This window comes from Cnephaeus nilssonii (genome assembly GCF_951640355.1).
Source record: "Cnephaeus nilssonii genome assembly, chromosome: 19".
Lineage (NCBI taxonomy): Eukaryota > Metazoa > Chordata > Mammalia > Chiroptera > Vespertilionidae > Cnephaeus > Cnephaeus nilssonii.
In genome coordinates, this window is record NC_137090.1 from 46,663,712 (window position 1) to 46,735,800 (window position 72,089).

Sequence of the window (72,089 nt, forward strand, 5' to 3'; positions counted from 1 at the left end):
TCTTTCCAACCAAAGACATGAGAATTTCTCAAACCACTGAGTACTCACCTCTGAGGAGGGAGAGGCCAGACTGGGAGGAGGAGGGGTCAAAGGAGAATTAGCCTTATCTATAATGCTGCATTATTTTAAAAGAAAAAATGCATTCCTGTGTTATATAATTTTAAGTTACATGAAAATATTACATATAGATTCTTTACTTCATTGAACTGATCATAAAAATTTAAACAGAGCCTTAAAAACGAGGCTGTCCTAGCCTGTATATATACATTTACATAGTTTAGATGTAAAAAGCCAACAGTCGTCTTGACTGTATCTGTCACATAACCGACTTTCCTGAGCTTCCCATCACTGCATTGATTTTGTTGGCTGGTTTAATTTTTTTTTAGTGGCTTTGATCTGTTTACAGAGCCAGTGTGATTTCAGTAACACCAATTTGGTTTTCAAATTTTTATTTGGTGTTTCTGCATCTCAAATTATACGCTAACCAGGCAGCCTTCCAGAAATTCATGCAAGGACAGGTGCCACCACGTCCTTCAAAATGATGAGTCTGGGGTTTGTACGAAGTCAGTCCTTCAGCGCCATGTCGCCCACATGTGCCTCGCCTTGTAGCTGTCCTGTTGCCACCTCAAACTTAACAGCAGAGAGCATCAGGCTTTTTTTTATTTCTCACGAAGAGAGTTAAGGTACATTATCCTGCTGCTGTGTACACGTGGATGAATGTGTCTGTACTCCGGGTTCGGTCTGGTTGATTTCTAACAACCATGTGCTTCTAAAGTCAGTTTCTAGATCTTAGTTCTCCTGAATGATCTGTGAAACTATGCACGAGAGCAGTGAATTAAAACTCCTTAATCGTTCCTGTCTCTATTGGTGTGTTCTTGCATTTCAGGGGTTAGCATCTCAGGCCCAACGTGATCATCAACAGCATCATTTACAGCCTGAATATAATAAACCTCGCTTCCCGGTCTGGAGGCGAGTTCCAGCCCCACCATTATCCTCGTTATCAAGCTGCTTTGTAAAGTAATCATCTGAGGATTTAGCATTATTTCAGTCTTGCCCTCTCTCATCTCCCCGAGCTGAAGCCTGTTGACTCTCCCAGGGTTTATTTAAATGACCACAGCAGCAGGCACAGCAGCTCCAGCCACGCGTGACCAAATCCTGTTCGGCTGCAACTGGCCAGAGCACACAGTGGCCCCCTCTGTTCCACGGGCACACTCTGCATTATCCAGGTGCCAACATTCCCGTTTCCCCAGCACAGAGTGGAATTCCCGCCGCCGTTCATCCCCATGACTGCCCTGTTGTCTTCCTCACAGCCAAGTTACAGCAGGAGACTTACTAGCAAACAGTCTTTCCTTATGTGTCCTGGCTGCCCTGCAGGTATTCCAGTTTGCCACCTGGCTCCAGAGCCTTTGGGAGTTTTGACCCTAAAGGGTCTGGGGTTGTTCGGCTGTTCCGTAGACTCGAAAATGCCTGCATTCTGGGCTGGCCGCTCCTGTGCATGGGAGGCCTTGCCATGCCCCTCTTCCATCCTGAGTGAGTGCAGACGAGGTCTGCTGCTGCTTCCAGGGATGGAGAGGCGCAGGCCCCTGGCTTAGGCAGCACCCTGCTCATGTGGGGAGTCAGGAGCTGGATTTCACCGTGGAGACTGGCCCATCCCCAGGAGCCTCTGCCTTCAGCTGGTCCCGGTGCAGGTGCACCGCAGGCTGGGCACGGCCGCAGTAACAGACAGCGCAGAAGTGGCATGGCTTTGAGCTGCACAGTTTCTTACACATGGAACGTGGCTGCGGTGGGTCAGCAGTGAAGTTCGGTTTTGGTGTAGTTGCTCAAGGAGTATCTCAAAGGTTATCTCAAAGGTTGTCATGTGCGATGGTTAATTGTGTATGTCAGCTTGGCGGCTGGTAAAACAGCTTTCTGGGTGTGCCTGTGTGGATGTTTCTGGAAGAGATTAGTATTTAAATTGGTGGATGCGTGAAGATCGCCCTCACCAGTGCCGGGGGCATCATTCAGTACGGACAGGCCTGACTAGGACAAGAAGCCAGAGGAGGAACAAAGTGCTCTCCTTGCTGGAGCCGGGACATCCAACTTCTCCGTCCCCCGGACGCCAGTGCGCCTGCTTCTCAGGCCTTGGCACCAGGGCTGAACCCCACCCCGGCTGCCCTGGCTCTCCCCTTGCAGGTGGCAGGTCATGGCACTTCTCGGCCACTGTAATTATGGGAGCCAGCTCTTATTACATGTAGTCAGTAATGTATATACACACACAGACTGGTTCTGTTTCTTCGGAGAACCCTGACTAATAAGTCATGTCGAAAGGAAGAGAATTTTGGAGAGTCTCATGCTGGCTATGAAATACTCAAACCTAAAGGGACTCCCATGCCTCCTGCTTGTACCTCGTTTCCAGAGCTAGTGGCCTGGATGTGTCATCGCCCAGAGCCAGGCCTGAGGAAGCTGGAAATCACTGACGCACAGCACTGATGACTGCCACACCAGGTTCCCAGGGGACCTGTTCTTGCATGAAAGAGCGTTCTGTCCTGGATTCTTTCCTGGTTATAGGTTTGCCCCACATTTTGCCTTGTCAGGTTTTTTTGTTTTTGTTTTTGTTTTTTTGGTCTCAAACTTATTTTACATTTTATCAATAGCTCTATCTTAGCCTAATTCATGCTTAAATTATTTCCCATGGAAACTAGTCATTTGGCTGCCTTCAAAATACTTCTCACAGAGGTAGACTGGAAACAAATCAAGCAGCGATTTGGCATATAGCTCAGCAGCATGCCGCGGGGGGTGCTTACTCCTCAGTGTTCTCTTCTGTGAAGCAGGGACAAGACTCCTACCAATAATTACATCATAATGTTGAGCCTCTCAAATGAAAACAAAGTCAAACTATTCACTTCTGTATGTCCAGCCATGCCAGAGGTTTCCTTTCCAAGGAATAGGGCTGATAATCTTTTTTGTCGTTAACAATTGCAGTCATTCAAAACCATTATAAATTTTGAAGGAATTTATAATTTTTAATTTTTGAACTGAACTCTCTTTAAAAACGCATCCAAACTCCTCATAATACTCACTTGGTTCAGACTAAACAATTTTACTTGGCGCACCCCATCTTGGCACAATTCTAGTTGGGGTGGTGGGTTTGCCTCCCTTAATATCTACTCAAACCTCTGAAAGTATGCCCTACTCCAGTGGCTAAAGCTCTTTAAAAACTACATTTCCCAGATGGTCTTGCAGCTCAGATCTGGATGTAATTTGGGTTTCACTAATCAGACTAATGGAGTGAGACTTGACTTTGGAACACAGCTATACGGGAAGGGAAGAAGGATGTGAGGTGTGAATTTTGCCCCTGCAGATGACAGAGGTCGTGTTCCTGGTGTTGGTAGCTATGAGTACCGCTTCCTGATTTAGCAAAGTCAACTTTCTGATCCCAACAGAGTGGCATAGTTCTGGAGGAGTAGCTGTAGTGGTGGCTTCCCGGTCGGTGGGAAGTTTTCCTTCCTGATGAAAGGCCTCTTCCTTGGTGGCCTAGTTTAGCAATGTGGTTTGGGAGTTACTCAGGAAAGTCAGCCAAGAGTCTGTTTCCTCAGCTTTAGCAGTGACGCTAGGAACCATTTAATACCCTATAAGCCTTTAGTCTAGCGGGAGGACACTCATCTGTCATGAGACCGAGCAACAGAGGTGGTCATTATCTCACCACTGGTGGGTCTTTGGGTTTCATTCCTGAGCCTCTGAGCTTTCCCCTTCCCAAGGTTTAAATTTCATCCTCCTCTTCTTGAAGGCTGAACAATGATCCCATCTCCAAATTTCTATTCTTTAGGGAGGTAATTACTGATTTTTAGTACCAAGCAACAGGGTCTCAAATGACTCTTGAAATTCTCACTAGTTAGCTCTATGTTATTGATTTGGGATTTTCATTGACTCATCGTCTTTAGATTTTATAATTAGACTCCTTTCCACGTTCCCTAACACTGCCACTCCATAGTGCTTGATATTCATTACTGTAGCATTCCCTTGTATCCTGAGTTCCATACGAGCAAAGAAATAAAGGGTCTTAAAATCCACATGATGAAATCAAGAGGCTCTAAACCAAAGTAAAAAAGGGATGTATCTAGTTCTAAATTCTCTCTTATCCCAAGTCATCCTGTTGGTTGCATCTAATTGCTCAGCTATTCCCTGAAAGCATCTCTGGTATAATTGACAAACCTCTGATGATTATAATAGTTTATCCAGTCTACATTCTTATTAATAGTTGACCGCCAGAAAAATACAGACTCAAATTCTTCTGCTATCTGATTCCTAGCTTTAAATTCATTAGGGACTCCTCCTGGAACCCCAATGGGCTCTGTGTATATATGAGGATCAAAGGAGCCCGCTGAACTCTCCCTCTCTTCTTCCTCATCTGTTGAAAAAAGTTTACAATATGCCAAAGTGAAAGGAATAGCCAATTGTATCAGAGTGCAAATTCTGCTCCAATTGCTGGGCAAGGCCACAAGTCAGGGTCCCCCATAACAGCACCAGACATCAGCACGGGTATCCACAGTGCAGCTTCTGAGGATATGTGGCCATTTACGCATCCGATAAATTTCCCATAAACTCCGAGTACTGTTTCCCCTCTACCTTGAGAGGCAGGAGGTATGTATAGTTTATGTCAGCGAACGGGGCCAGATCATTTTGGGGGTCCTTGCTCTTTACCTCTGTTGGGTAGGAACAAAGGGAGAGAGTCTTATAGGAAGCATTTCCCCAGGCGGTTTCCTCCTGATACAGGGCAAGCACACCTTCCACCCTCTTACTGTGTGAGGTCCATCCAAATGGAAATGGGACCATTTGGGCCTCTAGCCTTCCTGCTGCGCAAGCGTAACAGTCACTTTTATTCAGGGCGTGAACAGAATAGTTAATCCATTCCACCCAGGCATTCTTTTCCTTATATCTTACTTCTGTTTTCATGGGTGGTGGCAGAGGCCTAGGGGATCTTGTCCTATGACACCTACTCCTGAATCTAGTCCTAGCCAATCTTTTTGGCCTAAAGGCTGAAACATCCAAGTCATTCAAGTTATCCAAAACCAATAATTTAACTGGATAAGCATGATCCAGATTGTACATATTTCCCCAGCCCACATTGCAAGCCCTTGCAATTTTCCAGAGTCCTAAGGCAAATAGAACCCAGTACATGATGGTTATTAAGACAGCTCACATTTTTTAGCGTTAATTTCAAGGGGATATGTCCTGGTATGACTGTGCAAGTTAAAGTGTGTCCGCCCTTCACTCATGTGTGATGGGTCCAACCTTGCTCTGCCTCTGTGGTACCCAAAACAAGGTAGGATCCTTCCCAGGAGGGTTCCAACTTGCTTCCCTTTCAAGTCTCTATTAGAATGGACATAGCCTCCTGGTTGATGGTGATGAACTGGAAACTCAAGAGGAGGGCTTTGAGCCAGGAGTACTTCTAACCTGAGAGACATTAAAGTAGAAAAGATACCCAATACATAGTTCTTAAGAAATTGGTCCCTAGTCTCTATTGTGAAGATCTCAAAGCATTCCAGGGCCTATTGGAATCACCTAAAGTCAATTCTAGATCAAGAAAAAAGTTTAACTTCATTTGTACACTAGAAGCCCAGTGCATGATTTAATCATGCATGTGTAAGCTGTCTGTCCGCTGGTCAGCAGCTCCGCAGTCCCTGGGCCCCTAGGGCGAGGCGGGGCGGGGGCGGGGGCGTGGTCCTCCTGCGGCCGGAGCTCAGGCCAGGGTCTAGCTTTTGCCTCCCTCCCAGGAAGGCTGGGGCCGCCGCCACGTGCTCCTGCGGCCCAACTGCCGCCAGACTCCTCCCCGGGGAGCCGTGCCGCCCGCCCGCACCCCCCCCCCCCCCCCCCTCCAAACCTCCAAAACGCCGGCTCGGCTCGCTGCCCCAGAGGCCTGTCTGTGCCGCAGCACAGCCATGGCGCAGACGCTGAGCTCGTGTCGCCGCTGGCAACGCGAGCTCAGCGTCCTGCTGGCCCAATCACCACCCCAGCCACCCCGAGTCCCGCCCCCTGTGTCACCCGCTGGCCCAATCATGGGTGTAGCGGAGTGATGGTAATTTAAATATTACCTTTTTATTATGTTAGATGGGTATGGCCAGCAAATGACACTAATTGGATTTTTGTTATCTGTCTCCCTGAGTAGGTTGATATAAACTATTTGCCCTCTGATTAGAAAGGCAAAATGCAAATCATTTACTCTTAAGTGTCCTTGGTTTAGGGAATGGGATTTACTCTGTTTAACCATCTCAGTTTCCCTATTGTACTTATCCCAACTTACTAGCATGCGTCATTTATATAACTTCCTTTTAACTTCTCTCTCTACAAACCTATAACTTTCACAAACATTCTTACAACTTTAACTCACTTTTTCCCCTTCAAAATGCATGCCCATGCCTCATGTCCTCTATTATCAAAACCATACAATATCCTTCCAATTTAATTAGAGAAACTTTAATTTTCCAATGATAACTAAAAAGTAAACAGCCAGTATTTCTTAGATTGACCTTTTCTTAAATGAACACTCTTACTTTTAAGAAACACAGGTTCAATCCAAGACATTACATTAACATTTCCAAATCTACTTTTCTGTAACAAAAGCTAAACTCAGTCCAGCAGCTACTCTGGGAGGACAATTATCCTTAGTACATCTTCATCCCCCACCCTCCTCCCAAATACAGACTCATAAGGCTTCCAGGAGCCCTGAGCTTGTGGTGCTGAGTGGACAGGCGGAGCGGCAGGGCCACATGCTCTCTCTTAACCACAGGTCACAACGTCTGAGACTCAGAGAGCCCAGTGCTTCCAAGATTAGAGAAGTCAGAGGAGCCTCCCTTTGGAAAGGGTGCCTGGAGGCCAGAGGACAGGCATTCCTTCCTCCTTCCCACACACATTCGCTAAATGTGTGTGCCAGGATGGTGTGGGGGAGGGGCAGACAGATGGTCAGGTGTGACACCTGTCCCTGGGGAGTTAACTGCTCTCAAAGGAAATTACCCAATGGCATGTACTCAGTGAAGGAGCCCTGAACTCCTGGGCTCTGGTTCCAGCTTTGCCCCATTGGAGTTTCTCTGGGCCTGATTTTTCACATCTCTAAAATAAGGGTGATCGACTGCATGGTTTCTGAGGTGCTCCCATCCCTGACATTCTATGAATCCATAGTGTACCCTTAAAAACATCATATTGTAAAACTCAACAGTAAACAACCCTATTAAAAAATGGGCAAAAGACCTGAACAGACAGACACCTCACCAAAGAAGATATACAAATGACAAATAAGCATCTTAAAAGATGCTCCACATCCTATGTCATTAGGGAATTGCAAATTAAAACAGCAATGAGATACCACTACACACCTATTAGAAGGGCCCGAATCCCAAACACTGGTGACACCAAGTGCTGACGAGGTCCCAGAAGAACAGGAACTCACTCACTGCTGGTGGAAATGCAAGTACTACAGTTGACCTTGGCCAAAAAAGGGTCACTGAGCCACTTTGGAAGAGAGTGGGCTGGTTTCTTACAAGGTAAACATAGTCTTACCATACCAATTGTGCCACCTGGCATTTACCCAAATGGGTTGAAAACTTATGTCCACACAAAAGCCTGCATGAGAATGTTTGTAGCAAACATTCCAAAACTTGGAAGTAACCAAGATGTCCTTCAGTAGGTGAATGAGTAAATAAACTGTGGTACATCCAGACAACAGAATATTATTCAGTGCTAAAAGGAAATGAGCTATTAAACCATGAAAAGACATGGAGGAAACTTAAATGCATATGAATAAGTGAAGCCAGGGTAAAAAGCCTACATATTGTATGATTTCAACTCTATGATATCTTGAAAAGGCAAAATTATGGAGGCAGTAAAACGATCAGTGGTTACCAGAGGTGAGGAGGGAGGGAAGAATCTGTGGAGCACAGAGAAGTTTTAGGACAGTGACACTATTTTGTGTGATACTACAATGGGGATACCTGTTGTTATACATTTGTCCAAACTCATAGGATATACAGCACAGAACGTAAACCCTAATAAAGCTGTGGACTTTGCATGATAAAAAAAAATAAAATAAGCTAAAATCAGGTGAACTTACAACTTGTTGAAATATTTGGATGTTTATCATTTAACCCAGGAATGCTCCAAAGCTTTTAAGTTACCAATCAGGCTTATGAGGCTGGAGAAAAGGTGGAGGGGGAGAGGGAGCAGGCTCTGCATCCTGTTCTATGACTTGCAGCTTCCAGGCCCCCAGCCGCTTAGATTTTAAATTGCCACATTTTTCCTTAGAGATAACATGCTAAGGTTTGGGTGATAATGAGTTCAGCTTCTCATAGTGTCAGGACTGTTAAGTAAAGAAACTGTTCTTTGAGAAGGGGGTGAGAATGCTGGCCTTGGAATCTACAGGCTCAGTGAGGGGTCCCTTCCTTTTTATCTCTGTGACTCATATGCTCCCATTCTTTTGGGATGTCCATACTGTAGTGGCCTCTGTTTCTGGCCCTCAGGGTCAGCCCTTCTCTGGGCCATGTGCATGGCTGCTAAGTTTTATAATTCTACAGTTGTGAGCATTATCTTAGCTTTCTGTTTTTGTGTCTCTCATCTCTACATACACAGACCTTCTGAGCCCCTTTTAACAGCTCTTCTACACTTCTAACCTTCCAGTTCTCTAACTTTTGCAGTTTTCTTGAGATGTCAGACCAACTATTGGTGGCAATATGTAATTTTAATATTCCTTGGCCCATGGGTCCTCGGGGTCTGGCCCAGAGTGCTTTCTCTTTTGAACTTTGAATCTTCGTAAAATTCAGAAGGCCCTTTTTTGCTGAATATTAAAGGCTTTAATCGGGTTCTGATACCGGGGAACTGCTTCCCTAATTCCTTAAATTATTAGTTCCCTGAGATCTCTTATGTGTCCCCTTTGGGCCTCATTGTTATGGTCCCACTGGGGCTCCCGGATTGGAAATTTTACATCTGCTGAAAGTACTCCAGGGCAGGCCAGGTAAGTGCTCCCTTTCCCAGATAGCCATAGCTGACCTTCCAATCATTCCCCTTTCTTCTCCTGAGAGTAGTATTCCCAAGATAGACATTGACGTGGTCCACATATACACTTGTGGGCCCCAAAATGGGTCTAGCTCAAGCATGTCAAACTCAAAGGCTAACACACAGGCCAAATAAATAAAGTGTAAGTTTATGTAGGGCACAAAAAAAGCTTCAATTTTCATAGAAATGTAAGTTTATTTCAATAGAGACATGCTACATACAAAGGGCTGAAATAAATGAGTAATCATTAACATAAAATAACAGAATATTTTAATAAAAATTAATATTTTTATTGAACATTCATTTACCAGACACTGAATAACTGCACAAATTAGTAAGCATAATGCAAATAAACCTATTTTTCTTGTTCTCCAAAAGTGAAATATTTCCTGTTGTGCACACCAAACAAGTCAGTCCAAGACTAATGATGTGGTGATTGGCTGCTAAAATATTTGCTGCTAGTATTAGTGGAGAGAAATGGTGCACCTGCACAAAAGGCACATAAGGAAAATGAATGCCACATGATTATAGTAATCAGTCATTAGTGAATGTTGTATTTCATTATTAATAATTATGTGTAACAGGATATTGTAAAAATTAAGTTACGAAAATTTTATTACAGTGTTTCTTACATACCATTATATTGGCTGTGCTGCAAAAAATGTTCCTTGTGAGCTGCATATGGCCCATGGGCCACGAGTTTGACATGCTTGGTCTAGCTGGTCAGCTAAGCCGTGTGGGTCTTCCAGCAGAGGCTTTAACTCTTTTTTTTTTTTTTAAGTTCCTTCACTTTGGCACTGGTGAGTGGAGCATTTACAAAGCCTACTCTCCCTCGTCCCAAGGGTACCTCTCTTAATGGATATAGTCCATTGAGAGGAGGTTGAAATGATGGGAATGGTAGGCTGTGAATGTCTATTTTACACTGCTCCACCTCCTTTCGCAACCTAGAAAGGGTGGTTTCTGGTGGCATAGAGATCTCCTGGTCGGTTGGAGCCTTATCAGGATAGCCCTCCTCCTGAGGAGGAGATTGGGATTGTAAATCACCACCTTGGATGTTCCCTCAGATTATCTCCCTGTTGCATAGGGAGGGGAAGGCAAGACAAGGAATCCCATTTCTCTATTCATCCTTGTTCTCTTTTAGGCTTCTCTACCTTTACAGGGAGAAGGACTACTGCCCCCCCCCCCCCTTAAAACAGAGAGCATAGTCAATCTCCTCTTGAGTGACTGGACTTTTATCATTAACATATTTATAATTACCACTGAAAAGCTTTATCATAAACCCTTCATTTTAGTTACATCTATTAATTAGATCTTAACAACTTTGAGATTTTAAAGCCAATTATTATTACCCAAAGCATTTTCTTGACAAAAAAATTTTTTTAAACAGGGATAATTTGCAGGTTGATTCTTCTTTACAAAATGAGAGTGCTCCCCTCCCCCCTACTATTTCTGCAGTTTACAGAGCTGGTCCTCCTAGGAAAAAAAAGACTTGGGGAGATTAGAAGGGAACAGAAACAAACAAACAAACCAAAAAACCCTACAGTAAATAAGTGAGTACTCTCAGAAGGATGGACTGGGACATTAGCCTTAGAATCTTATCTCTTACTCAGCACAGCAAAATGACCTTTGGTTCAGAGTGGCACAAAGCCCACACAGCACAGAGAAGAAGCTTCCCTATGTTCATAAAATGGCAAAGAGCAAACTAAGCTTGCAAAGAACATCAGTGACCGAAGTCACATTACAGACACACGGACAAAAAGTCTTAAAAATTCAAACCCTGAATTTCTGGCCACTGATGCCTTAAAGTTCCTGCAATCTCTGCCACATGCTCAGCCTGCTCACAAGCAGCTGGGCCCCCAGCAAAGTGGGATGTGCTCCATCTATAAACAGATTGATCCAAACAACAACGAGACACAAAACATCAACAGAAACACTCTTATGTACAATATTTACAGGCACACATAACCCACGGACACCACAGAATGCCCTGCATTAAAAAACAACAACAACAACAACAACAACAAAAAACACCAAAGCAGAGCAATGTCTCCTGTCCCTGGCTTGGGGACTGCCCCTTCCCAGAACCTAAGCATTCCCCCAATGGACCATTTGGGGAATGTATTCCCTAGGCCTAGAATTTTTGCTTCCCATCCTCAGAAAGTTCCTTATGTCTGTTCGTGCACAATCCCCCATACTGGAGATTTCTTGCACTCCTCAAGATCCGCTTAGTCCCTCTCTGGCTGCTTCCTTCGAGGGAGAACAGAACTGAAGATCAGAACTCCACACTTGCTTCCCATCTGGGATGCATCTCATTCACATACACACATACACACAACCTCCAGGATGTCCTGACCACCAAGGCCCTACCTACTTCCCTCAGAAGGTTTTCTGTACCTTGGTCTATGCATAGAGTCGCCTGGTTGCCCGGTTTCCTTTTCTGGGACCTCCCCCCCTGCATTGCCGATTGAACTTCGATCTGGAGTCTGTCACTGGCTTGTAGTGTTATAGGTTTCCCTCTCCCAGAGCCCACCATAACGAGATGGTAGGGTGCATCTCCTCTAGGAAGTGGGTACAAACGACTCTCTCCGGCAGCAAAATCCTGGACATGAGCCCCCAAATTGTTAGAAATGCCTGTCAATGGTGTTGTGGGAATGAGACAAACACTGGAAACTGGATCGGCAAGGCAGATTTACTAGTACTTCTGCAGAAGGGTGCATGCCAGCTGAAAATCATGGGCAAAGCACACCGAACGGGGAGTCCATTTGGGTTTTATTCCCTGACATAGTCTGCCCTGCTCCTCACTCTGACACTAATTGTTCAGAGCTCAGAGCTTGGGTTCACATTTTTGCACGATTGGCTCATTCAGAGGAAGGGGAGAGGTAAGACAGAGCCTATAGTGGCAGCCCCCTGAGAGTCTAAAGGTCATATCAAAATGGCAGAAACTGAGATGGTGGTGAGTTTCTTTCTTTGACAGAAAAGTTCGCTGGTTCACTCTCACAGAAGTTAGCTATTTTTGTAGCTATAACTCCAGCGCAGATGACAACCTAAAATGCACACATACGGGAAAGAACCTATTCTGGTTAACTAGTGCCAAAATGCCATTGCAGGTCGTCACTAAACACAAACACCTCTCACATGGGGCTGAATGCTTTTTGGGAGAAATATGCTGCAGGAGACCCAGGCACATAGAGGTCAACCCCGCAATTCATCAGTGTCAACGACCAGTGGGATGCTAGAAAAGATTGAATAAAAAACAATTACTTGGTTTCTAGAATTAAATACCTTCTATTAAATTGTTGGAAAGTTTTTCTTCTGACAAAACAGATACACTCAGATATTATTCTTAAATTACTTAAAGATAGACTCAAAGAAGTTTAGAGTTAGGACTTTGCAATACTAGAATGAAATTATTGTGCTGATGAGATTAATTTTTCAAAATATCACACCTTGATGAATATGTTGACAAAAATCAGACACTAGTTTTAAAATAATTTTCTTTAAAAAAAACCCCACAACCTTTGAGAATGTCAAATTCACTCTTAGGAAGAAATAATGAAAGTTTGGAGTGCACCTGAGTTCAGCACCTGACTCTTAAGACTTACTAGTGATTTGACTGGATTATTTTACTTCTTTTTGTTTAAAAGAATATTTCTTCTTAAAAATATTTTATTGATTTTTAGAGGGAGAGAGAAACATCAATGTGAGAGTGCAACATCAATCGGCTGCTTCCTGCACGCACCTTACCAAGGATCGAACCCATAACTTGGGCATGTGCCCTTGACCAGGAATCGAACCAGCAATTTACTGGTGCAAAGGATGATGCCCAACCAACTGAGCCACACCAGCCAGGGCTATTTTACTTCTTTTAACCTTCAATTTCCTCATTTTTTAAACATAAATAATTAAATGTATGCACTGTAGAGAATGGCTGTGATTATGAAATAATATATGTAAAGTTTCTCTGCTCAGCCATCATTAACTGTCATTATCATTATATATATATTAATCTCAAGATGTGATCAATGGCCCAGAATCTGGATCTCACTCATGTTTTAATTTTATACAAATTTTCCAAAATTAAAAGTTTATTACATGCTTCTGCCCTCAAATCTAAATCCATCAATATGACCACATGGCTAAAATACCTAACAGGTGAACTTTGAAACTCAGTCCAGTGATTTCACTTCACCTTACAGGAAGAAAACAAATAATCCTATGTAATAAAGAGGCAATATGCAAATTGACCATCACTCCAACACACACTATGGCCATGTGGTCAAAGGTGGCCGCCCCCATGTGAACACAAGATGGCTGCCACAAGATGGCCAGCAGGGTAGTTGTGGGCGATCAGGCTAGCAGGGGAGGACAGTTGGGAGGGACCAGGCCTGCAAGGGAGGGCAGTTGGGGGCAGTCAAGCCTGCAGGGGAGGACAGTTGGGGGTGGTCAGGCCTGCAGGGGAGGGCAGTTGGGGGAAACCAGGCCTGCAGGGAAGGGCAGTTGGGGGCAACCAGGCCAGCAGGGGAAAGCAGTTGGGGGCGACTAGGCTGGCAGGGGAGGGCCGTTAAAAGTGACTGTGCTGGCACGGGAGGACAGTTAGGGGTGACCAGGCCTGCAGGGGAGGGCAGTTGGGGGCCACCAGGCCTGCAGGGGAGGGCAGTTAAGAGTGACCAGGCTGCCAGGGGAGGGTAGTTAGGGGCAATCAGCCCAGCAGGGGAACAGTTAGGTGTTGATCAGGCTGGCAGGGGAGTGGTTAGGGGGTGATCAGTCTGGCAGGCAGAAGCGGTTAGGGGCAATCAGGCAGGCAGGCAGGCGAGTGGTTGGGAGCCAGCAGTCCTGGATTGTGAGAGGGATGTCCAACTGCCCGTTTAGGGATCGGGCCTAAACAGGCAGTCGGACATCCCTCGAGGGGTCCCAGATTTTAGAGGGTGCAGGCTGGGCTGAGGGACACACACCTCCCCATGCACGAATTACATGCACCGGGCCTCTAGTTGAGAAAGAAAAGCAATTCTTACAGCTCCCACAGCCTTACTCATACACAATGAAATATCATTTAGAATAGTAGTGAAAGGCTTTCCTCCCCAAGAAGCCCCTCCTTACTCTACCAGAAAGCCCCCAGAACTGTTGTTTGGGTCATGGTTAGCACTTTGGAAGGTCCTTGCTAAACAAAACAATCTGGTAGCAGAAAGCATTTCCTGTCAGCTCCTAGCAAAATAGCAAGGTCTTCTTGATGGTGAAAGATGAAGACCTGAGCTGAAGGACTAAGGGATGTTTGGAGCAGGTCCACTTCTCCATCCTGGACCCCTGCATGTAAAACTATCCTATGGGATTCTAGATTCTTACCAGTCTGAGCTCACATATGGCCTCAGAATTCTTCTCAACACTCCAAAGAAGCACTACCAAGGTCAAGAGCTGGTCTTCAAGGTGAAATAGATCTTGCACCCCTGGTGAAGAGATTAAGCATTGTTTCTTTTCCCCATGAACTTATGTATACTAGTATAGGATTCAGAAAATACTGTGAGAGCACTCTGTCTAGAAGGCTGGTGTTGCCAGCACACCAATGGTGGGACCAGCGCTGCCGGGAACAGGTGAAGGGCCAGAGCTTAAGGAGTGGAAACTGACAGGGAACATTTGGGCACAACATGGAGCAGCAACTTCACTTCCTCCTGGTGTTTTGGGTCAGTCCTGCACAGAAGGAAACCATTCCTGTTTTCAGAGCAAAACAAAAATTATAACCTAAAACCAGACCCTGCCTCAGCTATTTACAGTGTGAACTCAGGATTCAAAAGTGTCAGTTGAGGTGTTTATGACAACACTCTCCAGAGACACAAATGGAAATTACTAAAATTATAGGTGACTTGGCTATTTAGGGGCAGTTCCGCACACTTCTAAATTGGAATGGTGCTTGGGTAGGTGGAAGCCTTGGACATTCCAGCAGCCCTTCTGGAGGCCACACGGTATTAAAGATAGATCTGCCTGCCTCTAGAAAGCCAGATCACATGTTGATATTTGCAGTCCTGCGGGTCTTAGACAGGATTCCACTCTGTGAGTCTTGGCTGCTCGCGGACTTCAGCGTTAGAATACTCGCCCTCACCAAGTAGCTGCAACATTTTATACCAGAAACCAGATGTTTATTTGTGGAGTTTAGCCTTGCCCACCGTTTACCAAAATAACAGGAAAACTAGACTTTTTCTATGTTTGAACTGTGTTTTCTTCCCATGACATTCTTGTAATGCCGGGAACATATGTGTAAATAAAAAAGACTCCACCAGCATATATTCCTCAAAAAAGATAACAAAACTATAACCCATGGAAAAAGTCAGCAGATTTTCCATATAACAAAGATTAACATATAACAAAGAGACATGTGCTGTTTATGTTTACTCTTACTGTTGTCTAAAAATGAGAACCATCAGCACTCCGTTCTAATTGCTAAGTGTTTTAGTGGCACTGACATCTTTGTTTCCATTAGAAGCTAAGAGAGAATGACAAAACCTACAATTTTATTCCTAAAATGATCTACTGAGACCACAAAAATAACTCTAGTAGAGGCTTATCATGTTTTTGTCAACTCTACTAGCACTTTGAGATATTTTGTGAAGTTGACTAACCAAGGCCTGAAAAACTTCTAAGAAACAGACAAAGAAGGAGATAGGTTTAATGGGCAGTGGTTAGGGCTGAGCCAAGGAGAACACAGGCACAGGGAGAGAGATGCTAATAGGTCGGGGGGCGGAGGTGTGCATACAAGTAGCGAGAAATCTAAGGGGGAAAGAGAGAAACCCTTCCCCTCTGGTAATCTCATCTTCTAATTTCAGAGTTTCTAGACGGAGGGCTTCAAAGCTGACATGCACTCTACATCATATCAAATTGCATTCTGCATGGTTAATGGAAGTTAAGACATCCTTAAAAGAATTAGCAGAAGCTATAAGAAAGGATTTGGGGAAGAGGAAGAGCTTTCCTGGTGTAACTCCAGAGGCTAAATCATGAAGGAAACATTTACACCTTTTATTTTCTACACCAAAAACCATAAACAAAATGAAAAGGCAAGTGGCATGTAAAGCATGTGCTCAATATCTATGATGAAAATGTCATGACTGAGATACAGGGAACTAAAACTTAAGTGAAAAAAAAAAAAGATAAATACTAGGGGTGTCAGGCAAATCACAAGAACAAGCCGTGGGCAAAAGAAATTCAAGAGCCCAGTGAACAACCTTCTACACTAGCTTCTAAAGGATGAGATGTTCAAGCATCAAGACCATCTTCATACATAAACGGTAAAGCAAGATCGAAAGGCTTCTGGGACAGACAAGCCTTCTCGGGACCCTGGCCCGAGGGCAGAGAAGGCACACTCTCAGGTGGGCAGCTTGACCACACAGTGGAAAAGCCTTTTAGAATGGGTATAACTCCTGATCTAATGACTCCATATCTGTGAACTGACCTTAAGGAAAATATTAAAGATGTTTGCAGATATCTAGAATAAATCATGGCCAAATTGTTAATCAAGAGCAAGGCATGCTATAAATATCCAGTAATGGGAAATTGGTTATAGAACACCCTAGAACCTCAGTACAATGAAATATTAAAAGGCCATTAAAATGAAGTTGTGAAAAGATGTTTAAATACATGGAAAGGGTGTACATTAACAAGAACAAACAGCACAAGTGTGTTGAGGTGAGGAAGGCTCTGAAACGACCTGACATCTAGTGCTTTATGAGCGCTGGCTACTTTTCTAAGAACGATTCCATTTTTGAGAGAAAAACATGTACAAAAAACACAAATAAAATCTGTGCATATCAACACATCTAGTTAGTTCAGAAATTTGGAAGGTTTCTATTTTCTTAATTTGCTTACTGTATTTTCTGAACTTTCCACTGAAATAAGCAATATTTAGTGTTTTTAGAGATAAAAAAAAGAAGGTTTTGAAAAATCAGGTTGTATATTAAGAGCTAATGCAATGGAAACACATTTATAATACTTGAATAGGGAAAGGGAGATTACAAATCAGCAGTGTGATCCCAAATATGTTATTAATTATATATTTAGGTGTAAGTATTATAATAATACATATTTATAAACAAATATAAACATTACAATGATCTATTTTTGCAAATAACTATTATATACATACACAGTCATAGAAAAATGATTGAAAGCATACACAATAGAATGTTGGACACATCAGTGATTATTTGGGGTATTGTGATAGCGAGTGCTTTTCGGGAGTTTTGTGTGCATGTGTTAAACACCCTGAGAGAGAGAGACTGTAGGTCTTCCTGGAACTCAAGCCCACCCAGGGCTAAGGCCTCAGGATCCGGCTGGTCCCTCAGCACTCGCTCCACCTGGAGCGTTCCCAGGTCCTGTGATTTGTTTCAATATGCTTGCATTTCTGCTTTGTTTCCGCTGCCACCTGTCCAGATGGAACTTCCATTGCTCAGTCATGGCTTCCATAAGCCCTCTCCCTGCTCGCAGATATCCAGCATCAGTTGCCCCCACGCCTCCACCAGGGGCTGAAGGCCCCCACTGTCCCAGGCATCATGCCTGTTGCATTCCTTCCTATACACCCTGCCTTATGCACCGAACAGCTCTACTACGATCGCTCCAAATGCACTCTATGGTTTTCCACCTCTGATTTTGCTCAAACTTCCCCAACTACCACACACCAGAGGCCTTGCCTTCTCTCCATGTTGCCTTTGCAGCATCACTCAGAACCCACCATTTATGATTCCTGCTCCTCCCTCCCAGAGAAAATCAATTTTTCCCTTCCAACCCACTCATGTTATACAACGAATAAAAAGAGCAATACAAATAAGTTTTTACCTTCTCTATTAGATGGATTGTATTTCCCTCTACCCTTCCTTAGCCCAGAAGCCCAGTAAGTAGGAAATTAAGGTTTGGATGCAAACCAAAGGCTTTCCAAGACAGGAGACTGTACATTCCATCAATGCAACCCTTTAATAAGTGAATGGATCAGCTCCGGCTCCACAGCTCTGCTGCTGCTTTCCCAGGAGTAAAGAAGCGGCTCCCGGCGGCGTCCCTAGCAGAAGCCCACCAGCCGGAGGGTGTTGGGGAAGCTCTTGCGCATCCCCATGCACTTCTCCTGGTCGATGTACAGAGAATTGGCTTTGACAGCCAGGTCGTGCTCTAGGGTGGCTTTGGTGTGGACCAGAGACTGCAGGGTGTCCTCGGCCTCCCTCAGGCGCTTCTGCAGGGTCTGGATGGTGTCATCCACCTCATACACCTCGTTGACAAGGCTGTGGGAGAGAAGAAGCACCCGATTAGATTAGCAGAGGTCACATTCCCAACAGTGATTATTAGCCGGATTAAGGACGTGAATGGTCAGTGAATTCCTATTGGAGGTGTGGCTGCTGCTGGGCTCAGATGGAGTCCCCAGAGGCACTTGGGGCACACGGGCATCACAACTACTTCATATTGCAAGACTGCAAATAGGAAGCAAGACTGGTGTGGGGCCAGGGCCACACCCATTCACTACACCCAGAACCCCAAAGGCAAACTAAGCATATGTTGGGGACAACGGCAAATTTTACACACACACACACACACACACACACATACACACACTCACACAGACTAAACTTTTAAACACCCCAAGATAATGCTTCAAGGTCCCAGAGTAAATATACTTGTAAATGTCGAAAAGTTAATAGAACATGAAAATAATGTATAAAATTAGCTACATAAACTGTGAAACAAACTGCAGTTCCAATTAGGTTGCGATGATAGAAAAAACATGACACATTTCTTATTAAAACAAAAAGGAAACTTTGTTTTTTACTTCACGGAAAAATCTAGCATTTACTCAACTGCTATGAATTGATATTGTTTTAATTTTTATTTCTTTATTTGTGAACCTTTCCTAAATGTCTGTTGGTCATTTTGCATTTCTTCTGTGAATTCTCTCTCTGTCTTGTGCTCCTTTTTTCACTGAGATATTTCTATTTATCTGATTCATTTGCAAAGAGCTTTTTCAGTATCAAACACATTGATTTTTTTGTCTGCTATGCTTGTGGCAAATGTTTCCCCAATTTGTTTTTTGCCTTTTAATTTTGTGATGTTTTTGTTATATGTAAGAGCTCAGTTTTTGGGTTTTTTTATTGTTGTTTTTTTTCTACCCACTGATTTGGCCAATAATATCCAAGGGAGATAACCACATAATCACTCAAGAGAAAAATAGAAAACAGATTATAAAAAGATAATCCTATGTAATAAAAGGCTAATATGCAAATTGACCGAACGGCAAATGACCGGTCGCTATTACATGCACTGACCACCAGGGGGAACACGCTCAACACAGGAGCTGCCCCCTGGTGGTCAGTGTGCTCCCACAGGGGGAGCACCACTCAGCCAGAAGCCAGGCTCATGGCTGGTGAGTGCAGCGGCTGTGGCAGGAGCCTCTCCCGCCTCCATGATAGTGCTAAGGAGCAGCGAGCAGGCAGATGGTAAGCGAGGGGTCCCGGACTGCGAGAGGGTGTAGGCTGGGCTGAGGGACTGCCCCCCACCCCAGTACATGAATGTCGTGCACCGGGCCTCTAGTAATAATAATGGCAACTCATTTACCAACTACTTTATTATATGTATAATACTAGAGGACCGGTACACGAAATTCGTACATGGGGGGGTGTCCCTCAGCCCAGCCTGCACCCTCTCCAATCTGGGACCCCTTTAGGGATGACATCCCTCTCACAATCCAGGACTACTGGCTCCCAACTGCTCGCCTGCCTCTGCCTGATTGCCCCTAACTGCTAATGCCTGCCAGCCTGATTACCCCCTAACCACTCCCCTGCCAGCCTGATAAATGCCTAACTGCTCCCCTGCCAGCCCGATTGCCCCTAACTGCCCTCCCCTGCTGGCCTGGTCACCCCTAACTGTCCTCCCCTGCTGGCCCGATCACCCCAAACGGCCCTCCCCTGCTGGCCTGGTAACCCCTAATTGCCCTCCCCTGCAGGCCTGGGTTCCCCCCACCAACTGTCCACCCCTGCCAGCCTGGTACTCCCCCAACTGTCTTCCCCTGCAGGCCTGGTCCCCCCCAACTGTCCTCCCCTGCAGGCCTGGTCCCCCCCCAACTGCCCTTCCCTGCAGGCCTGGTCTCCCCCAACTGCCCTCCTCTGCTGGCCCAGTCAACCCTAATTGCCCTCCCTGCTGGCCTGATCGCCCACAACTGCCCTCCTTTGCTGGCCTGGTCTCCCCCAACTGCCCACCTCTGCTGGCCTGGTCACCCTCAACTGCCCTCCTCTGCTGGCCTGGCCACCCTCAACTGCCCTCCTCTGCTGGCCTGGTCACCCCTAACTGCCCACAACTGCCCTCCCCTGCAGGCCATCTTATGATGGCCATCTTGTGTCCACATGGGGGCAGCCATCTTTGACCACATGGGGGCGGCCATTTGTGTCTTGGAATGATGGTAAATTTGCATATTACTCTTTTATTAGATAGGATAGTACATATTAAATGCTACTATGTAGTAAATACATATTCTATCCTAAGTACTTTACATGATCAGACCATTTAATCCTAATAACAACACTCTGAAGTAGATACTATAGTTATTACCATTTTACAGATGAGGAAACTGAGTTACCAGGACCTTAGGTTTTTCATGAAATCCCCACCCACTGCTATTAATTACCATACTGCTTCCCTCCTTGACTTTGTTTAGTTGAAAACACAACTTCAAATTCACCAAATTTTAACCAGTTATTCAAAGTTAAGGTTTTCTTCATTTTGGGGTTCATTTATCAGTGGACTGGAGGTACATGAGATTAATTAAAATATAGTAATATAAAAAGGGCAGTGACAATGAACAAAAGGGATGTGGACATCCCTAGAGACAGAAAAAGATTTTGTGATCATAGAAAAAATATTCAGACCATATTATAATCATAATACCAAGGCAATTTAATATCTTCCCAGAAATTTGCAACTGGAAAATCAATGTGAAAGGTCATTGGGCCTAGCTTCCTTATTTTACAGACTAGGAAATTAGGCCCAGAGAACTGGTGAACTGCCTTCCAGGGGCCCTCGGCCACGTGTGTTTATAGCTGCACACAACAGGAAGCTAAGAGGAAGTGGGGAGCCTCGGTGGCCATATGAAGAACTAGTTCTCTGAGCTCCCTATGAGAAAAGGACAGAAGCAGAGACCGGGATATTGGCCTCAATGCACTGGACCCCTTTCGCTGAGACCACCTCATTTCTATCTGTAACCCCCAAAGTGTAGGGTTGCCTCATAATAAACAGGATGCCCAGTTAAATCTGAATTTCAGATGCATGTGTAATTTTTAATTATAAGTATTTCCTAATTGTGATAAAATACACATAACAAAAATTTTACCATCTTGAGTATTTTAAACTATGCAACCATCACCACTATCTACTCACAGATCCCTCTCCATCTTGCAAAATGGAAACTCTGTCTCCATTCAACACGAACTCCCCATTCTCCTCCCCCGACCCCTGGCAGCCACCTTCCTGCCCTCTGTCTCTATGAATCTGGCCATTGTAGGGACCTCATGCGTGTGGAGCCACAGTATTTGTCTTCTGTGACTGGCTTATTTCACTTGGCGTAGTGTCCTCGGGGTCAGTCCATGTGGCAGCAGGTGTCTGAATTCCCTTCCTTTTAAGGCTAAAGAATAGTTAGTGTAAGTATTTTTACTTAGCATAAGTATTTTTAGTTTGTTGCATGCCATATTTGGGGTATATATATACACTGAAAAATTAATCATTATTTATCTGAAATTCAAATTTAACTAGCTGTCCTGTTTTAATTTGCAAAATCTGGCAACCTGTCACAGGGCCAGTATAGTGCCAGGCCCCATTTGGGTTCTCACAGCCTGTTATGATTATTAAAATGGCACCAAAGCAACTATTTTTTACTCAAAATCCATCATGCACTCCTTTCCTACAGGGAGAAGTATAATCTTATTTAAGGAGTTGCACAAATCACAGTTGTTGTTGAGGTTGGGGGTGAGAGGGTGGAGAGGCCAGGAGAGGGAGCCTCATTTTGTATTCTATATAGATCTGTACTATTTGAATTTATTTTAAAATCAGAATAACCACACACACACACAAAAAAAAAAACAACTTTTGGAGAAAAAAAAGTCAGCAAGGTGAAAAGTGTGACATAAAAGTATAACGAACTAATTTCTTCACAGTGTTATCTTGTATTGAGTTAGTAGAGTATGACAAAATGAGAGGAAAAACATTAATGTCTAATAATAACATATGCTATAGACAGATGACAAAATAGTATGCAAGCAATGCTTATAACAACAACCACCACCACCTTGTGCTTGCCGTGGGGAAGGAAGCCCACAGCACGATGCTGGCTGGGTCAGGATGTGAAATCTTACATGCAGAAAGATCCCAGTTTTGTTCTTGTGTTTGGTGGTAAATATGACAAATAGCTAACATTGCTTATTCCTCGATGGCATGAAGAATTAAGGATGGTTTTTATTTCTTATTTCATTTTCTGATATTTCTATCATGAGCTAATACTATTCTTAAAAGCAGAAAGAAAACAATAAATCTTTTTCAAAAAGGAAACACAATTTTGAGGGACTTGACCTCTCTTTGACCGTCAGAGAGGTTTCTGACATGACTCAGCTGACCTATACAACTGGGAGCACCACCTCTCACTAGGACAGCGCAACCATCCACCATGACCTTTTCACAAACTCCCGGAGGGTCCCACCACGCCCTTGTGCTGGGCTCACCCTTCCTGTTGGCCATGCTAGGATGTGGCTGACCCAGGTCTATGCAGGGCATGGAGCAGGTGGGCCCCCAGCACCCAGGCCACCTGTGTGTCCCATCCCAGGCAATGGCAATGTCATCCTGAGAATATTGAAACCAAAACCCTCTGATGATCGTGACCGGCCCTCTTCCTGATAGCCCATCCCTCAGCCATAGTCCTCTTATTCTGTCTCACATGTACCACAGAGTCCTCCCCTGTGCTCTGTTGGCATGCTCTGGGACGTGCTTGCTGTCCCTGACCTCAGCGCCTTCACCCTTCCCATCCCCTCAGCCCAGCACTTTACCTACCACCCACCTGCCCCCATCTGCTAATGCATGCCGTCCTCAAAGCCCAGAGGAACAGACTTCTTCCTCACATCCACAGTGTGAGTGTCCCAGGAGCATCAGCGCCCTGAGCCGGTCTTGCTTGAGGCTGAATCCAGCAGCCCCTCCAGCAGTTGACAGGCATGCAAAACATGCTCCTTGGATGAGGACCAACTTCAATGTCCCAAGTTAGGAAGGTCACCGTGGGAGGTGGGGCATTACCCAGAGGTCCAAGTCCACAGGGTCTTTTAAGAACAAGAACCAGACCCCAAGTGATGGATACCGTGCTGGAGGGAGCCTGGAGGAAGCCTGGAGGGGCCTGGAGGGGGGCCTGAAGGGGGCCTGGAGGGAGCCTGGAGGGGCCTGGAGGGGCCTGGAGGGGGCCTGGAGGGGGCCTGGAGGGGGCCTGGAGGGGGCCTGGAGGGGGGCCTGAAGGGGGCCTGGAGGGGGCCTGGAGGGGGCCTGGAGGGGGCCTGGAGGGGCCTGGAGGTTCAGCTTCCCATCCACCTGCAGGCAGCCTGAGAAGAGGAAGGACACTGCAAAGCCCCCCGCCCCCACCCCCCGCCTCGCCCCAGGCTCATAGAAGCAGCAATAAGCCATGAGAAATATCCACGCCACGCATCTTCTTTCACCTTAGACCCTGAGCCTGTTTTCTTACTCTCAATGGGGAGGGATGGAATGGAAACTTCAGGGCTAAGTTTCTTCCAGTCTGGGATTGCTAAACACAGAACCAGAGAACAGACATAAAGCATGTTTAGTTGTTGTTTAGATCATGTTGGATTGAAACTAAGTCTTTGGTGAGGACCCCGGGGTATAAAATAGCACCAGGAGAGAAGCAGGCCTCCCTGAAGGCTGCTGCACATGCGGCGATGGGCTCCGTGCCCGGGGCTGGGTATGGTCACACTGGGCCTGCTTCTCGTCTTCACCGCCCCTGCGCCCTGCCTCTGCCTTCAAAAGGAACCATGAACCCCAAGGAACAGGAAGATATATGAATATTTACTCCTCGCAGCCAAACAATAGTCTAGTGGAAGATCTATCTGAGGGAACTTTTGAAAATATACACATTAAAATACCAGGGGTTTTTTTTTTGTGTTTGTTTTTAAGGAATTTAAGACACATAGAAAGTAGGCAGTTAACACCCTGTGTCCCATTGCTGCGTGAGCCCAGATGGCAGGAGGCCCCTCCCTCCACCTGCACCATCAGGAACCCATCCCCTCCCTCACCCACACCTCACTCTGGCTCCTGGTTGTGGATCACAGGGAGCTGTCCTGCAGAAACCTCTCATTTTGGGGGAATTACAGAATTGAAAAACATTTGCATTCAAACACAAATAAAGTGACCATAGTTAAAAAATGCATCAAGATTATTTAAGTGAAGCAGAGCCTGGTCTGGCCTGCCGCCAACGATGCCAAGAATGTTTACAATTACTTTTGAAAGAACCCATTTAGAACATTTTAAATGAAAATAAAAGTCTTGAAATGAAAACAGCAATTTTTCTCAGTCCTCACTCCTTTGAGTTTGTGGGCTTATTTTTTTTTTTCTTCTGGCGGGCCAAAGGACTGCTTTCAGAATGATCAGTGGAAGAGGAAAAGTACTCCCCTCCCCCAATCATAATCCTAAATTCCGCTGTTGTGACTCTGGGACCATATTTTTGGCAATGCTATTTTAACAAGAAATCTTTATGGAAACAAAAGCAGGTTTTGTCCCGAAGCCAGTGAAGGAGCAAGGGAAGTAGACACACTACAAAGTCGACAGGAAGTCAGGGAAAGCAGCTCTGTGTGGCTGTGAGGGAGGAAAAGAGGGAAAGCCATTCAGCGCTGTGAATGCCCCGTTGTTTGTCGGGCCAGCCCACCACTCCAAACCCTTCTGAGAGCGCCCGGCTTGTGCTCACAGTCTGAATCCTACCGCCACATGTGAGGACGCGGGAAAGTTTCTCAGAGCATGAAACTTCCCCTCGGCTTCTCTTAATCATAGCTGCGTGCAGCCACAATCTGTGCCCCAGCCCTCACTGGCCAGATGAGTGTGCTCTCCCAGAGCGCAGACACTGCACACTGGCCATCGGGCCCACCTGGCTTCTGGAGGGAGCGCAGCCTGCCCTAAATAATGGGATCTGGACCAGAGGGGTTCCAGGGAACTCCCTTTGAGAAACATGTAGCTGGCTGAACTCCTCTGTGGCTATGGCCTCAGACAACAGCTCCCCTGGGAGAAAGGCAGTAATCTGTCTGCAATGCCTTCTAACGCGTGCTTCTGAGCATCCCACACAGACCCCCAGGCTGTGTGTGCTGCAGGGACAACCCCTCCTTGGCTCTGGGTCTCATCCTCCTCTCATCCTCGGGAGAGAGATGAGGATGCAGGACCTGCGTTGCCAACTCACCCACATGGGCATTACGTTCAGAGGAGATCAGCTACGTGACAGGGGACGGTGAAACCTCCGCAGTGCGGAAGCTGGGGGAGCAGAAGCAAGCAGCTTGTTTGGATTCACACTGTGGCTCTCCTTGTACCACCAGGTGCCACAGGGACCAAGTCACTCAACCCACTTCTGCCGCAGTTTCCTGATTTGTAACCTGAAGATAATGAATGACGGGGGTAAAGTGCTCAGGACAGGGGCCAGCGCAGAATGAGCTCACTGGTGGTGCAGCTGCTGTTACTGCCTCCATCACCATCTGTACTGTTACTTTCATCATCGTCAGCCCCACGGTCACTTTTTCCTTTCCCTCCAGAAAACCCACTGTCTCTTTGGTGAAGCTTAGGGTCGTTTTGCCCCTTGGATGAAGCCTGCATGATGACACGGGGATTCTGTCCTGGGCCAGGGACAACACCGGCTGGCATCTCTCCCCAGAAACAGGTCTGGATTTCAGGACGCCCCCTCTGCCCCTGCAGTGGCTCTGCCTCTGCAAAGAAGCGCTTATGACCTAAGAACAGCAACAATGAAATCCAGAGAGAAAAGGCAGAAGCAGGCATTTGGAAACTAGAAATAAAGCCAGAATTAAGGGGGGAGAGGGGGCCTGGCCAATTACTTACAAGCCCATCCTAAAAGGAGTCTTCAAAGTTAAAATGGTAATAAAATACATGCAGTGTTTAGTAGATAAACGGTGGTGTCAGATTCCTTTTGCCGTGTGTGTGTGTTTGGGGGGGGGGGGGGCGGGGGTGGAGGGGAGACATATTGATGAAGACCAGCTGGTCTCAAATTCTACTGAGAACAGAATAAGCTGAAATGACACTAAAAACCCTTCAGGGCAGGCGTCCTCAAACTACGGCCCGCGGGCCACATGCGGGTGTTTTTGCCGTTTTGTTTTTTTACTTCAAAATAAGATATGGGCAGTGTGCATAGGAATTTGTTCATAGTTTTTTTTTTTTTAACTATAGTCCGGCCCTCCAACGGTCTGCGGGACAGTGAACTGGCCCCCTGTTTAAAAAGTTTGAGGACCCCTGCTTTAGGGGTTTCAGGGGGTCATGAGGCTGCTCTTAATGACAAGAGCAGATGTATTAACCACCAGAAGAGGCCAAAGAGAGCAAAGGGGCAGAGCAGAGAGAAGGGGTCAGTGGAATTGTGATGCAGGTCCCTTTTCTGACAAGTCTCAGGCACTTAGAATAAATACACAGCAAACCAGCGCACTCTGCCATGCATAGCGGGGTGTTGTGGACACGCCAGACAACTCCAGAAGCTGAGGAGCCCCAGATCCACCTTGGCCTCTGAATGAGGCCAACTGTTTATCACTTTAAAAAAAAAAAAAACCACACATATTTTATTGATTTTTTACAGAGAGGAAGAGAGAGGGATAGAGAGTTAGAAACATCGATGAGAGAGAAACATCAGCTGCTTCCTGCGCACCTCCTACTGGGAATGTGCCTGCAACGAAGGTACATGCCCTTGACCGGAATTGAACCTGGGACCTTTCAGTCCGCAGGCTGATGCTCTATCCACTAAGCCAAACCGGTTAGGGCTGTTTATCACTTTTTGTGTGTGTAATGTTGATGTCTTTTCCTTGTTTAAGAAAACTATGGTAAATATACATACAGAATGTACCATCTCCATTACTTCTAAGGGTACAGTTCAGTGGCATTAAGTGCATTCACATGCGATGCATCTTAAGAACTTCTATCAAACTCCGTGAACGAACGCCGTGGGCATGGGACGCCAGCTCCCATTATCAACACTTACAGGGGCCCCGGCAAGGAGCATCACTGTGCTTTCTCGTGAGGTGCGCGGTGTGTTCGCAGACAGCGCTTTCCTGAAGAACACGGAGCCCCGCAGGCTGGTGCGCTGTCCCAAAGGGCCCGCTTTCCCCTGCAGGGGTGCCCCCTCCCCGCTCACCGCAGCTGGGCCCTGTCTCTGCAGAGCTCGATGTTCGGTCTCCTCGTCCGCTCGTCCAGCCTGGTCTGGGCCACCTTCAGGAAGGCAGACTTGTCCTTGATGGCCTTCCGGATGGATTCTATGGTCATTTCGGTCTGGAAAATCTCCTGCAGTGTCTGCAGAGAGAGGAGCGAATGCCCGATGCCGAGCTGTGCGGGCCTCCCACCCGCTCTTCCTCCTGCCTGTCCATGGAGGGTGGCCCACCTGCCTCCTGGGATGGGGAGGTGGGTTCCCTGAGCACACCCGCCCCCTCCAGCCCCAGCCCCAGTCGCAGCCTGAGCCCAGGGAGCTTGTGCTGGAGCAGCTCTCTCTCTTCCTGCACCCGTCTTCCTGTCTCCCGATTTGGGGGACATCAGCCAGGGTGGTAATTTACGTCAGCTGGGCAAGTGCTATAAATCAGAGCTCCTTTTCCCCAGATCACCAGCTTCTAAAATGTTTTGGCCAGATCACCAGTTGTAACTGAGGAAAGTGAGGCCGTGAGGTTTGAGTGGCCCTAACTTCCCTCCTCACCTCACTTGGTCCTCGCCCCTTCTCTTCTGCTCTCCCTGCTCACTAACCTCACAGGGATGTATGTCTTCCTGCTGGTGGGGATTTGTCTTGAAGTAAATCGAGGTCTAGCTTCAGGGAATCTCAGTTGTAAGGGGGGGGGGGGGTGTCCACTGGCAGTTTTGTAGTCCTGACTTTATATCCTTTATTCTTAAAGAGGCCCCCCTCCCCACACCGCATAAACCTGGCCCTCCCCCTGGGTCTCCTCTGTGGAGTGAGCCCCCCCCTCTAAGCTCTGAAAACCCTCCCTTCTCCTCCAGCGCAGACCTCTGCACTCCCACTTCTCCACAGCGCCTTCCCACCACTCTCCCACTTCCCCTGCCCGTTCCTTCGGCCTGAGACACACTCAAGTATCACCCAATTCCTTTAAATCTGTCTGTCTACCACCACACTCACCCAGTCCCAGGGGGTGCTCCCAGCGGTGCCGTCTCCCCAGGCTCACTGCCACGTGCTCCCGCCCTGCCTGCACTTCCCGCTCACCCTACTCAGTGGCCATGAACTGTCTCTGGCCAAGCTGCCCTCATGAGACTGTGCCCTCAAAGCCAGCGATGGGCCTTTCTGATGGCCCCCTCCCCTTGAATCCCTCACCCAGCATAGTTTCTCTGGCCAACTGCTGTCCTAATTACTTGCCGTTCTAACTCTCCCTGCTCACTTTCAGTGCAAGGTACTGTCCTCAGACCATTCTCTGCTACACCCTTTCTCCTATCCCCTACCGAGCTCTCACGTAATCGCACAGATTCAGGGCTTGTGTACCCCAGGAACTCTTAAATCTGCCCCTAATCTTTGACCCCCCCCCCCCCCCCCCCCCCGTGCCCCAGCAACCTCTGCTCTGTTCCTGCACTAAGGCCCTGCTCCGGAGCTCCTGCCTCTCACAGCTGCACACAACTGCTGCTTCTGCTAAACACATTGTCTCTGTAGCCCTGAGGGCTTCATTCTGCACCTTTCTGATGCAACTCATCGGTTTCTACGTACGTGTCTTATCTCACTGTGAGATACAAGATGGCAAGGTCATGTCATTCACGCTTGTATACCCTCAAGTGCCTGCCTTGAATGTAGCTTTGATAAGCTGAATTCTACCCTCTCCGCCACCCTCCCCCAAATTCATTTGTTAAAGTCCTAACCCCTGGTACCTCAGGCTTTGATTGTATCTGGAGACGTGACTAAGTAAAAGCTTGGGTTAGAACTTGTTAAATTCTAATCCAATGTGCCTGGTGTCCTTATGAGAAGAGGAGATTAGGACACAGACACATGCAGAGGGAAGACCGCGTGAGGACACAGGGAGACGACGACCATCTACAAGCCAAGGAGAGAGGCCGCAGGCAACCACCCTACCGACTACCGACACCTCAACCTCAGACTTCCAGCCTCCTGGACTGTGAGACAACGAATCCCTGCTGTGCCTTGTTCGGCAGCCGCAGCAAACTAACGCCGGAGTAAGTACAGTTTGGGGAATGAAGGGACTCCATCACATCAGCCTTCTAAAAGGCCTTTGAATGGCTTCTTACCTTTCCATACATGTCTACAGTCTGGGCACGAAAACTACATTTTATACTCCATCTGCCCTTCACAGTCGGCAGCACACTCTCTGACTCAGTAAGTGTGTGTCACCCAAAGAAAGCGCCCCGAGGAGGAAGGACACCTCACTGTGTCCTGAGACCATGGGGCCCTCAAGGGGCTAACATCACTCCCAGTGACATGACTGACTTGTAAGGTTCTTAAAAAAAGAACGGACAGCAGATGCAGCATAAGCCACAGACACAACAAGGGCTCCGAGACTGACGCCAAGCAAAGGAGAGCTCCCTGATTATCTTGAAACATATGAATTCTGATGGAGCCCTTCATTTTATTGTCCTTGTAAAACTCTTATACTTAGAGCACTTAAAAAGCTCAATGTCAGAAACACTTTGAACGACCTAATAATTTCCAGTATTTGCTTTTGTATTCTAGAAAAAACAAGTGCCTGAAATAATTCAACAGAAAACATTCCTACCATATGTTCTAATAATAAGTTCACTTCCTAGTTACATACAGTGATTCATTAAGCTTTAATAATATTTTTGTTTCTGTTAAAAATACTAGGAAGCTTTTATTACATAGTGCATTCTTTGTGTTCCCAAAGCCTGTGGATTCCAATTTCAATCTGACACCTGACTGCCTTGCTAAAATAAATGGTGCACTTTGTACTGTTTTTAATTTCTCTTCGTCTGTAGGGCCAGGAGGCGTGTGCCTCCTGGCTGATCTCGGGGTGGTGAGCGCCCTGGTCCCAGAGCCCCTGCAATGCACATCAGCTCGGCCGGGGCTTGACTTACCTTTGCTAAGTGAACCTGAATCTTGTTCTTAGCGTCGGCAGTCTCAGCAATGCGATTAGTGAAGGCCAAGTTTACTTTGTTGAACTGATTCCACATCTCATTTGCAGTCACGACCAAGAGGTTTTGAATGTCGTCTCTTAGTTTGGCTGAGGCTGCTCGTTCACTCTGAGAGCGAAGAAGGTTGTCATCTGTGAATTTGGCCCATGACTCAGGCACTGAGACCCTGGACAAAGGAAGGAGAGCCAGACAACAGTGACAATGATGAACTGGCAATTGTCCATCCTGCTCAAGAGAACCCATACACTGGTCCTGGCTCTAGTGCCCCAAACGCAAACATCAGCGCAAAGCTTAATTTACATTTTTCTTAATTGCTCCTTATTTTACTGCTAGCCAACTTTCTATAAATCCAAACCACAAACTGACTCCTTTACTAGTTTTGGGGAGAAAAAGAGGATTGGTGGAGTATAAGGGTAGGAGGTTTATTACAAATGTGTCACACGCGCTTAGTATATAAAAATATTCCACATCAGGAATAACCAAAGAAGTAAGGAAAACAACAACATATTAATTAATAATCCTCTTATCAAAAAGCAAAGAGTGAAGAGAATAATGATTTTTCTGGTGAGCTGTGGAGAGAAACTCATCTTCTGCAGGTAGGAACGCTGAACTGGTGCAACCACGGAGGAGGGTAAAAAGTCCATGTGCATGAGATTTTTTCGAATGAGTATAACCTAGAAAGGTCATTTCTAGAAATATTTTTATTGAGATATAATTGACATATAACATTGTATTGGTTTTAGGCATGCAACATATTGGTTTGATACATGTATATATAGCAAAACAATGAGCACACTGAGTATCGTTAATATCCATCACCATACATAATTACACATTTCTTCTTGTGATGGGAACTGAAGATTTGAAGTCTTAGAAGCTTTCACATATACATACAGTATCAACTATGTCACTCTGTCCTACACGGCATCCCCAGAGCTGAAAATGCAGACGGGTCATGCATGTCCACAGGTCCCCGCACAGGGGCTGTGCTAACCGTTTGCTGTTCCAAGGCGAATGGGTGCTGATCAAGCAAACAGTGTATAAACTTACCCCAAGGAAAAATGCTCCCAAAGATGTATATGCGAGGGCCATTTTCAGCAATAGTTATGCCAATCCCTAGAACCCAGGAAACAGCCTGATGCTTCAAGGTAAAACTGAATGAATTATGGTACATTTAAAAAAATAACCCTTATAGCATGCAAGCTCATGTTGCAGAAGAATATTTCCACAAACAATGTTTTGGATATATCATGAGCTGACTACTCAGGCATGCTACTCAAGCAGCATGTATGAAATACCATTATTTAAAAGCATAACTCTATGTCCACATGCATGGGAATGTATTTGAAGGACTGATGATTAATTGTTAACATTGGGCACCTCTGGATAGTAGGTTCATGGGTGACATTTATTTACTTGTTGGTGTGATAAGATATCAAACGAGACTCTTACTGTTGGCTAGAGGTTTTAGCTCAGGCCCCAGTGACCCTAAATGACACCCTATCTACTCCATACTCTGTCATTCTACAGGAGGTGGCTAAGAGTTCATGCCGCACATAGACGCCCTGTACAGAGGGCTATGTGGTCAGGGTGAGCGGTTCCAGCCCAGCCCACCCATCCCTGGGGGAGCAGAGGAAAACACTTCCTGCTCACGTCCAGCCAAGGCAGAGGCGCTGCGTGGGGACCCCTTAGAGCACAGAGCCTGAATCTGAGTCACAGCACTGAACCTAACAGTCAGAGCTGGTGCTGCTGCTCCCCGGGGGCGCTAGGAGAGGGGCTGTTTTGGGGTGACCAGCCCACAGGAGAGAACCCAATAGGGGTTCACTTTATAAGGAGAGGGGGCATGAGTGTGGGAAAGAGCACAAGGGAACTTTTAGGGGTGATGGAAGTATTTTAAAAAATATATTTTTATATTGATTTCAGAGAGGAAGGGAGAGGGAGAGAGAGATAGAAACATCAATGATGAGAGAGAATCATTGATCAGCTGCCTCCTGCACGCCCCCTACTTGGGATTGAGCCCACAGCCAGGGCATGTGCACTTGACAGGAATAGAACCTGGGACCCTTCAGTCCAAAGGCCGACGCTCTATCCACTGAGCCAAACCAGCTAGGGCAATGGAAGTATTCTTTATCTAAACTATGGTCATGGTCACACAGGCATAGAATCTTGTCAAAATTCATCAAAATGTACACTTACACTGAATACATTGATTGTAGGTGAATTTCACCTCAACCGAGTTGATTATTTTAAAAGGGAATGACTGGAGAAGACCATGAACCCAAGATTGCATGCCAGGGCCGGGAAAACAACCAAGGACAGACCACGTTCAACCATCAGTGGTAATAAAAACAGTACAGTAAGCTGTTTTCAACCCGCACCCCACTGTGTCCCGGGCATTGGACACAGGTGGCACTTTCCTTTACGTTTAGCTGTGTTTTCTAGGCTTCCTCCATCAGTAAGTGTTCCTTCCACAGGCAGAAATCTGAAGAAGAAACACTCTTTTCCAAAAGAATACAGGATGCAAGCGCCAAGGCCCGACTGCGAACACGCAGTGACTGGACTGGACACTTGCCCAGAGCAGGCGTGGCCTTTCCCTTCCCACGCCTCCCCACGGCTCCCGTTTTAACCTGCCGACTGCATCCCTTTGAAAGAAGAGTGAACACAGTAAATAACATCAAAATCATGAAGGGGTGTGTGCCCCACTTACGTCGCGTCCACCCTCTCCACTCCGCGAAAGTAGCTGACACCCTCCGAGGTGTTCCGCAGGTGGTGGCACTTGTCGTCGATCCGGTGTGCCACCTGCTTGTCATGCAGGTCCTTCTCCAGCTCGTGCTGGGACGCTCTGTTCGCTCTGTAACACAGAGGAGGACACGGAGCTTCAAAGTCGGGGAGCGATTTCCTAAGGGGGAGAGGAGCTGCCCTCTCTGCTGAGACCCACCCTCTCCTGCTTTCCAGGTCCCTCCTTTTTCACACCGTGTCCAACTTTTCCATTACGAGGAGCCTCCCCTGGACATGGCCATGCTCGTGAGTAATTAGAACCCTGCCCATCAGGCCGCTCCCACGGCTGGGAGAGAAGATGTGCAGATAGACAGGGGTCAAGCATCTGGAGCCCATCTTCCAAAATACAAATGGTTCCAGAGAGGACCCTGGCTTAGAGGAACCTGTCCACTCCTGCGCTGCCCTGTCTGTCTCCCTCCTCAACTCCTCCCCCAACCCCCTCCTCCGCCGTGCTCTGATGAGAAGTGTGAGGCCGTTACAGCCAGCCTGTGGGCCTGCAGGTGCCTCAGTTTGTGGTCACGTAAGGCCTTTGGAGTTGTCCAGGAGATAGAAATCAAGGGTCAAAATCAACCTCCAGGGCAGGAGTCAGTGCTTGGAAGAGTCGGATGGGTGGGCTCCCAGGCCGGCGTGCTTCAGCAGCCACCCTCCGGGAGGAGGCGGTGAGCTCTGAGATGGTGGTTTCCTGCCCTGCCAGCAGAAAGGAGGCCTGGCACTCACTACCAAAGACAGGCCCGGGCAGGGGGGTTTGGTGGGGGGCGGGCGTCGGAGACTGGCAGCCATGTCTTCACTCATGGAGGAGTTCATTCAACAAATAGCAACCAGTGCTCCCACATGCCAGACACTGTTCTGCACAACCAGAATGTGACAAAACATCTCCTCCTTGGAGGAGCCCGCATCCTGCTGGGAGGAGACAGGCAATGCTCATGACGAATAAGCAAGTCATGTGGTTTGTTAGCAGGAAAGTGGGCCAGGAGCATGAGTGGGGGTGTTAAATAGGGCAATCGGGTAGGACTCCTTGAGGAGGCGGCGTGTGAGCAAAGGCACGCTGGGGGAAACAGATCGAGCAGAGCCTCGGGACACCAGAGGCATTGGGCTTTCCTCCTGAGGAAGCGAGAGATCACGGACTTACAATTCAGAGGAGCCTTCTGGTGCTGGGCTGGGAATAGCTGCAAGGGGGCAGGGAGACTCAGGAGCAGACGGAGCAGTTACCCAGGGGAGATGGGGTGGCTCGGACCGAGGGGTAGCAGTGAAGGAGGTGAGAAGTGCTTAGATCCTGGATGTGTTTTAAAGATAGGACCAAGAGAATCTCCTAGGAGACTGAACATCAGTGAGAATAAAGAGCTGAAGTTCAGTGATTGGAAGAGCAAATTCTATCAACTAGGGCAGGCTAGGCTGTGGGCGAGGAGCTCAGGACAGGACAGAATGCAGCCAACACATTCTGAGCTTGGGTGTCCACTGAACATCCAAGTGCAGGAACCAAGTAGGTTGTTGGAATTTGGGAGAAAGTTCTAGACTAGTAAGAAAAAGTTGGGAGTCACTAGCATATAGATAGTATTTGAAAAAGCAGAACAACTAGGTGCTCTTAATCATTTCTGTATTCCAAAAATTGTTTTAGCATGTAGCTGTCACTCAATAAAGCCTGCTCAGAATTGAATGGGCTGGTTCTAGCTGCAGCATCCCTCCCACTGAGCCTGTGCTTTTGGGTAAGTGACTTGACCTTTTGGATCTCTTTTTTGATTGTTATTTGTGAAGTGGAACCGAGGGTACCAGCAGGCAAGTCACCTGCATTCTGTGAATTCTGCAACAGTACACATGTGTGGAGGACCAAGGACAACAAGGCCTAAACATTTGGTTTCCTCTGATATTCACATTAGTAGCATCTCCCCTTGCTACTCTGGGTTTGGCCTCTTCCCTCAGGTTGTTGGTTGAAACTCGAGGATTAGAAGGCCTTTCTCATTTGTTTTCCCAGATGAGGATGACCCCCAGCCTTCCTCCCCTGACCTGACCTCAGAATCTCTCCGGCTATCTAGAGCTAAGGAAAGTCCTGGAGGCAGCAACCCACCAGCCTACTGCTAGCCCAAGATGGGAAATCTTGGCTGCCATGTTGGTGCCCAATGAGATTCCATTTCCAGCGAAGATCCAAGCTAAGTGCTTCACTGCTCCTTTCCTCCTTCCATCACCTTGGGTGGACCCAGCCTAGTGGCCATATCTGAGGCTCAGGCCCCCAGATGCCGAGGAAGCCGTCCCAGGAAGTGAGGTGGGCATCTCGCCTAGATCTTTAAAGGATTGCCAACAAGGAGGCCAAGCAAGTGCACACGCAGAAATGGAACTTCTCACACAGGCTGGATCAGGGCCGCCGGGGATCCTCGGTAACGGAGATTGAGGAGAATGTGCTGTCCAGGGCAGCACAATCTGGGCCAAGAAGGGCAAGGGACCCAGAAGACGGCAGCAGGATGTGGATTATGAAAGAAAATGGGGACGAAGAACTGGACCAGGAGAAAACCACAGAAGCAATTCTTTGAACCTCACTAAACTGTGATTCTGAAATTCCTAGGGAGCAGAACCCAGAAGTTGATATTGGAACTCTACTGCCGGGTATCTACAGCTTAAGTAAATTGTATAGTTAAACCACAAGCAGTGAGTCATCCTTAATTACTATCATACCTAGTGTCACCAATTTCCAAATCAGACTCTTTCTAGTAAGCGTTCAAGAGACATCTCACACACCTGAACCTCCCCCACCTTTACAGCTGTCTTGATGGGCAGGCTGGGCAAGCTAAGTAAGAAGTACCAACACGGCTACAAGGCTCACTACTCTGAGGATGTCACGCAGAATCCTTGACAACATTAGTATACACAGAACTTCTTTCTGTGACCATAACCAAATGAACACCGATCTGTCTATTCATATCAGGCAGCAGCCCCAGCCAGCACATTCTATGTTGACAGTTATTATCACTACTCAAGCCCCTCCTCTGATTACTTATCCCCCTTCTCACATCTTCTACTTATCCACCCTTGCAGAGAAAAGAGGAATGCATGTCTGGCAGAGAATAAGGTGGATGAACAGTTACAATGCAACGAAGAATGAATGTTGAGATGTAATGCATGTTGATTAAAAAGTCCTTCATTCCAATATTAATTACTATTCAATTGCTAAGCAATGGTCGTAATGAGTTTTGAGATGATGTGATCAGAGCAGGAAGGAGCATTTCTGCCAGGAAATCAGGGAAGGCCATGTCCTTAAGGAGGTACAGGAAGTAAACATGAAAGTGAACCACAGTTCATCTCTCTTCCGACTGTTGGGGGCTGCACACCCACAAGTCACTCTCTCATCAAAGAGTAACAGTCTTTTGAGTTAAAAGAAATCTTAGCCATACTCCAAGTTAAGACAGAAATACTTTCTATGAAATCTCAAATTATTTTTTAAATAAAAATGTAAAGCAAGTATTCCAAGTACTCATTTTAATCTCCAAATAAAAACACATGTGAGCACGTATGTGTGTGTTTGTGTATCCATATATAAGAAATCCTATCTAATAAAATAATATGCAAATTGACCATCACTCCAATACACAAGAGGGTCAAAGATGGCTGCCTCCATGTGGACACAAGATGGCTGCCACAAGATGCTGGCAGGGGAGGGCAGTTGGGGGTGACAGGGCCAGCAGAGGAGGGTAATTGGGGGGGGGGACCAGGCCTGCAGGGGAGGACAGTTGGGGGGGAACCAGGCCTGAAGGGGAGAGCAATTGGAGAGGACCAGGCCTGCAGGGGAGGGCAGTTGGGGGTGACCAGGCCAGCAGGGGAGGGCAGTTAGGGGCAATTGGACTGTCAGGGGAACAGTTAGGCATCAATCAGGCTGTCAGGGGAGTGGTTAGGGGGTGATCAGGCTGGCAGGCAGAAGCGGTTAGGGGCAATCAGGCAGGCAGGCAGGTGAGCAGTTGGGAGTCAGCAGTCCTGCATTGTGAGAGGGATGTCCCAGATTGGAGAGGGTGAAGGCTGGGCTGAGGGACACCTCCCTCCATGCACGAATTTCATGCACTGGGCCTCTAGTTTTTATATAAGAAGCTAAGAGAAATCTGAATGGAAGGTATAGAATTATAGTGTCATAATAGATCTTACATTGTATGAGAGGTTATAGGTTTTACATTGTATGAGGTAAAGCTCTTACGCAAGTTGGGCCACAGCCTTATCCAAATGCAGCTTCATCCTTTCTTGACAACACAGAATATCATCAACTTCCTACTCAATTGAAAAACACACACATTAATGTTTTTTGTTATTGAGCATTGCATTCAAAGTCAACAATATAACAAAACATCGATAAAGGAAAATTGTGTTTCTGGTTAAACAAGTAAACAACTTTATATCCACTATTTACATATATGCCCCAATAACATTGTGATCTAAATATCAGGCTGAAATTCATTATTTATAGGGCTATAAGAAATCGTATCATGGAACAAGCTGGGACAGGGGTAAGATTTCAAGGTTTTTTACATCTCTGGTTCTAAACAAACAAAATTCTGGTGATGTGCAAAGTGAATATTAACTATTCTTCCAAGACAGTAAATCAGGGAGGGGAAAGGCAGTCAAAAAGGGGCTTGTCTCTGGCCGTGATGTACCCTCCAACATGCCCAGCTCTTTGGTCCCAGCCTTCCTGCCCCACTGGCCCACTGTGCTCCGTAGTCCCGCCGCTCTGCTTGACCTCACGTGTGGGATTTTGATGCTGCTATTATGTATACATTATATATAATAGGTATTGTAACAGTTTTTAAAATAAACATTTGGTTTCCTCTGATATTCACATTAGAAGATCTAAAAACTCAAAATAGTACCAAGATGATATTTAAAAAGTGCACAAAATTGTTACAAGTGAAGAGTGATCATACTATACACACTGTTTTGTGGCTTGCTTTTAAATTTTAAACTTGAACATTTCCCCATGACATTAAACAATGCTGTGATGAACAACTTCAATAAATATTTAGACATCGCCAAAGGGTAACCTTTTTTTCAGGTTTTGACAAGTGCAGCCAAATTGCCTTTCAGAAAAGCTATGCCCATTTACAACCATAAGTGGGTGTGTGCTTCCTCAGCTCCCACACCAACTAGCCATAATGACTCCTCTTAATCTCTGCCAATGTGATAGGGCCCCCAAAGCGCACACCTGCCCAAATGTGTGGGTTAATGCTATGACTATGCATTTGTTCACCATTTGGCTTTCTTCTTTTGTGCTTGTCCACTTTTTCCGTTGTTTTTAAAATTAACTTATGTGTTCTTATATGTAAAAGTCAATCTTTTCCCATCAAATATGCCATATATACATACATACATACCTACATATATATATATATATGTATGTGTATATATATGTGTGTGTGTGTGTGTGTGTGTGTGTGTGTGTGTGTGTGTGTTTCTGTATGTGTGTTAAATACATAGGTGTGTTTTTTACAGTTTGGCCTTTGCCTTTATATTTTGTGCATGGTGTTTTTGATACATAGACATTTATGATTTCTATGTGTTAAACTATCAAATAATTAAATAGCTCCTTTTCATTTCTGCCTTGCTAATTTGGTTATAAAGTCCTTTAATTCCAATGTTAATTATTACTCAACTATATAGTCTTATCTTTTATTGTTTAATTATGTAACATAAAAATATTGAATATCCCTAGAGTTATTTCAGCTATTACTGTCTGATTCTTTAATATTCTAAATTAATGAAGTAAATGAAAATTCCTAACACATGTTATCAAGGTTCCTCTGCCCTTACAGGTAGCAAAGACTTCTCAAATTCTCACAGCAGCCTGTGCGTCAGTCCCAGTTTTCAGTGTTGGTGGTCTTCCTCTTTATGGCTGTGTGTGTGTGTGTGTGTGTGTGTGTGTGTGTGTGTGTGTGGCTATTTCATTGAGGTGGGTGTTGTCAAAAGATGCACTGAGTCATGCTTTAAAAATGCCACTTAAAACCCAAAACCCTTATATTCTGTGTACACAATGCACGTGGTGGGCATTCCTGGGACTTTTAGTGGAAAAAAAAAACTTTTAATGAGACTCTTATCATAAAAAATACTTCAAAAATAATTTTTATATATGAATTTAAATAATGCCATATGGTAAATGTCAGAGGGTTGGAGGCAGGAAGGTCTAAATGTCTAAAACCTGTTGAGACTATCCCCAATGTTGATTTACTCATTAATCTGCACTCAAAGGTTCATTTTGCTTAAAGTCCAAGAAATTAGCTTGATCTAGGAGTTCCATTAATATAATGTCCTGATTAGTTCCCCCAGAGAAGCCACTTTGTAAGAATTTGGTGAAAACCACTGACTGAAAGAATCAACAGAATTCATGAGAAAATATTTCATTCTACTCACATTTTTTCAAAAGCAAGCCTTTTAAAGCTATTTCCTTTTTAAAAATAATATTCACTCTTAGTTATTTAAAAAAAAACAACCTGAGACCTGTTTTGATAAAAATAAGGTATGCTAATACCATTTCCTTGAGTAGGTTACAAGATACAGTCACTGCTTGAACTACTTGGCCAGGGTGATGAACCATTAGTCTAATCACAGACCTCAGTTGATGAGCCATTAGTCTAATCACAGACCCTGGTGTTTTGAGGTAAAGCAGTGTCTGGCACTGACCTGGAAAATATTTGCCTCTAAAGTAGTGCTACTTGTTTTTTTCTAAAAAATTAGTTTTATTGAGATATTGTTCACATACAACAGAATTCATGTACAATTCAATGGTTTTTATTCACAGAGTTGCATAACTATCACCAGAACCAATTTTTAAAACATGTTCATTATCCACCAAAGAAACAACATACCCCTTAGCTGCAATCCCCAGTTTCCAATCCCTAAACCGCCTTCTCCTGGGCAGACACTAATCTACTGTCAGTCTCTGTAGAGTTCCCTAATCTGGACATTTCATATCAATGGAATCATGCAGTGTGTGATCCTTGGCCACAGGCTTCCTTCACGCAGCAGAATCTGTTCAAGGATCATTCATGTAGTAGAATGCAGCAGCACTCTATTCCTTTTTATGGCTGAACAGCATTCTATTGTATGGAGAGACCGCGTTTTATTTATCATTCATCAGCTGATGGGCATTTAGCAGTTTCTAAATGGCTGTGACGAATAATGCTGCTATGAACATTCATGTACAAGCTTTTGTGTGGCCATGTACTTCCTTTTCTCTTGGGTAAATACAAAGGTGTAGAATTACTGAATCATATTATAACTCTGTTTAACCATCTTCCAAATCAGCTACATCATTTTACATCCCCACCAGCATTGTATGAGGGTTCTAATTTCCCCATATTCTCACCAACACTTGCTATTTCTTATTTTTTTATTTTTTAGTTTAGCAATCCTAATGGGTGTGAAGTGATATTTTATTGTGGTTTTATTTGAATTTCCCTGATGACTAATATTGCTGAGCATTTTTTTATGCTTATTAGGCATTTTTACACCCTCTTTGGAGTTTTGTAGAACTCCCTTTGCCCAGTTTTGAACTGGGCTTTTTGATTGTTTGTTTTTGTTGTAAGAGGTTTTTTTTTCTAGATACAAGTCCCTTATCAAGATGTATGATTTGCAAAGAATGTCTTCTTCCATTCTGTGATTGTCTTCTCACTTTGTTGATGATGTTCTTTGAATCATCAAAATTTTTCATTTTGATGATGACCAAGTGTATGTATTTGTTTCTTACATTGTTTGTGCTTTTGGTATAATATTTAAGAAACTACTGCCTATTCCAATGTCATAAATATTTATGCCTATGTTTTCTTCTTAGAGTTTTACAGTTTTAGCTCTTAAATTTATGTCTTTCATCCATTTTGACTCAACTTTTTTTATATGGTGTGAGGTAGGGGGCCAACTTCAGTCCTTTGTATGTAGATATCCAACTGTCTAAGCACCATTTGTTGAAGAAAATAGCCCTTTCCCATTTTAATAGTCTTGGCACCCAGACTAAAGATTAATTGATCATAAATGTGTGTTTATTTCTGGATTATCAAATGCTATTCCATTGATCTATATGTCTTTCCTTGTATTGTAGCATTGTAGTAAGTTTTGAAACCAAAAAGTCCTTCAACTTTCTTCTTTTTTAATATTATTTTGACTATTCTGCATCCTTTGAAGTTTGGTGTAAATTTTAGGATGTGCTTGTCAATTTTTACAAAGAAGTCAGCTTGGGATTTTGAATAGAATTGTGTTGAATCTATGGATCATTTTAGGAAGTACTACCATCTTAGCACTATTTAAGCCTTCCAATATATGAACATAATGTGATAATTTATTTAGCTATTAATTTCTATTGATACTATTTTGTAGTTTTTAAAAAAGTGTTTCTTAACTCTGGATGTTAATTAAAATTATTTGGGGAATATTTTTAAATATCAATGCCTAGTCCCCACTCCAGATTTGAATCAGAATTTCTGGAAGTTGGACCTAATCACTGATATTTTAAAAGCTTTCACTGGGTGCAGTTTTTAGAGCTAGAATTATGGAAACACTAAAGTATCCTAGTTTCAAATGAAATCTCTTAGAAATGTTATGTTTGTGGGCAAACTCATGAAGTCAAACTGTTAGAAGTGGCTTATAATTTACTGCATCTCAGTGACAACAAGGTATTTACAGATTTTACATTTAATAGCTATGAAGGAGGAAAGGATGATTAGAACAATGGTATGGAGAATGAAGTGGAAAAGAGAGAGGTGAGAAACAAATCAGAGGAACAATGTACAGGAGCTGGAAACTGATTACAGAGGTGATGGGAGTCAGCAAGACATGCCATGGTAATGGGAGAACCTAGGTACCATTAATAGAAAGCAGAAAGCAGAAGGCATCAAGATAGAAGAAAAATTCACTTTCAGGCTTGATGAATCTGAACCAAAAGCTGAGTCACCAGTGTAAATATGTTTGACTGGTACTTAGGGATATAGAACTAATGCTTAATAGAGGATATGGCTGAGAAGAAAGAGAGAGAGAGAGAGAGAGAGAGAGAAATTAGGAAGGGCCCAGGCATATAATGGCTGATCTTAAGGAATGGCAGAGATCTGTGGGAGCAAGCCTAGGAAATGAAGGTCAGTATGACTTAGAAGTAATATTGAATTGGTGTAAGGTGGAAAAGAGCACAGTGGGAGAAATAAATGGGAGTGCAGATATAACAATAAGATTCTGATGGCAATTTGGCTATATACCAAAAGCTTGCTGAATGCCTATACCCTTTGACACACCAGTTACATTTTTTGAAATGTATTCTAAGGAAATAATAAAAATACATGTAGTTATCAATAATATATTTGTACACTGCAGTGTTATTAAAATAGAAGAACAAGGAGGATAAAGAGAAGAAGAGGAAGAAGAAGGAGGAAGAGGAGGAGAAGGAGGAGGAGGAAGGGAAACAACCTAATTATTAAAAAAAGAGAGCATTGATTTTTTTTAAAAATGGTAGTGGAACATGATGTAACCATTAAAACAATGTATTAAAGCATATATAATGATGTGTGGAAATAATAATCAATACAAAATTTGAAATGAATAAATCACTATTGGGGTTGGGGATGTGAATCAGCAGAGCACAGAGAATTCTTAGGGCAGTGAAAATACTTTGTATGATTCCATAATGGAGGATGCATGTACATTTGTCCAATCCCATAGGATTTACAACACCAAGAGTGAACCCTATGGGTAAACTATGGACTTTGGGTGAAGATGATGTGTCCATGTAGGTTCATCAATTATAACAAATGTACCATTCCGGTGGGGGGTATTGGTAACTGAGGCTGCTATGCATGTGTGACTATAGGGATTATATGTGCCTTCCTCTCAATTTTGCTGTGAACCTAAAACTGCTCTAAAAATGATATTTTTAAAAACAGTGCTGCCTTCCCACATGTATATTTAATAATAATCACCATTGAGCACTGATCTAAAAAAAATCACTAATCAAATTCATATATACTGTATATTTCTAGTCCTGAAGACATGTCTGTGTGTCTTTAAGTTGGGAGGTATCTAACTGTTATTAATAAAAAGAAAGCTTAACTACCCCCAAATTAATAGTGATTTCTGTGTAAGTCAGATTCAGGTGATTTTTATCTTTCTTTATCCTTTTCTGTATCTTTCAAATTCTCTAAATTATCTATTACTTTTATAGCCTGAAAAGGTTGTTTTCTAAATGCTATAAACACTTGATGTTATAATTTCTTATTTATAAGTGGCTATAGGTAACATCACTTATGTTTTAATATTAAATGCACGTTGGCAGCTAAGTTTCTGGTTGAAGCATTTCCCCCCGTATTTACCGTCAGCAGCTCTGTTTCTACTTCATCATGAACTAGGTCGATGCCCATTCTCTTCTCTCGATGAAACAGACATTCCCGAGCTACCTGCAGATACACAGAGCAGGAAAACCTCTGACACAAACTGACTAGCACCAGTGACCTGAGTGTCTATTGACCTGCTTCTAACACAAGTCAACAAACACTCCCAATACCAACTTCTCAAGCCATTTTGTTGGAAATGTAGGGTGAAACCAACCATGACAACTAAGTAAATCCCTTGTTCTAGTTAGAAGGTAAAGTGTTGGCTCTTGAATTGTAGTTTGAAATTTTTCCTAATTTGGTGAGTTGACAAAATGAAGCAGATAGCATTAACTTGATCTCCACAAATTAGCATTCTGAGAAAACAACTAGGTGTTAATTTCTTCTACAGAATAACCTGAGTCTTCAAGGTATTATTTATATTATCTCCAAATATTTTTATAAGAAAAGTAAGGAAAAAAACAAATGATTGTCTTTAAAGACACCGAAATATTTGTGTAGCCAAAATCCAAGTGATTATTTTTAAAAAGGCAATTATAAAAATAAAATGGTCTTATCCATTAAAGAGAAAAATACAAATAGAAGATGATTTAGCCATACTTCTATCACTGTTTTGTTTGTTTGTTTTTAACAAAACAGAGATTATAGTGTCCTTATAATGTTATATTATGCTTTTTAGAGTTGACATTAAATGATAGGCCTTATTCATAAAATAATCTTGGAGACAAAGTATATTAATGGCACCAATGGAAAATAGCTTAGATTGCTAACCATAAATTAAGTATGAAATAACATTACATAATTGCTAAAATATTTTTTCAAAGACTATATCATGATACGTAGTGACTTTATAATGTTAAATTTTAAATTATTTTAAATATAATAGTATGAACATTATAATCCAGATATAACATCATTGAATAAAATCTTTGAGTGAATCTTTAATTTTTTAATAGTGCAATTTACATTTGCTAGAAGATGATTAATGAGTTGACAGGAACTCTGATTATTTTAATGTGTATTACTAAATCATTTTCCAGGAATTTTCTTCTTTCCACAGTCCTACCAGCAATATATGAAAGTGTCCACTTTCTGAACTTTGCCAATCCTAGGTGTTGTCAATTTTTTGTTAATTTTTTAGGCCAAAGATGGTTACTTCATTGATTTAATTAGCATTTTTATGAAGTTTTAACATTTTTTCCATGAGTTGGCAATCTATATTTTCTCTTTTGAGAGGGATCAGTTTACATGACTAACTAATTTTAATCAGGGCCTTCTGATACTATGTTGATAATAAATAATCAAAAACTTCTGGACAAAAATTGAAGAAAAAAATTAATTCAAGTGAGAACCATCTCACTGAAAGCAGTCATCTCTGAAAGGAGCACTTGTCAGGATAATTTAAAGTAAGTGCGGTTGGATGTGGTAGGGCGTAGAATAGACCAGAAATCCTCACACTGAGTGGAGCACAGAGAAAGTACAAAAGGGTTTCTAATCCCCAAAAAACAATTCATGATGAGTTACTTTAAATGACATCATTAGTGTCTATCAACCTCTCTTAAAATTTCTGGTGGGTTGCATGTATTTGTATGTGCTTGTTTTTAATGGAGAGGGGGCACAAAGAGAGTAACAGTGTGCAGGGGTCTCCAACAAACTCTTCAACCCACTAGACATCAGCTCCTTGATACTTGATTGTTACATCTGTAGTGGTTACATCAGCCACTACAGATGTAACAATAAACTATGGCAAATGCTTACCATGTGGCAAATAAGTCACACAAATATGAAGAAAAATGAATGAGCTTTGCTCACACACACACACACACACACACACACACACACACACACACACACAGAATGTCTTCTTTCAGTGATGGTGTACAGAATGAGGTTGGAGGGCCCTCACACACTCAGAAGATTGGAGGCAATTTGAATCCACTCAGAAGCCTGGTCAGAGGCCAGTAACCAACTGTAATGTGGCCTCCATGCCCCCAACTGGCTTAACCTCAGTCCCATTTCCCTATTCAACCAAACTATTCCATCTCCTAAGAAGATCACGTTTGGCCTGACTGGTGTGGCTCCATGGTTGAGCATCAACCTGTGAACCAGAAGGTCACACTTCAATTCCTGGTCAGGGCACATGCCTGGGTTGCAGGCTTGATCCCCAGTAGGGGGCGTGAAGGAGGCAGCCGATCAATGATTCTCTCTCATCATTGATGTTTCTATCTCTCCCTCTCCCTTTCTCTCTGAAATCATATATATATATGAGGCCCAATGCATGAAAATTCGTGCAAGAGTAGGCCTTCCATCCCCTGGCTGCTGGCACCGGCTTCCCTCCAGCACCCGGGACTTGGGCTGGCTTCCCTCAGGCCACCCACAGGCACCCAAGACCTGGGCTGGCTTCCCTCTGGCCCTGGCTTTGTCAGGAAGGACGTCTGGAATGACGTCCAGAAGGACATCTGGTTTAATTAGCATATTACCCTTTTATTGTTATAGATATATATAAAGAAGGTCTCATTTGATCACTTCCTTGTGCCAGGAAATGGAATTATACTGTATACACAGGCATTTCACAACCCAGACTAAACAAATAGTTGGTTTTATGGGTGTATTTTTCCCCCAAATGTTGTTTATATTAATCCAGGATGACCAAGATGAAAATTTCATCTTCCCATCTCTTAAATATATTGTGTGTTCCAAGGTGTCTCTTTAATTAGCCTCCTTTGTTTTACATTCAGAATTCTTTCTGCTTATATGATTGTTCTGTATAATGTGTAAAAATAGCAATTGTTTTAACATTACTGGCATCAGTTACAAATTTATTGATAGAGGCTGACTTCTACAGGTGAAATAAAACACAATTCAGCCAATAAATAACCTCAGAAATTCAACCAGTGAATTATAATTGTAACAATGGAGTCATTAATCATAAGGTCTTATATTTACCTGAAGAGGGGCTTCCGTCTCCATCAAAGCCCTCTCCAATTTTTTCTTAACATCAGTTAGTTCATTGGTCTCTCCAATCATTGAATCCAGCTCATGAATTATTTCAGATTTCCAAAATCCTATGTCGTTGACTCGTTCTCCCAAATTTTGAGTGGAATCTGCCTGGGTTTTTCTTGTTTGTTGATATTTGTCTTGAATCAAGCGAGATGTATCTACTCTTAGACTCTCTGAATTATGTCGGGAAGTGTTGGATTCTTGATAGTTGGTTAAATTGGACCTATACCAATCATCAGGAGTGTACCGCGTGAAGAGAGTGGTTCTATTGGAAACAAAGGGGAGCATGGTGCTCTCGGACACCTTCTGAGATCTGGTGCAGTAGGGGCCCAAGGTTGGTGAGTCTGCAGCTACTTTGTAGTATGTGCTTGGTCTCCAAGGAAGACTCAAGCTATGTGTTAAATTGTAGTGCGGGAAGCGGTCCCTATAGCTTGATGTCACGGTACTGATGGCTGGTAGAAAGTTGGTTGGTGTTGGTCTAGGGTGGGCATAAGTTGCCGTTAAAGTTGAACCTAAAAACTCCATGATGCTCAAACACTACTTGTAAATCTCTCCTGTTTAAAAGGGGAAAAAAGGTAAAAATAGACAGTCACATAATTCAATCTTTGGTGAAAATTTACAAATAAAAGGCCACATCTGACTTAGTGTTAGTAGCAGTGCTCCCTAATACATATTTGTTTTACTTTGATACCCACCTTTACCAATGATAATATATTCCAACATTTTTTCATTTCTGTCTCCAAATATATTAAAAATCACATTTTTAGATTGGCTATTTGAATTTTTAAAATATTTTCAAGTTACAAGAAGTAATATTGTCTTACAAAAATTTCAAATTAAGAGCCTAAACTACACATTTCAACAGATAGGGGTTCAAATCTTGGCTCTTCTACTTACGAGCCATGTGACATTGGGCAAATTACTTAACCTCTTTGTGCCTCAGTTGCATCATCTTTCAATTGGGAATGATAGTACTTCTTTGGATTGTTATGAGGGGTATTAGCAGCAAGGTGTTGCTTGGCAGCATCCCCCACACAATCTGATTTACAATGGTGTGCTTGGTAGGCAAACACTAGATCCCCTTCCTGACAACTCGGCACCTGTAAGCATTTACAATATGAACATTCTAGGGAAGCCACTGAGGTTTGGGGATTGAGTAAGACAATGCTAAGTATGTGGAATGCTTAGCACAGTTCTGGGCATATAGTAAATGCTCAATAAATGCCAACTTCTAAAATTACTAATACAAAGGAATATATAAAATAAAAGGTAAATATCCATCCTCCCTCCCAAAACTGAACTCAGAAGTAGACACCATGGATAGTTTATTAATAGTTATATCTCTCCAGATTTTTCCTCTTCATATGAAAACATATGTATTGTTTTTAAACCTGCATTCATACAACATTTATTCATATGCACAGAGATTTTTAATACATAAATTATCTTAATCATTATAAGTATTATTCTAGAACATGCATCTATGTTTTAGACTTCTCCCACTAGAACATACAGATCTACTTCATCTTTTTTACCAGTTGAAAGTATTTTATTGTCTGAAAATTTGGGTCATCCTTAGTCCAGAAAGTGAAGGTTACCATAGATTATGACATACTTTTCAGCATCTAAATATCATTCTGTTTGGGGTTAATGTCTATGGACCCATTTACTGAAAAGGAAAAATCAAATCAGATTCAATTCCATAGCCTTCTCAGAATAAAAATTATTCAATTTTTCAAATAGCTATGTCTTGAAGCCTTTGGTATCCAAACCACAAAATAATCTATCTGTAAAGTTGTGGTCAGATAAAAATCCACTTGTACCACATGTGATGAAATAGCTGCCCACTGCCAGTGGGGTGTTTCACCTGACCTTAGATCCCTGACTTTCCCTCAATTCTTCCTTCCCTTAGCCCCCACACATATACTGGCCATGCTTAGAGCATGATGGTAAAATAAAATCTTAATAACCACTCATAGTTCTTCACTTAAGTATGAAACGTAAACACTGCCTTTTGAAACAACAAATTCAAAGTAACTTGAGACTTTAGCATCCTCAAAGTAAACCTTAGGCTGTTCTTAGTTCTAACCCCTTCCCCAAGACAAATCTAGAAATAATCCAGTAGTTTTCTTTCAGCAAGAAACTTCACGTGACTTTTCTTAATTATCAAGAGTAAAGGCTCTATTAGAGAATGTCTCATTTGATCCTTCGGCCAAGGGTTTCCAAGTGCAGGATTACCACATGTATTTACACAAGACCTGTTATGTTGAGGGACCTATCTTTGTCAAATATTGACCCATGGTCATTTCTCCAAGGGATGATATGTGAAGATGCAGAGGTTCCTTAGGGATGAGATATAATTTAGAACCTGGAATCTGAAGCATAAAGCTCAGCTGTTTAAGGTTCACAGATGGAGAGCTCCTTATATATGGCAGTAAGTTTCACACGGAGACAACAATCCACAGCCACACTGAAGTTCAAGATTCAGCCAGCCATCTCGCATGTCATTCAGGAAGACTGAACAAAAGACAACAGCGTAGCAATGCCTTGTATTTGGCGTCATTATTGATAACACATATTGAGAGTGTCATTGCCTAAGAAATACTCAAAAACTCAAAATAGACTCAGTCTCCAACCAGGATAGAGAAATAAAAACTAGACCTAGCCTCTTACATATAAAAACTAGACAAAATACATGAAATCGTTTTCCAATATTGGACAAAAATCCTCACAGGACTCTGATCGCTGAAAGAAGAGAAACAGGTAAGGTAAGCCCTCTGACAGGAAACACAGCGCCTGGCAGCATTCGCGAGCTGAGGAGATCAGATCAGAACTGGGGGCACTGAAATAGCTCCAAGTTGTGAAGCAGGTCCTGGAATAACGCAGGCTGTGCAGAGAAAGAGCGCCAATCTACGCAGTGAGTCTTGGCTGCTTGATAGGCTGCCCGTACATCAGGGACTTTCCACAGACCTTGGCGAGAAATGATGGCAGATTGTCAGCTGAACAATTTCTAGAGCCCACAGAGAGTGGAGAGACTTGCACCAGTCAGAGTGGAGAGTCCATGGAGACCCAGAGAGGTCACACATTAGAGACGGGGCTGAACTATCTCTAGAATGCAGCTATTGAAAACTCACTCCAGCAAACTTAAAAAGAGACCTGAAAGAGATCAAACTACTCCACAAGTCACTAAACTGCCTGACAACATCAAGACACTCAAATATATAACATCACGGTGTCCAGCATCTGATTAATATGTCCAGACATGAAAAGAAGCAGACATTTCTCCTTAATCAGGAGAAAACTCAGTCAATAGAAACAAGCCTGTGAATAGCAAAGATGTGATGGCACCAGCAAATTATTTACATGCATTTAAAGGAGAACAAGAACATAACAGAGACATGGAAGATTTAAAAAGGAGCCAGATGAAATTTATCAATAAAATATACTTGCATAATTTCACTACATGGGATTGACAGCATATTAGATACAGGAGAAGTAAAGATTAGTGAGCTTCAAACTAACCAAGCCAAAGAAGACTTTTTAAACTAAAAAAATAAAATAAAAAGAGCCTCAGCAATCTATGGTACAATGTCCAAATGGTCTAACATCATGTACTTGGAGTGTCTTAAAGAGAAGGGAGGAAAACAGAACCTTTGAAACAATGGCTGCATATTTCTCAAATTTAACGAAAACTACAAATGCCTAGATCTAAGAAGCTCCACACAATTCAAGAAGATAAATACACACCCGTGTGCGCATGCCCACATGCATTGTCACCACCATTATATCTCCTCAAAACTCATCATAACCAAATTGCTAAAAATCCACAACAAAGGGAAAAACTTTAAATCAGAGTCAAAGGAATAAAGATAAGAATTAGTGGAGAATTCTGGTCAGAAACTGTCCAAGACAATCAAACATCTTTAAAAGCTGGAAGAAAGTATAAGCCATAAGCCTAGAATCCTGCATCTGGTGAAAATATTCTTCAAAAATAAAGGTGAAATAATTTTTTTTTTTCATAAAAACAAAAGCCAAGAGAATTCATCAGCAGCCAAACTGTTCTAAAAGAATTGTTAAAGGAAATTCTTCAGGCAAAAGGAAATCATACCAGATGGAAATTTGGATCTAAACAAACAAATGAAGTGTCAGGAATGGTAAGCATGTGTTCTAATATAAATTTTTTAACTTTTAAATTTCCATAAAAGATGGCTGTTTAAAGTAAAAAATAATATTTTTGTGCAGTTTATTTAGAAATTAGAAGTAAATTATATGGTAATAATAGCACAAATGATGGGAGGGCTAAAGTGGAATGTATCATTGTAAGGGTCTTATTTTATAACTAAAATGAAGCAGTGGAACATAAGTATATACTGCAATAAGTTAAAAATGCATATTACAAGCTTTAAGGATGACAGTTCTTAGGATGTAAGCCAGGAATTTATGGGCTTTTCTAAAACCTTCAGGGATGACAAGGTCAAAACTAAAGGGTACCCCCCAAAATTACACAGACTTTGGCTGCCATCTTTAATTCTAATGAGTTAAATCTGAAAAGAAAAAAACATCAATTGAGCTATCAGCTGTTAAAGTGTGTATACATTTTTGGGGATACCCTGTATTTGCATACACTTAGATACCATTTGCCTTCTTCACTCATTCTCTCACAAATTTACAAGTTTTCCAGATGTGATGTGATATATCACATCAGACTGAGTGCAGGACCCAGCCGCTAAGAAATTTTAAAACTTTGCCAAAAATGTAAAATAATGTCACTCTTATCACTAATTATTTTGTTTCAGAAAACAGATTTTTAAATAAAAAACTGTAATTTATATTACTGTACAATGGGTTTTAATGGTTATTTTTCTAAAGAATTAATGTTTTTAATTTTTAAATTTCTAATATAATAAATATCAAGAGATATAATCCATTTAAACTAAAGCTCTTTGAGGTCCAGCATGAAGTCATTTGAGTATAAAGGGGTTCTAAGACCAAAATGTTTTTCAACTGCTGACCTTGAGCAATCTCTAAGAAAAAAATAAAACAGAGTTAACGCTAATAAGCCAACAGTGGAGGGGAAAACAGGGAAGACGTACAAAAGACATATAATTAATTCAAGATAAGAGAGACAAAAATAAGACAAAGAGAAAACAAACAGCAAGATGATAGACAGGAACCCAATTGTATTGATACTGACATTTACAATAAATGGTTTAACAATCAAATTAAAAGGCGCAGATTTTTAAACTGAATTTTAAAAAGCAATATTAAACTGTATGCTGTGTAGTGAAAAAATACAAAATACAGATAAGTTAAAAACAAAAGTATAGAAAAATATATGCTATGTAAACACTAATAAAAAGAATACTGAAGTGGCTATATTACTATCAAACCAAGTAGATTTTAGAACAAGAAATATTATCAAAGATGAAGAGAGAAATAGTGTAAGTGGATTAATCAGGGAGATAACAAACGAATTATCTTAAATGTCTATTTAACTGTTATCAGAATTTTAAACACATGAAGCATAACTAGCAGAACTAAAGAGGGACAAATCCACAGTCATAGGTGGATCGTTCAACACTCATCTGTCAGTAGCAGAACAAATAGAAAGGAGTTGGTGATAGGATATTTGAACACCACAATTAAATGGATCTATTATATATATAGGACACACCATCCAAAACATCAGATTATGAAGTTTTAACACTAATTAAAAACTATTTCATGATATAGTCTTACACAATATTTCCAACTGCACAAAGAACATGCACCAAGTAGACGATATTCTGAACCATAAAACAAGTCTAAATAAATTTAAAATATTGAAATCATGCAGAGTATTTTCTCTGACCATACTGTTAGAAATCAGTAATGGTAAGGTATTTGGAAAATCCTCAAATAGCAGGAAATTAAACAACACACTTTTAAATATCCTCTGGGCCAATGAAGAAATCACATGGGAAATTGGAAAATATTTTGAACTGAATGAGAATGGAAACACAGCATATCAAATTGTGAAATGCAGCTAAAATAGTGTTGAGAGGCAAGTTCATAGCTTTAAATGCTTATATCAGAAAATAAGAATGAGCTAAAATCAATAATCTATTCTTTCATTTTTAATAGCTAGAAAAGAAAACAGTAAATCTCAACTAGAAGGAAGGAAATAATAAAGAAAGAAAAATCAATAAAGGGCAAATTGGGGGAGGGCAATAGAATCTTAACAGTAAAATTGATAAATCTATTTCTGGGTTGATCAAAATAAAGAAAAAGAGGAAATAAAAGAGGACAAATTATTAATATCAGGAATAAAAGAGGAGATATTACTATAGACTCTGAAAACATTACAAAGTTAATGAAGCAATATTACTAACCATGTTATGCCAAGAAATTTGACAACATAGATGAAATGGACAAATTTCTTTCAAGACAAACACTAACTAAAGAAGAAACAGATGTCCCGAATAGTTTCATAGTAATTAAAGAATTGAATCTATAGTTTAAATTCTTTCATCAAAGAAATCTTCAGGCCCAGATGAGTTCACTGATGATTTCTACCGTACTTTTAAGGAAGAAACAATACCTCTGTTTTTAAAAGCCTATGTGTACTTTTACACTTTGCCTTTTCCAATGTTTAAATTATTCTCTAAATTTTATCTCAGTCACTTCCTAGGAGGGTATGACACATATTAAGATCATTAACTGTTATTATAAACTAGAGGCCCAGTGAACAGGTTTGTGCACTGGTTGGGTCTCTCAGCCTGGCCTGCAGGGATTGGGTGGAAACTGGCTCTCTGACATCCCCTGAGGGGTCCCAGATTGCAAGAGGGCGCAGGCCAGGCCGAGGGACCCCACTGGTGCATGATTGGGGATCAGGGATGGGGAGGGCTCCAGGGCGTGTCTGGCCTGTCTTGCCCAGTCCCCAGCGGCTGGACCCCAGCAGCAAGCTAACCAACCGGTTGGAGTGTCTGCCCCCTGGTGGTCAGTGCGCATGATAGCGACTGGTTGAACGGTCGAACAGTCAAACACTCAGCATATTAGGCTTTTATATATATAGATATCTCATATTTCCAAGTAAACTGAACACATTCTTTGGGGAAATAAATGAAAATAGCTGCAGAAAAATCCATTCCCTAAATCATGCAACTGTTTTTTTAATTATACTTTTTGTCATGACCAAAAGAATAAGATATGAGACATGTGCTACTAAAGTCAAATACAATGTTTGGCTGTGTTCATTTTATGTGGGGTCAATAATTATTTACACACTGGAAAATACTATAATAGTCTCATAAATATTAACATGGTAAAATATAATCAATCACACAGAGATTTTAAGTACTAGAAAACTTGATTTACAATCCAAAAGGTAGCCTCTAGTTGGCTAAACAGACTTCATTAGCAAATTTAGGCAGTACTTTGACATCATAAATATTTTAAGGTATAAAAATCTATAGATCATTTTCTGCAGAAGACAGGCCAAGTGCAGAGGGTTTCCACGACTCATCCCACACTCTGCCCCAGATGAGTGACAACGTGAAACGATCACATACAAGCTTGGTTCTTTTGGTCATATACATGAATACACACAGTTTTAAACTGGAGCAGAAATAAAACACTGACCCAATATATTAATAAGTACCAGAATCAGAAGACATTTTATCAGACTTCAATGTTTAAGTAATTTATCTTTATGCATATATTAAATAAGAATGCAGAAAAAGTTGAATAATCTCTTTCTCCCCCCCCATCTTGCAAAAAAACACCTCAAAGTCTGATAGGACTCCTTTATTGATGGTGGAAGTGTAAATTGCTCTACATTAGAGAACTACATGTCAGTATCTCATAAAGTTGAAACAGCACATTCCCTATGATGCTGCAATTCAACGTTCTGACATCTACCTAGAGAAACTTAAGTATGTTCACAATTAGAATGCACAAGAATATCTTTCTAGAAAGTTTTCAAAGGAAACAACCTGAAAAAGACCATCGACTGGGGTACACATGCATAATATGTGATAAAGTCATACAAAACTTTTCACAGCATGGATGACTTAGAGCATGTATAGCATGATATCACTATGTAAACTTAAACACTAAATGCTGGTACTGGGGTAGAGGTGGGAAAGGAGAGAGGGAACAGGATTCCCAAGGGAACATACGAGGCCTCATCTGTGCCAGTAACAGTTTTATGGCTGTTGTTTTAAACGAGGCATGGGTACATGGATGCTTGAACACGCTATTTTGTGAAATATTTTACTCTAGGTCAGACAAAGAATATTTTTTCAGATACTTCAAAACACTTTGCCTATTAGTGAAAGTATCCCCTTGCTTTTTTCACAATGACCCAAGCGAGTACTTTTACCCATGTAGACAATGCTTATTGGTCCAGAACACGGTAAGCATCCAGGGGAAAAACATAAAGGGGCTTGGTCTAAATTCGAAATACAAGTGAGAGCTTCCCAGCCAGAGCCCCGCAGAAGTGGCAGCGCGGGAGGCGACACCGGCCTGGGCCAAATCTCAGCAACTGTCCCAAAGGCAAGGCGACTGTCCTGCCCTCCTCTTGGCTGCGCCCAGCTGAAGAAGCAGGAAGCACAAGGAGCAGTGTCTGGGACACAAACAGCACAGCGACAACGCACAGCACTGCTAGGAGGTGTAAGAAAATTTAGGAGTCAGCAGAGGGCCGGGGGTTCGGATGCCCCTTCTCCGGGTTCTGCCTTTACTTCTCAATCCTTCAAAAGCCTCAGAAACTTAGATCAGGAAGGCGTGGGGGTGGAGGCTGGATAGGCTGCCTGTGGGTGTGTGTGGTTTTATTTGGGGAAGGGGGGCGGGGGGAGTAGAGAAGTGAAGGGGGGTAGGAATTCCAGGGTTTCCATGACCTCGCCTCGGATTCTGAGGTCAGAATCCTGTTTGAGGAAGGGACCTCTAGAGGGGTCGCCCCAGCGAGGAGCCAGCGAGACCACTCACCTGTCGCAGGTGCCAGGTGAGGGGCGGGAGCGAGAAGGGTCGCAGACCCACCACCTAAGGTCCTGGGAGGCGCAAACCCCACCGGCTCGGCCTTGGCACCGCTTTGCCGTGACGTCAGAGCCCGAGGACCAGTCAGCGTCCGCCCCCGTCGGCTCGCCAGGAGCCGATTGGCCAGTGGGTGGAGAGGCGGGCGACAGAAGCTGGAGTAACGGGTTACCATGGACGCTGTCGCGCTTAGTAACCATGGCTCTGGGAAGCCCTGCCTGACCCTGGGGGTGAAAGGGGTGAAGGACAACCCCAGAGAGATGGCTGGTGATGCCTGTTCTCTGGTACCTGATTCGGACTCTTCTAGCTGCGCGAGCTTGGTGGCCCCTCTACGGCGCAGGACCCCCACATTCACTCCTGTCTTCTGTCTGGCAGATCTCCCATGATGCCATTATCTGGTGCTCTTCCCCTCCTTCCTCACTCTAAGGAAAAGATTAGAGGTTTTCCCTCTCTCTTGAGCAAATCTTTCTGTAAACACTAGTCCATTCTATTCCAGCGAGGCTCTGGGCCATGTCTTCCATCACTATTCATCCTTGCAACCTCCTTACAGGCGTGCAGGAGTTTACATTTGATCGAGGACACTCAAGCTTGGAGAAGCCCATGGACTTAGGCAAGGTCACCCAAGCACTAAGTGGCAGAGCTAGCACTAAAACTCGGATCTGTCCAATTCAAGGCAGCCTTCCAGGCAGCAGTCGGAAGGAGGGACGAGCAGAGTCCTGTGCTCCACCTACTGCTAAAGAGGACAAGGCCCTCCGGTAGTTCCTCTTGGTGTGCCTGGCAGGTCCTGTGAAGGCCCACGGAAGGCTGATGCTGGGGACTTGCTGCCAGGATGGGGCAGTCTGGCCACCCCCTAACAGACACAAGGGAAGTAACTAGGGGCTGAGGGCCTCAGCTCTGCCAACCAGAAACTTAATTCTGTGTGTTTTCCAGGTTTGTTAGAGGCTAAGTCAAGCTAACTGAACTCAGAGAAACCCGGAGTAGAGAAGCTGAAATGACTCTGCAAAGGGTTTGCATAAGCAACATGGCACCTCTGACAATGGAGACACCATCCGCTGACCAGAAGCCACTTCGTGGCCTGGCCACAGCACTGGGCAAGACAAGCCCCAGACCCTGCCCCCAGGCCCTGCCCAGAGTACTACCAACCTTGCCCTTTTGTTTTTCTATGTTTCTTATGAGCAACTCTTTCTATTTCTGGTCAAAAAATCATTTTACTCTGAGTTATTTTTTTATTTTTACTTTTTCCTCATGCATAGAGTGTTGACTTTTGTATTAATTTTTAGAATTCTAGATGGGCCTTGCTGATGTCTGTAGGCTATAGACACAGTAAATACTACCAGCCAAAGGCCTGCATCTGGTCTAAAATAGATTTAATTTTCTGCAAACTCCTTGAAAATGACACACACAATATTTGTGCTTTTGCACACATCAAAATGCCCAGTATCACTTCTAATTGAATATCAAATTTATTCAATCTGTGCATTAAAAATAAACAGGTGAAATTATAGAACTGGGATTCTAGTTTCTAATCTTGCCCCACTATACCAGCCAAAGTGAACTCTTTTTAAATGTAAGATGATGTCACAGCTTCCCCTTGCATTTATCATAAAACCTACACACCTTACTATGGCCAGTACCATGGAAGATTTCATCCTTCCTATTGCCCCTGACCTCAGACCACACCTCTCGCTTCCTCCCTTGCTGTGTGCTGGCCACACTGGCCTTTGCTCAGGTTTTCCAGTGTGCCATGCTGTTTCCTACCTCAGGGCCTTGACATATGCTTTTTCCTGGACCCCTTTCCCCCTCAAATGTCCCTGTCCTGGAAGCAATCCCCCTGCTCAATTATATCACCCTGCTATACTCCCCAGCTCCTTTCCTTCATGGCATTTATCACACTTTTCTGTTAGTTCATTTGTACAATTATTTAACTAACATCTGAGTTTCCTTCCAGAATATAACTGTCAGGAGGGGAGGAACCAGGACTCTTGCTCACCATTGAGTCCTCAGCAGTTATCTGGCACTGGAAAGGATGTATCTATCCATGCCTCTAACAACTTCTACGGGGCAAAAGACCTCGCCCATAATTGAGCTCATGGTTTTACTGAAGGATTGAAAGTCAGACGGTTTCTGATTCCAAACTGTGATGTGAATGGTGAGAGAAACTCCCCAAGCACTTACATGGCTGCTCCAATGTTCATAAAACACAGAGGTTCTGACAGTAGCTCCATGTATGTTTGTTATGTACTTGTTCCATGTGGTCCTCAGCCACGTGCTAGAGCAAAAGCAGAAGTGGGAGCCATGGCCCCAGTGGCAGAGTAGGAAAATCCACCAAATTGATGCCAACCAGACAAGGTATCTGCATTCACTCGGAAGCAAACGGTCCAGAGATATACTTAACACATGATTATCCTGCTCACAAACCTGAACCCCTTAGGTTGGCATCCAAGGCCCTCTGTGTCCCAGTCTGGCTTTTTGGCCCTCCCACTCACTCCATGATATCAAACATGGAGGCACAGAGCTCGGGTCCAGCCCCCCAGTCCCCAGTGGCCCCAAGAACGTGCTGTCATTTCTCTGTATCTATGGTTTGCTCAGACTCATCTCTCAGTCTATAGTTCTCTCCCTCCCATCTTTGCCTGTATAAATGCTACTTACTCTTTCATGTCAAGGGCTAATGCTACTCCAAAGCACTACTGATTTTGCTTGTCAAAGCGAATCTCTCCTTCCCTGTGTTAGTTTGTATCACATGTATCGTATAATCTATTTGATGCTATATTTATTTACTAATGTTTTAGCATTACTCATAGACTGTAAACTCCTCGTACCTGCACACACACACACCACTATTGCACTGCAATAATACAAATCATAGCTAATATTTCATTAACTCTGTGCCATACACCATATATCATGCTAGGGCTTTACCTACATCACCCAGTTGATCCCTCCTAGTCTCAGTATGGGACTAGATGAGGTAAAAGAGGTTTGGAGAGAGGTCGGGGAGTGTGCCCAAGGCCGCACAGACAGCAAAAGGAAAAGCCAGGTTTGGAACCAGGTCTGCCTGGCTTTACCTGCTATGGTTTTCACCTCTCTGCTATGCAAATAAAAGGGAAACAAGTCATCACTCAGAAACATGCCACCAACCACAAAGAAGGAGCTTAGAGTGATAACGTGAGCCAGGCACTACCCTTACATCCGTGACTCCTTCGCCTCCTCAATGCTCCCGTGAGAAAGGCCCTTCTGCCCACTCCATGGCAGTCCACGCTGATGGCCCGTTCAGTTACTTCATCTCAGCCTGGTGGCAGCAGAGCAGGCTGGCACTGGGGCAGAGGTCCCCTGCTGGGAGCCTTTCAAGTCAACTTTCGTGGGGACAACACCTCGATAAGGCAGCCTAAATAGTCTAGACATCCTCGAGAAGGGAGGATGAGGGGCCCACAGGGCAGGTACAATGGCTGGTCCAAGAGAATTTAGGCACAACCTCCTCAAGGTTCTGGGACTGGCATCCTTGAAGATGTTTGTTTTCAGCACAAAGTCCAATGGGACCACAGAGCAGGGGCTCAGAAGGCTGACAGTGGCTCTCAGCTCTGTGAAACCCTTTAATGGTCTACAAGATTTTAACAGGCCGAGCAGGAGAAATGTGTGGGAAGCTTATCACCATGAGTGTGGCTGAGGAAGTCAGCAAGTAGCCGGCTTCAGCCTGTTTCGACACAGAGCAGCAGCCTTTGGGGGCTGAGAGGGAGTCAGAGAACCCTCTCCTCGGCCCTTTAGCACGGGAAAAAGAACGCTGCCTGCCTTTGGTGGGTGTTTTTCCAAATGCATCCCCTGGACCATTAAAGAGGCTATGTCTAATCAATCAAACAATAATAGTTCTATATCAAATACATTTGTGGATCCTGGTGCAAAGTTCAATGGGTTTCTTTAACACAAGAATTCTGAGTCTTTAATGTACCAGTTGCATTTTCCCACAGGTTTCAACCCCAGTTTTTAAAACTTGGAACACTTGTTAACATTCACACTGAACACATTCGGAAAGCCCTGGTTTAGAATAAAATGTGTCCTAAAAATATGTGTCAGTGAAAGACAGAAAAATTGATATCCATGTCTAGCTAATCGCAGACATTCTCCAAACTCATATCAAAATAAGTGATTTATTTGTGTATTCAATTAAAAAATCTAATTCAGTTGTGATTTGATGATGGTTCCCCTTCTAAGTAACCTGTCTAGGAATGTGGGGGGGGGGGGGTAGGGGAGGATTGTGTGTTAAAGGGTGGCTCGTGGAAAACTAAACGAAGAAGGGAAAAGGAGACATAAAGGTGAAAGAGGAATATAGGATTGTGAGTGGGAATGATTAGGAATGAAAATGTAAAATGTTGCTTTTATCACCAACTGTCTCTCATCTGCTTATTTCTTCTAAATTCTCTTAATTCCAGTATTTCATTTTTATGGCTATTTATACAAGGAAATTGGAAGCATTTGCATTGTCAAGGTGAGAGAGGCAATAGAAATCTTTGCAGTCTAAATTTTGGGATAATGTGAGTTCTTGAAATGTATTCTTTGTCATTATTGTTGGAAATCACTTAGAAACAGGTTTTATTTCAATTTGCACCATCCATATCAATGATATCATTTTCTTTGAGGGCTGTGTTAGAAATCAGTATTTTGGGAAACAGCAAGGTCAATATATAACTGGGCATGGGATCCAAATAGACCAGATGTACAGAAACTTCATTGAATATGTGATTCATTCGCTGAGAATTTTATCATTTATAACCGGAAGGTGGTAGCTGTCACTGTTGTTTTGCTCTGTTACTAGGCTACGTGTTTATTGGGGTGTGTATCACTGTCAGGTCTTTTAATTGAATAGACATTTATAGCCTAAAATTGCAGGGCACACCTTGTGGGAGTACCTCCGGAGAGCCAAAGTGCACAGCCTCCATCAAGGCGAGCTATTGTCTTAAAGCTCCCTTGTTTAACAGGTCAGGAGCTGTGATTCTAGAGGCCTAAAGACACGCTCAAGGTTGCATTTTTGCTTGTAGCCTCCTAATCGAGTGGGAAAGGATGGGCTTCCACAGTGCTCTCTTGTTCTCTTTCCATCAGAGCCATTACCTCATTGCCATATGTTTTCACAGGTTGTCCCCCACCCCCCAATAGATTGTGAGCCCTACAAGGGCAAGGACAAGGTTATTCCAGCCTTAGTAGCAGGAACCATTTTTAAATACTTGCTCCGTCCCAGCTTCATCCACCTCATCTATAACTCTCACAATAACCCCACAAGGTTGATAAAATGATTCCCCTTTACAGGTACTTACAGGTTGAGTCACTTGACCAAGGTAACATTAGCTAGGAGGTTAGAGAGCTGGAGTACAACCTAAGTCTGTCTGACCCCAAAGCCCATGGTCTTTCCCCCCCATCCCCAGTTCTACATCCTACTTGTACATTCTCCTTTTCATCTTACCACCTACCATCAAGCTTGGTCTATGGTGGACCTCTAGCACATGTTTGTTGAGTAAATGGATGAAAAACTATATTAGCTCTTGGAGAAAGAGGGACCAACTTCCCTTCCTGGCACTTCCTGGTGATATGATATTGGGTAAACCCCAAAATCATCCCAGGTCAATTGGGTCTCTGCTTAAAATAGGGATCATGGTGCTTCATTGGACTGTAGGGGAGAAATTAAATCAGACTTTCAATGAAGTTCTTCCCAGAAAGTAGATTAAAATTTGGATGCTCAATTGTGAGTAGTTCTGGAACTGCTAAGAGTACTTAGCCCATGTAAATAGGATGGCCCCTACTTCTACAGGGGTTAGCAGGGGGATTGTTTCTCTTTCTCCTCAAAAGAAATAAAACTCAAGGGGAAAATACCAAGACTGGGGTTATCAGGTGAAGAGCATTATGGTGTAAGTCAAGCATGTCAAACTCGTGGCCCACAACGAATATTTTTGCAGCCCAGCCAATATAACAGTATGTAAGAAACATTTTAATAAAAATTTTGTAACTTAATTTTTACAATATCCTGTTATACATAATTATTAATAACGAACTATAACGTTCGCTAATGACTGATGACTATAACTGTGTTGCATTCATTTCCCTTACACACCTTATGCGCCTCATTTCTCTCCACTAATACTAGCAGTGAATATTTTAGCAGCTGATTGCCATGTCATTAGTCTTAAACTGACTTCTTTGGTGTGCGCAACAGGAAATATTTTGCTTTCGGAGAACAAGAAAAATAGGTTTATTTGTGTGATGCTTATTAATTTGTGCAGTTATTCAGTGTCTGGTAAGTTAACCTTTTGCACTCGGATGTCGAGTGTGACTCAACACAGTTGGCATCGGTAGCAGCTCGTATATCGAGCCACACTCGACACGTAGTTTCACCGCGGGGGGGAAGGAGGATTTTTGTCTATTTTTCCATTATCTTTTCTTGTTTTCATTAGCATGAAAGGACAAGTAAAATGTAAATGCCGTCTCAACTGATGCCAAAAAAGAAAAAATGAAAAACCGTTAACGCATGTGAAATTGATTAGGAAACTAGTACATGATCTTGTTGGAGAATTCAGAGATGGTACACTAACTTCCAGGGGTAGATTATTATCCACTAACTTAGAGCAACGTTTAGATGGAAAGCTCCATATAATCACACCTCACCCTAACAAAAAACACAAAGATTGTTTTGTTTGTTCTAACAGAAAAATCAAAGGAGGAAGAAGAGAGACGATTTATATTTGCGAAACATGTGAATGTAAACCAGGTCTTCATGTGGGTGAATGTTTCAAAAAAGATCACACCATGAAAAATTATAGAGATTAAAATTACTCTTTGAATGTATCAATAATTTGAAATATAAAAAAAATCCAAATAAATAAGTTTGTATGAAAAGAAACTCCAGTTTTTTATTCTACTGCCACGCTTTGTAAAATCTGGGGTATTTAAAAAATTAAATCCCGAGTAGAATAAAGGAATCAAGAAAAAAGCAAGCGAGTGCAAAGGGTTAATAATGCATGGTCTGCAGAATCTTAGCAAGAATATCACAAAATATCCTCAGATCCTAAAATGTCAGATCCTTTAAGTAGTCTTGATATATTCTCCTGTTTTTTATACATAGTATGAAGTATAATCCATTACTTGATATTATCCACAGCCCAACATTTACTTTTATATGACTATTAACAACATTAAACCAACCCCTTGCCCCCACCATGAGTATCCTATTTGTGTCTTTGTTTGACTCTTCCTTTAGTGTCAGTATCTTTCTACAGCACTTAATATGAATCATTTTTTATTTTGGTAATGATTCATTGATGACATTGGACTGTCAATAAATACCAGGAACTTCTATAGGAACTTTATGATTAAATTCCAGAGGAGCCTTGGGTCATATAAGAAAAGCTTTGAGGTCATAAAGAGCAATTAATTGTCTAGCCATCTCAACTGCTGTAATGATTGCTGATTACTTACACTAAGCATGTCAAACTCAAAGGCTAACACGGGCCAAATAAACAAGGTTTAAGTTTATGTGGGCCGCAAAAAAACAAGAGCTTCAATTTTCATAGAAATGTAGGTTCATTTCGATAGAGATATGCTGAATACAAAGGGCTGAAATAAATGAGTGCTCGTTAACATAAAAAATAGAACATTTTAATAAAAATTAATATTTTTTTTTCTTGAACATTTACCCTTTGCACTCGCTTGCTTTTTTCTTGATTCCTTTATTCTACACGGGATTTAATTTTTTAAATACCCCAGATTTTACAAAGCGCGGCAGTAGAATAAAAAACTGGAGTTTCTTTTCATACAAACTTATTTATTTGGATTTTTTTTATATTTCAAATTATTGATACATTCAAAGAGTAATTTTAATCTCGATGCTAACCATGTCGAGTCACACTCGACATCCGAGTGCAAAAGGTTAAGGAATGTGAATGGTACAAGCAGAGAAAGACTAAGGGATCTGAGTAGGCTGGTTTTTATCAGAGTTACACCATATTTCATCCAAATAAGCCAATGGGACCTTTATTTGTTAAGAGAAATCGCTTCTAGGCTCAGCTACCACTGGGAGAATGTTAGGATTTTATCAATGAAATAGAACATGTCGGAGTCAGAGCACCAACATCTCTATGTGCTGGACTCAGATCACTCTTGTAATCACTGAACATTGTTTACCCCTCAGCTTACAAGGCAGTGAATACTGACAGGTGACTGGCAGTGGTGTGCTAGAACTAGTTTTAGTGGTTTGCAAGAGCCCATTGTTACATTTGCAAGAATTCTGCAAGCTGGTTGTTAAACCCAGTCACTATTGCAAGTAAATTATATAAATGTATAATTAAATAAATTATATTCAAACAATGGTAATAAGTACTCAAAATCATCACTCTGTAATTTTTTTTACAACATTCTACTGTTTTTTATCCTCTTGAGTTTATTTTCATCTGTTGCATATTTAAGGTGGGAGTTCTACATCATGATGGCATGCCTTTCCAACTTTAAGTTCAGTGACATCATATTGGTAAACATAGACATATATGTTTTCCCTGAGAGCCAGCTGCTAAATGTGTACAACACTGTAAGTGGGGCCCTGTTCCCATCCTTAAAGAAATTATCCCCTGGTGGGACGGGCAATGCACCTGTGGTGCTGGTCCCAGCACAGCAAGAGCTCACAGAAAGGGAGCCAGTCCCCTGGGAGTTCCAGAAAGAAACAGCACAGCCAGCCAGGACAGGGAAAGCTTGGTTTACAGCTTACAAGGGAAATCACGTAGCTCTTTGAAGGGCTGAGAGTCTGTGGAAGTAAAAATGGACTTGAATATAGGTAGATGTGCTATATTTTTAGAAGATATTTAAAATGAGATTTCTCAGTGGTTTAATAAGAAAGTTAATTTATTTTTGTTGACATTGTTTAAAATAGTTTCTCTCTTCTTTATAACTTGGAAATAGCTGAGACTGGCTGGTGTTAACTTAGCCTGCTTTGATTTATGCTAGCTTCAGTTGGCCATTTCCAAAGATACCACACTGTAGACAAAGGTACTAGGTAACTGACTGCACTGTTTACAACCAGAGCTTAAGTTTCCAAGTCGATGTGTTGTTGTCACTGGCAGGCAATGAAGATAAGGCTATTCAGCTTATGGCATCAGCCACGACCTCAGCGCCTGGTGAAGGAAGCCTTGCTAACTACTCTTTTAGGTGGCTGAAGCAGGTGCTGTCAGCGCCCAACCCACACCCCTCAGGTCCTTGGACCACTTCTTCAGCTCAGACTCCCAGCGTGCTTTTCCTCCCAATAGCGGACTGCATACCTCCAGGAAGCATTGCCTTCACATGCCACAGGACACTGCCGCTACGTAAGAAAAGCTCGCAGTGTCCGGGAATTTGTTTCAGGCCAACGTTTAACCAAATACCAATGAGTTCAGGGCGTGTATACCCAAGTTCCCTGGCCCTGATGGGGACAACTCTGAGGTGTGACATACCCTTCCCTTCTCCAGAGGTCCTCCTATAGCACTGAACCCAAGTTACCTTCCTGGGGAGTTTGCTTGTTAGCATATTCCTGCTTCTCTCGATTTCCCTTCTAGATCCCACTTCATTTCTCTACTAGTTTTCCAGGGAAAATTTTCTGATAAATCACTTTCACACTAATCCTCAGGTTCTGCTTCTAGGGAACCCAAACTAAGACAGTGGCTGTGTTTCATATGATGTACTCCTCACCCTCACGTCCATCCAGTGCTCCCTGGCCACAGCTGACTGGACCATAGGTGGGCACCTAACTCAGAGGAAGCCCAATTGTAGGCAGACTGAGGTGAGCTAGCACAAAAGCCAACCTAGGCAGATCCTCTCTGGGGAAGTTTGATCTTGAATCATACACAGAGTAACTGAATCATCGTATTTGATATTACAAAACTCTAGGTGAGACTCATAGACTTGGGATGCCAGGGAGCAACAAAATAATCCTGTCATTGAAGCCTATTGCATCCTCAATAACTTCCTAGTTCCTAAACATTTTCCTATGCCCATGACATTTCTTATTCCTACATGCCTCCTTCCTGTAATCCTCACTACAAGGTAACTGGCTATCTCTGTTTCTCAAAGAGCCTGAAACACAAGCTAGGAACCACCTCATCAGTGGACCCAATTTTCTGGTCACTCTTTGCCAAATGCTTCAGGGCAGGATTCCTGAAAATTATCAAGGAGGCCATAATGATTTGAGTAGCAACAACATGAAGCCAAATTAGTATTTAAGTGAGTTGAATAATGAAGATGGAAAGAAATTTATTTGAGATGCTAAACAGCTGAAAGGAGGCAGGCTAGTGCTCTTTGTTGGCATAGAAAAAACAGCTGAATCCCCTTCTTTCTTTTATATCCCCTTCTGACAAGTGCAGCAGACAAAAATGAGGCTTTCATAAGGGGGAGGAGATTGACAGTAGAAAGAGTGAAAAGGCTATAATCCAGGAATGTATGAACCATTAATGTTGAACCTTTTGAGTCTTTGGATTCCTTTTGCTCAAGAAAGCACTTCAGTTCTAGAGATGGAAGGCCCAGACTAGAATGGAAACTGAGGCCTGTGGCCTGGGGCTTGCTCCAGGCCTGCTCTCTACATAGGTTAAAAACGAGCTTCCTGACCTCACTCAGCTCACCAGGCCCAGATCGATGGAGCTCAGGGCAGACATTTTGTTCAGAAATACAAACCAAAGGATCTCTGTGGTATCAGGTCAGGTGGGGTGTGGACATGAGAGGTATCAACACCACAACCCTCTGTATTGAAAATGGAAAGTCAGAATTTTACAGACACGGCAAATGCAAGCAAATAGAATTCATACGTGCCTGGAATCAACACCATCTTCCCCGCTGGCCCCGTACACGTCTCTAGGATGCTCATTAAAACACTAAGTGCTGCTCCCAGGCCAGCAATTAGCTCATCAGAGGCACAGCACATAGACATCTTTGCTCTGCGGGGCGTTCCAAGCGCAGAACATGACACAGCAGAACTGTCCCGAGAACTCTGAAATGCAGACTTCAAGGCCTCAGCCCAAGAGGATCTGATTCAGTAAGTCTAGGCTGGGGCCCAGGAATCCATATCAAGAAGGAATTTACTTGGATTTGAGCAATAAAATCAGATCTTACATTTTGTTTAATTGCCCCTTACTCTAATCTTGGTGTGTGTTTTTTTAAGGCAAAGAAGGCACTCTATACACTGATTTCCTTTGTTTAAGAAGAATATTTCTAAATCTAATATCTATATTGTATACAAGTTACCAAATTTTTGCTTGTGAGGTTTTTTTCAATGGTTACATATATTCTGGCTTACATTAAGTTTAATTTTTGAAGTGTCCAGGAAGAATTTAAATTTCTTTACATTTTTCCTGAACCTCCCTCAGCTGTCCCATGAAGCACATATTTCTTTGAAAGAGGTTTTAGGTAACCAAACTGAAGTTAGTTAAATTGCAGAAATTGAAATCCAGAAAGATCTTAATAACTTCCCAACCCACCCCCGTTTATTAGATGAGAATATTGAAGCCAAAAGGTTTGATTAACTTTCCCAGTGTCACCCAAGTGACCTGGGACACCTGTCCCCAACATCCTGTGATGTCTCCCCTAGACCTGTGAGGCCAGATGTGAGTGTTCCCATTCGAGCTTAGTGTCTAATCTTGTTCTGCAAGCAGCACTTCAGTGCACATGGGGGGGTCATGCTGTCAGTGAACTCACCCCACCTAGGCAGTTCCATCTCCTCTCTGATTAGACCCTAGCTATGCAGCACCCACCCATCGTTGCCTTGAAGCTTTCCTAAGGAACACTCTTCAAGATTAAAAGAAAAAAAAAGAAAATTTGATTATGCCTCAAGATAGCTAACATTTTCTCATTTACCTAAATTCCCAGAGCCTGCTCACACACACACACACACACACACACACTAGAGGCCCGATGCATAAAATTTGTGCAAGAGTAGGCCTTTCTTCCCCTGGCTGCCAGTACCAGCTTCCCTTTGGCACCTGGGACCTGGGCTTCACTCTCAGCCCCGGCTTCATCCAGAAGGTCGTCTGGAAGGACATCTGGTCTAATTAGCACATTACACTTTTATTATTATAGATACTCTCTCTCTCTCTCTCTCTCTCTTTCTCTCTCTCTCTCTCTCTCTCTCTCTCTCTCTCTCTATATATATATATATATATATATATATATATATATATACACACACACATACTTACACATATATGTATAAACACACACATATACATTCATGCATATGTGTGTATACATATGTACATTGATGTGTTCTCTATTTCCCTGGAAATTACCTGTGTCCAAGGTGAGATTCATAAACTCCACACTGCATTATTTCTCCTTACCTGACTCACCACAACCTTTGGACTGTCATCCAGTCAAGAGAAGGAGAAAACACGGTGAGTAATGTCATGATCTGTAGACAATCTCATGCCATCTCTCCATTCCCGAGACAGGAGGTATCACTCAGAGCTGCCCACAAACACGGTGTCCTTCTATTTTTTTCCACCCCATCATTCAAAGTCACTGATCCTCCCAGACCTTGAGCTTGTCATCACTGTGAATTGAAAAAGGGATCATCTATTGCTTATCCCGTGAAGGGAAGGGATGCAGTTCTGCAGGGACCCAGCTGCCTCAGTGGCCGACCCTGAAGACTATGTCTGGTTTGCACCTGCGTGCTGTGCATCAGAGCCCCCAGCACGTATGCTTTGAACAGGTTCCAAGCATGCTGTCCCCAGCAGCCAGGTCAGATGGGGCCCTTCACCTCCAGCCTTAGACAGTTTCTTCTGTATAACCAAACCGCCCCTGCCTGCTTTTCTCCTCTCTGGTGCTTGCTGTGGAAAGAGCTGGGAAGCTGCTCTAGACACACATCTGCTAGAATTTGCAAAGACCACAGCCATCTCCAGTAGCTGATGCCACAGTCCTACCCGGGGCACTGGCCATAGGTCTGGAGCTGGTGTCCCCCCCAGAAGAATAATGGAGATAATCTCTCTCAGGTGGCCCCGTCATGGTGGAAAGGACCTGGGCTCAGGAAGGAGGCTGACCTGGACTGCTGGTCTTGGTGTCCTTCCCTCTGACCTAAGACAATGGCCAAGTCGTGAACAGTTCTGAACTCAGTTTTCTTATTTGTAAAGTTGGAAAATGCATACCAAGTTCACAAGTTGTTCTGTGAACACTCTTCCTTTCTAAATTAAGGAAGAACACAATGAATGACAGACAGCTCACTTCTGCATGTGGGGTGAGAGTCTTGTTGTTCCTATGGAACAGGAGGGGAAGGTTTGTGACCCTCCTCAGCCCGCCAGCAGCTATTTTCTCCTGGCCGCCACCCTCTCCCACGCAGCAGCGGGAAGAGAGAAGCCTGGCATTACCCCCAGCAGAACCGCTGCAGGACTGGACTTCATGCCAGGTGGTTGCCAGCTAGCCACAGGGCGGGATGAGCTCAGCGGCGCTTACAGAAAATGACCAAGGGCTTCTGGAAAGGTGACAACTATTTTTAAATGACTAGACTTTTAAACAAATGTTTTCTTCTCTTTTCCCTCAGCAGATGGGCCCAAGGCCCAATTTAAATCAGGTTTGTTGTGAGGCCTGTAACTGGTCTTTCTTTCCTGCTTCTATAGCCCTGGAGCTCATGTGCATGTCCAAGCACACAGCTTAGAAATCACAATGGAAACATATTACTTGATTTATACTTATACTAACATTTTTCCTGGATGTATATAACCTGACCTACATCCACAGGAACATACACGGGAAGTTTAAGTCATTTCTCTGGCGCTGCACTCTTTCTTTGGAGTCGCTAAGAAAGCCAGAAAGAGAGTGCAAAGGGCAGGGGCAAGGTGAGCCACTGCGATTCTCAGTCATCCTTAGGACTTAGGACGCGGAGCGGTGAGAGGAATGGGAGAGTCTCGGCTGGGTCTGGGGCATCCTCGGAGACGCAGCACCACTCCTTCCTCAGCCCAGTGGAGACACTGCGCTATCGGGCTGGCCTACTGGAGGTACTGGAACGCTTTCCAAGGACTATGTGGGCACTCAGTGGTTTGAGGGCATCCATTTCCAGTCTCGAATTTCAGTGTACAGTGTCTTCATTGCCACAGCTGGCCTGCCTGGAGGGGAGCAGGGCCAAGGTTGTCCTCCTGGATGCCTGCCCCTTCACAAAGATACTTCTTACTCTCGGTAGTGGGAAGCCCTCAGGTGTGGAACAGTCTGGGGTGCCAAACAAAGGGAAAATTCAAAGACCTGGTAATTGGGTCAGAAAGTGTATCATGCTAATAATTAGGCAATTAATTCCTTGGCCAATCAAGTGCTCTCCAGTTTGTTACCTATAACATAGGAGGGAGACTTGAACAATTGTGCATTCATCAAGTAATTCTGGATAATAAATGATCCTGTTATTTTTGGCATATAACTCAGAAGGAGGTACGGTTTACATTAAGTAACACTGATGTAGAGATTTGCTGTGCTGTTTAATCTGTATGAACAAGGTTTCTCAACACCAGCACCTATAAAAATGAAACTCTGGCACCAAACAGACACTGACTCACCTCACTTTAGCAGTGATATGTGTATTAATAGCAAAATAAGTGGAAAATGTCCATCCATCTCATGGAGAGCTGCATTTCCAATAAAAGTTTGCTTTGGGAGTTTAATAATAAAGTGAGTTTATGTTATTTAGATCACTAGTATACTGGTTATTGAAAGTTTAAAATATTTTACACTTATAGCCTTTTTAATGGGTTATAAAGAATTTAAAATTTTAAGTATTTCATTTATATATGTATTTTTGCAGAGAAATATGGTTGGGTGATCAATGGGAGACTTTCAAGCCTAAATATGTAGCATTACATTAAAATTAAATTCTGTGGGGAAGTGGAATGGGAAAATGAGTTCAAAAATGATGTAAAATTTCTGACAGTTAAGAAAATCTTGTTGATTTATTTTTAAATGGATGCTGGTGGGTATTATGCATTATGATAATTAACTGAATGTATTTTTAAAATAATGGAACAGATTTACTTTAAAATATCAGTATTTCAGTACATGGAAAATTATTCCTTTGCAACGACTTAAACTTGTAATATTTTTTTAAAAACTCATCACTTTTAAAAGTGCAAGAGACTTGGAAATAGATAGAGGTGGTGGTTGCACAACATTTTGAATGTACTAAATGCCACTAATTGGTTCACTTTTAAAAGGGTTAATTTTACATCATGTGAATTTTATCTTAATAAAACTTTTTAAATGTGTGTGCATATATAGAGAACAAGAGAAGTATTATAAAATATTTATATGTCTATGTGATTTTTATATAGTACTTTGAAATAACATTAAAGTATATATCAAGTCCACACAATATTACAAACAACAGAAACTAGAAAGAAAAAGTAATTTTTTTCTGCAGTATTTTGATTCATTGTTTTTCTCCATGCACCAAATTACTTTGTTTGCATCCCTATTGCAAAGTTTTCCACATCTATTAAATTCTAGAGTACCTTAAGAGACTTGCATTTGCTTAAGACAGTGCTGCAGTGTAAGCAGAGTGCTCACTATGTCCCAGGTAGGACACTGTGCTTCCCATGCATTATATGATTGAAATTCAGCAACCCTGTACAAAGGAGTTGTATTGTTAATCCCATTTTACAGATGAGAAAACTGAGATTTAGAGAGTTAAATTCATTTGCCTAGTTACTATATGATGGTGCTGGAATTTGAATCTACATCTCCCTGACTCTTTTGCTGTTTCCTTATAAGAAACTTTATTTTTATTTACACTGTCTAGGGACGCTTGGTTCTTGAATCTTGGCACAATACATAAGCCATAGCAAGTGAATGCATGCCATTCCTCATCCCTCATCTGGAAGTCAGAATAGACAGCAGTGAATCACTGTGGGACTCTTTCCTACATGGAGCTCTAACTGGCAACACCAGCCAACGGGACTGGCATGTGTTACGAATAGCACAGGGGCAGAGCTTGGGTGTATTGGGTCAAAGAAGGCTTCCCTTATTTTCCCACTCAGATGTTTGTTTGCCTAAAAATAACCATAAGATTTAAGAACATGCTTTTGAATTTAAATATTAGGTAACTTTCATGGATAGGTCAGGCTCAGGCCAGCACATGGTAGCCATTTCAAGACCTCCAGAAAGATGATGATTAGTGAATTTTTACCTGACTCAGTTTTTCTTCACAACAGCCTCACAGATTTAATTCAATGGTTTCTCACACACAGGGACTAATGGTAGACTTTTAGAACTAGAAAGGGTGTCAAGTGGCTTTGTTTTTATTTCCATCTTGTTCTGGTATCAATGTTTTATTCCACAGGAAGTGAAAAGTACATATGCCTGCACTTTTTTTTTTTTTCTGGAGAAGTTAATCACTGATCTCTTCCTCTTGTTCTGCAAAGCAAAGAATATTAGAAATCTAAGGGAACTAAAACATTACTCAGTTCAATCCCATTTATTTACAAACAAGGAAACCAAAGCAAAGGCCAAGGAGGTTCAATGAATTACCCACAGTCACACCAGTGGGAGAACCTGGACCAGAACTCGGTGCTGTGCCTCAGAGAAAACACTCCCACCAACCCACATGGCCCTCTCAGAGCATGTATGGGCCCTTCACACAGCTGACATTCCAACACTTCCACTTTGCTGGAA

General features: G+C 43.1%; 1 protein-coding gene across 1 annotated transcript; it reads right to left on the reverse strand.

Annotated features, from left to right (window-relative positions):
• Positions 1-18,052: 18,052 nt before the first annotated feature.
• Positions 18,053-46,976, reverse strand: TEKT3 (tektin 3; the record flags this gene model as incomplete). Its single annotated transcript, XM_079798929.1, has 7 exons — positions 18,053-18,269; positions 27,398-27,552; positions 30,292-30,514; positions 33,056-33,199; positions 37,298-37,368; positions 43,434-43,517; positions 46,398-46,976. 7 exons carry the CDS (start codon positions 46,974-46,976, stop codon positions 18,053-18,055), a joined length of 1,473 nt encoding a protein of 490 aa, XP_079655055.1.
• Between the last annotated feature and the right edge of the window lie 25,113 nt (positions 46,977-72,089).